Here is a 72,089-nt window from a genome sequence, read left to right as displayed (position 1 = left end):
ACTGTATCTGTCTTTATTTCTTGAGCAGGGAGATTTTTTTTGTTTGTTTAAAAAAAAAAAAATCAAACACAACTGAGCTATTTACTGAGGTCTTGCAGCCAAACTGTCACAAGGGCTTTTAGTGCCAGGCTGAGCAGGATGTGCAAAGAAAAAAAGCCCAGTGTGATCTAATCACCAAGAGGCTGGAAAAGATGATTTTCAGTCTGCACCAAACACTACTTGATTTTGTTTGACCATTTTCCACAAACCAAATCAATATCTCAGAGCAGAGAAATCAATCAATGCACAAAACTTTTTCAATCATTGTACTAAAGGAAGTAAATGCAGAGGAAAAAGCCTTTTCCATGTCAGAGCAAGTGCTGGGTGACAAGGAGCACACAGTGAAGGCAAAGCCACATGTGGAGGGTTAGTGCCTTCCCAAATATAAGAAAACTTCAGTCCAACCCCATTCCAAGGGGTGGGGTGACAGAAAAACCTCAGTGACCCCTCCTGCAAATCATTTCTGTGGGAAAACTGTACCACATTAAAAATATTGAGATATGCTAGGTTGGTTATGTTCTTTGGCCAGGCACCTTCTCCTCTCAGAATTCCTCTTGTTTATTTAATTTCACAGGCCATTTGAGTTTTCCATCTTCATTTTCGTGTTTGTTTTCTTTTAATTAAAAAAAAAGCTTTGTGTTTTCATGCATTTTAAGCTTTTTAAGAAATGAAGTTGTTGATGCTGTTCTTTGTTATCTGCTTATTTTCTGACAGAAGAATAAAAAGCTTTCCAGATGAGTATTACTGGCATATAAATTAAAACAATAGAAAAAAAGTTTTTGTTTTTAGAGTTAGGAGACACTCTGGTTCCTCTGTAAGTGCTGACCTTGATGAATACGAAGCTCATCGTTCACCAATAAATTTTACTTTCTGGGAGAAAAATTAAGCTGCTTCACCTGAGATCTTGGCTGGCATCATTTTGATGGTGACAAAAAACTACCCCAACAGTTCCAGGGACCTTAAAAATTACAGATTTTGGGCAAATCCTCTTTGCTCAACACAAGAGGCACCAGCCAGCAGGCAGTGGGTGTTGAACAAGTTGAAAATGGAGTAGAAATCTGCAATAACAGCACAGCTCTGACTGACAAACCTGTAGGACCCTGGCACTCAGGGTACCATGTCCACAAACCATCATTCTCTTACCAAGCACACCCTTCCCCATCTCAAACATTTCACAGCTGGCTCCAGGAAGAAAAGAGGGAGCAAAACCACACTTGTTGCCATCTTTGAAACACCTTTTCCAACACTGACAAGTGTTCAGGGTTATTTCCTTCAGTATCAAAAGCCTGCCAATCCTCACTAAGAAAAACATGTATTTCAAAACATTTTTGCTCATCTCAGAAAAGTCCAGGCTTCCCCTGGGATAAGCCACCTTATTTATAGCATTTAACCTTGATTATCCCTGTCCTGCTGTCCACATGTGAGGTGTTCACCAAACTCTCAGATCCTTCCTCCAGCCACACAGACACTAACACAGCACAAACAGCAAGTCATTACAGAGCACAGGAACCACCTCAAATGAAAAATTCATTCGTGGTTTTACCATCCCTACATGCCAAGTCATATCTATCAATCACCCATGCTGATTCATTCAGCAAATTCTTCTGCTGAGACACACTGTCCTCAATTTCAGAGGTGTTTAACTCTCAGCATTCTCTGCAGGTGTAGAGTACTCCTCCTTTCTAGAGATTTTACCTTGAAACCCTCCACGTGGATCTGTACCTCAGCCATGAAGTGGTTGCTGAATACAGCAAACTTCCTTTATAAATGCCTGGCTGGAAGTCAAGGAGTCCTAGACCCCTGGCATTTGGGTACAACCTATTTGCAAAGCTTTCCCCAAAAGTAGTTTTTGTTTCTTGTTACCAGACTTTGTCTTTGGCCCAGGACCATCAGACTCAGCAATTCATTTCTTTTGTCATTCCCAAATCCTCTCATCAGGGACCAGCTCGAGGCTTATCCTCTGCTGGCACACAGTCCTACATCCACCAGGGTGTTCAGCTTTGCTCTGCAGCCCTGGAAAGTGCATTACTTCATTTCAACAAGGGAAGTCCCCACACCAACACTTTAGAACCGCCCCCTTCACTGGAGTCCACTTTCTTCCAAGGCAAACTGCCTTGTTTTCTTTTCATTTACAGGTTCTTTGCATGAATTTGAAAATGCAAAGTTTTGGCTTTTACAAGTGTCCAATTTTGAGGCATTTCTAGCACTGGGCCACTTACAGCTTCAACAGGTTGGTGGAAGATGATCACTGAAGCCTTAGGACACTGCAAACTCCCCTTAGGAACTCAAGCACCTTTTAAGGGGCACTTTTAGCTTATTAAATCCTTGCTGTCTACTCATAAGCCTTGCACAAGTTTTTTTGGCTTCTGCTTCTATAAATTTCTACTGTTCTTGAGGCAGAAATTTGCTTTCTGCCAGCAATCACCTCTGAATTTTCATTATTAATGCCACAGATGGGTCTGTCCTGCAGCACACCCCATAATGAGATTTATGCTGCTACTCTTTAAATAAACTCCCCTGCACACAGAGCCTCAGTCTGCCCTTGTCTCCTCACCTGAAACCAAACTTGAAGCATCCCCCAGTGCAGCCTGTCTGTGCAGGCACTGCTCTCAAGATCCTTCACAAGTCTGTGCTTTCATCTCCTGATTTCTGGGGTTGCTGCACTGCTGAAAAGGGAACAGCTTTTATTGCCAGACACACTGAGGAAAAGCTCATTTCTGTTTGTCATTATTTCCTTCTCGAGAAACCTGAGAATAAAGCAGCAGGTGATTACCCACTCCTGGTAACCATCCCACCATGGATACACTAAGATCAGGATTTGCCCATATGTGAGGTTTCCTCATTACTAGCAGGTTCATTGAGCTATTGATCATACTACAAATGTAAAAAAAGATCACACTCCCCTTTCCTCTCCTCCCTACCCTTTCCAGACCATGTGGCATCACTTCAGCATCCTGACCATCCCTTCCTATTCATCAGATTTCATCCATGTAACCCTTCAATTCCCACCCAAACCATGAATTTGGCCTCAGAACACTGCTTGGAATTAGCTGCTTTATTCCATACATCAAACTGGCAGGACTGCCAGTGAGCAAACATAAAGGCAGGGGCAGCATGGCTCATTAGCAGAGCACACACAGTCACCAGGAGCATCTCAAAGATGAAAAGAACCATTTCAAGTATCACATCCCTTCGAAAATAAACAACAAAAAAGGCAGCAGTACAGCTTGTCAGATGAAGTTGATTACAAATCAAGCACATTCACAGACCCAGGTCACAACATTTGGGTTCATTAGGAAGAAAACATTAAACAAGCAGTGGCATGTGCTTTTTATGGCAGCAGAGTCAAAACCCAGCTTCCGAGTTTTTTGCTTTGGTACAGATCCCTGATAAAAGGGATCTATTCATGTTCTGCCTGCTTTCAAATGACACAAAAAAATATTTTGCCTTCTTTAAATCAGATTTCAAAACCTGATTGTCTTAGTTTTAGCCACAGTATCAAAGTCAAGTAAATGTTTAAATAATGAACAAGAATTTACTTGGACAGCCAGCAGACTATTCCATATTACAGTCCAGCCCAGAATAGACTTCAACATCAAAATCACTATTTTTTTTTTAAAATCGTCCTTGAATCACAGTACCAGCAAGCAGTTCATTTAAATGTAGTAATTCTGAGAATCATTTCAGCTTTGATTACCAGGAAGACAGAAAAATGGAGAGAGGTGTCAGGATAGCAGCTTAAGGGCATCCAGTCTACAGAAACAAGAGAGAGCTCTCTAGGAAGACTTGCCATTATCCCTAAGAAAATACATTTCAACCTCCCTGGAGTCTTGTTCATCCTCCTCACATCTGTCTTAGAAGTCGAAGTTTAGAAGCAGTGCCAGTGATAAATGAGATTTCCCCTATGCAAGTTCTCTTCCTCCCTGAACAGTTATATAAATCTAACAAAGGAGATGCTGCTCCCCCTGCCACCCCAAGGTTTTAGAGCTGGGGAGGGGGAGAACAAGAGACACAAAAGGAATGAAATTACAAAAGCTTACTATGCTCACCCTAAACCATTGGGCTGCATTATTTCTGGCAAAATCTCACCATTTAAGGGGCACTTTCCACTTTATAACCATTCACAAAGCAATTAATTGAGTCTCAAAAAGCTCTCAAAGGAAAGAAGGGACAGTATGAAAAGCACAGAACATTGTTTAATGAGGAAAAAAAATTCAACTATTTTTCTATTCTTTTTTTCAAGTCCATTTCTAAAAATTGAAGATTTGTTGCATTTAAATTCCAGTTTGCTACTCACAAGGCAGCATTTCCCTTTCTATTGGAATAGCTTTCTCCTCTATGCTTCCAACTCCAGTGTTAGCCCTTCCCTGCATGTCTGCAAAGCCTCCAGTCACTTCCTTACTTCACCTGAAGGACATTCTGGGGATCTGCTATCATTTCTTATGGAATTGGGAAACCAAGTCTAACAGCACCCAACTCCACCTACACCAAACAAAGGGGGATGAGGGAGAAGGGAAAGACCCACAAGTGGGAGAACACAGCTCACAACAGATCAGCACAGGAGCTCCTACCTGAGTTTAGAAACTTTCTTTCAAGTTATAAATTAGTAAATCTATACTTTTTGTGTGCGTTGGAAATTCCTTCTCCAGCACCATCCAGGAGTTGGCTATTTCCAAGAGGGATGTTCTCCAGCAGTTACCTGTGTCTCCCACTTGAGAGGGAGAAGGAAAAGGGCTCCCAATGCAGGCACAAAGGTAAAACCACATGTCCAAGATAAAAAAAAAAAAACCTCTCTCTGCTGCAAACTGGACCGAGACACCAAACTTTTCACCCAGACCACTGGGCAGCTGCCCAGTTCAAACCTTCCACTACTGCTCTGTCAGCCTTGGAGAAGCTCAGCTTGATAACCCAGAGAGAAATTTTGTTTGACCAACACAAATGAGACAAGACTGTTTTGAAAAACAAGAGTTGCCAGCCCAGACAAGTTGCTAATGAGCAGCTGTCCTATTAAACTTTGAAAGCCTACTTGATTCATAAGAGATTCCTTCTAGCACAACATTTGAGGATTTCTTTTAAAAATAAACACCAGAAAATTAAAAATTACTGGTTGGCAAACACACACACACAGATACATTTGAGGATCCATGTCTTGGTATGGAAGGAAGGGAGATTTCTTGCCCTTCATTCCCAGCCCCAAGTTGCAATTACCTACATGGGGACTTCACACCTTTCCTGGAAGTTGCCCTTTCAATAATCCTCAGTATAACCAACAGGCCCCACAGGTAATGAACTCAGACTTTTCACAGCCTGAAAGCTACTCAGGTTTGTCAAAATGATTTTTATTCTTATGGTTTATTATCTTGTTGTGAAGATTTTTATGAGAAAAAGATTAAATCACCACCCTGATGTGTGCATTTCATTAAGCCTCTAATCCTTAAAGAGTCACTAACACAGCTCACCACTGAAAAGCATTAAATCATCGTTCAGTCATATTGACCAAAATAATCTCCTAATTATTTCAGAGAGGAGCAGAGCACCAGAGATGTGCTGTAAATTACACCTCAAAATGCACAATACAGAAGGAATAAAGGCAACTTTGATTACTTTTGATATGTTCGAATACAGGAAAGTAAGAAATATGTCTCCACTGAGCAACTTACTCAGGGTAGGTGGGATTTTTAAGCAGTTCAGGATTTGGATGGGGCATGGAACAAGTTCCAGCTGCAGCAGATCAGCCCCTGCCACCACAGTGTCAAGAGAACCACAATGAGCAATGAATTCCAGGTGAGGAACATTTAGCAAACTCAACCCACTTCTGAAGAAAAGGCCCCAAAAGCACAGCCAGTCTGTAACAAAAATAAATTGCCAACCCCACAGCTGATAGTGGAGCTTGCATTAATTGGAAATAGGTTTAGTTTCTTCTCAGGTTGCTCTACCGTAAGTGTAACTGGGAGCACATGTGAAGGGCACCATTCAAAGGCTGGACTTTACGATCTTGGGTGTCTTTTCCAACCTTACTGATTCCTAAGGTTGGAACTCACTTCTGACTTCATGCCCTCCTTTAGGTGGGCACAGAGGAGACCTGCTGTCACCAGCAGAGCCCCAGACACACAGACATCATTTTTCTCTCTTGCCTATCAGGTGATGACTTCCACAGCTTCCCAAAGGCTTTTCCTGCCAGTATCACACTCACACACTTGCTGAAGACTCAAGAACCAATCACAACCAATGCAAGGAGGATTCTAGTAAGGAAAGCTGTGACTGATACAGCTTTATATTCCATGTTAAATTTATTACACCCTCTGTAACTGCAGCCATAAATCTTTCAAGAAGAGCTTGCTTCTAAAGCTTGATTTCCAGTATAATATTTGCAATTTAAACACCCAATGGACCAATAATAATTCACTGTCAACCTTTATAAACCCTTTTGAGTAACTTGCATTCTCATTACTAGAAAGATCATCAGAAATGAATGAAAAAAACACCAAGCAGACTTCGAAGGAAGAAGAAATCCCTCAAGTCAAAACATGAGTTCAAAGGATAACTTCTACATTTCTGTAGCTTTTTTTTAACCAACCTTCTGTTTTATCATGACTAATAAGGCCCAGAATCACCTTCCCAACTAAATAGACATGGAAAGATTCATGGTGAGGCACAGCTTTCAGGTAGATGCATCTAAATCCCCTGAGAGAATTGAAGTTTAAAAGAAAGACAACACTTTGAGCGAACACTAAATAGACACAGCTGTAAAAGACAGAAAACAAACACAGCAGAACTAAGAGGGGATTTTAAAAGAGGCCTCTTTCCTACCACTATTTCCCCCCACACAAAGTCTTTACAGGTTTGCTTCTATTAGAGAATTTCAAAATGTTTTGGGTTGGGAGGGGCCTTAAAGTTCAGCCAGTTCCAACCCCCTGCCACAAGAAGGGAAAATCCAGGTTAATAAAGGTCTGTGTTGCTGCCAACTCTGCACAGTCCCCACATCTCCTGGAAAAGCCCTTTATGAGCCTCATCTCAGCAAGTTCCCCAGCAGCCAAACTCCTCAGCCCACCCTGTGCCCCAGTCTGGAGCCTTCTCTGCCCACCTGCACAAAGCATCACCTCCCTTTATCCAACAGGGATTTCCTCTGCCTTAAAAACACCCCACAGGAACCCACTTCCCAAAACCAGGCAGTCAGGGAAACACTGTCCCACGAGCTCAAACAGCCCAACTCCCCCAGAAACTGGCAGAGCTTGTTTGGGATGGTGGACAGAGGGATTTCATTGAAAGGATAGGAACTCTGTGATGATCAAAAAATGCTATTTTTAAATATATTTTTACCTTGCTCTCTATGCTTTAGACCCCACTGGACTCTGCTGCAGGCTGGATTTTCTCTTTAATTAACCAAGCTGACCTAGAGTAAGTTAGGCTTATGCTTAATTTCCTTCCAGCACTCTTTCCTTTTGATAAAATTAGAAGTACAGAAGGGCAAATACCACTGGGTACTTACCCACAAGCCTGAATCAAAGGTAGAGTGGGCCATACAGGATCAAGAATCCTCATTTCTTTGAGGCAAACCTGCCTAGACTTCTCCCTTAGTGCAGAGCACCACAAAAGACCAAACCAGCTTTTGAGCTGAAAGAGTCAGGTTTTAGCAGCATAGAAGTCAGACTAATTAATTTTTTTACAACACCAAAAGCACAAAACACTAAATTAAAAACCAGAAATTAAAAAAATTTTTAGATATTTCTGCAGCAGCTTACCCTGCCCAGCCAGGTGAATTGTCCTCCTCCCAAAGCTCCCACACTGCACCAGAACCAGCACAGGGTCCAGGGCTCCCTGGGAATTTATTGATTCCATAATCACAAACACCTGGCTCCCTGTCCTCACCTGGGCTCAATTCCCTCCCCCCTTCCCTCCCCTCCTCTGCACCCTGCAAACTGCCTCCCCCAGCCCTGCACAGCTGCTTCCTGTAATCCCACCTGGGCACTCCCTTAAACCACACAAGCAAGAGAGCAAGAGGATTGATTTCCTTTTTTTTATCACAGTGATCAGAGAAACTTAGAAAAAAGCTTATAAATTAGGAAAACTGTGAGCCTAATTTGTCTTTTGTATAATCCAATGAAGCTTCTGAGCTTCTCTACTCTGACTGGGAGCAATTAGGAGATTAACTGTAAACCACAAGAAAGATGGGCCTTGAGATTGCTGCAGCCAGCCCTCCCTCAAACTGCTTTGGTTAACTTAGATTTCTAACAGGAAACATCCAAAAAGCTCATGGGATGAAGGACACCCTATGAAAGTGTTCTCCCAGTTGCATCCCAGAACAACATCTCACTCTAAAAACCTTTGTGTTTAATTAACATCTCACCAGGCTTTTTTACACTGCTTTATTAATTGGGATGTAAATAAATAATAGAGGCCATTACTTCTGTTTACAAAGCTTTGCCCTCACTCAGTGATTGTCCCTTTTTATTCACGCAGACCTTGCAAAAACCAGCAAACCTGTGAGGTTTCCTCCTCCTTTCTCTTCCCTTTAGATGGATAAACCAGGTGTTTTCCAGTCCTCAGATGCCTCTTTGTTGGCTTCATGGCACTGTGGGGATTTCCTGACTGTGCTTTTACTTGTATTTTGAACAGAGTGAACACACACATGATCATTCATAAAAAAGAGGATTAACCACAGCTACCAGAATGCCCATACTTTGCCACCTGAATTTATTCCTTGAAGCCTTGCCTCCTGGGAGCAGGATACCTGCAAATTCGGGGTCAATCCCTACTTCCAGGACCTGGGATTCTCTATAGGACAGGGAGAGGTGGAGGTTCTGCAAGCAGCTGGTCCAGATTTGCTCATTCTGCACTAAAACTCCCTCACTCCAACACCTACCTGCAGGCTGAGTGTTGGGAATTATTAAAGGATCAGGGACATGGATCATTCATAGAATTATGGGATCGATAAAAGAACTGTAGCAAGAGCCTGCAAGCAGAAGGCCTGTGTGTGAGAAAAACTCTCCATGAGAAAATTCTTGTGTGAAGAAAACAAACAGGGCTGGGAACAAAGAGGGAGTTTTGAAACGATGCAGCTGTACTGGTAAGATTTGCTAACCGGGAGAGAAGGGAGGTGAACTCTGAATTCTTTTAATCATAACATAACTGTAGAAGCTTGCCAATGTAAGTCCAATTAGGTAGAAGTAGAAATGCGCTTTGATAAGCTTTAAGCCACTTAAGAGTTAACAAGCTGGTATACTATATAAGTGCCTTTGGATTGTTAATAAACGGAGTTTTGCTCTTATCAACCATACTGGTTTTGGACTGCAATTTCCTCCCCCCGCCGGAGCCCGGGCCTCTCTTCTTTTTACAATTCCAACAGCTGAGTAACTTCCCCCAGCCAGAGAATTTGGGTATCAACAGGTAGCTATAAAAGGCTGTTCAGCATGCTTCATTCAGCCTGCTAAGAGCTCTTCTGGAAAATGTGACTGATTTATTCTCCTCATGCCAGTCACAAAAAGAGCACACAAATTCCAGTCAACACAACCGTGGCACTGAAATAACTGAGTTTGCAGTGGGATGCCTTCATGAAGCATCTTTCCCTGTACTGCAGATATATTAAAAAAGGTCAGCAGAAATATCCACTATTATTTCAAAGGCCTTTCTCTCTTGGCTTTGGGGGGGTTCTTAGAAATTCAGCATTTTTTTCTGATTTGTCTAAAACATAGCAAGAATGTCACTTTTTCTTTGTCCCACTATCAAGCCTAGAGAGGAGAAGGTTGTGTGGAGACCTCAGAGCAGCCTTCCGGTGTCCAAGGAAGCTGGAGAGGGACCCTGCATCAGGAACTGCTGTGACAGGACAAGGGGGAATGGGTTCAAACTGAAAGAGGTGAAATTTAGGTTAGATATTAAGAAGGAATTTTTCCCTGTGAGGGTGGGGAGGCCCTGGCACAGGGTGCCCAGAGCAGCTGTGGCTGCCCCTGGATCCCTGGAAGTGTCCCAGGCCAGGTTGGACGGGGCTTGGAGCAGCCTGGGCTAGTGGAAGGTGTCCCTGCCCATGGCCAGGGGTGGGGCTGGATGAGCTTTAAGGTCCCTTCCCCCCCAAACCATTCTGTGGTTCCATGTACCCAACAAGACGGTGACTGGAGTATCTCACTCTCTTCCCACTCTCTGCTCAGTACATGAGCTCAGTGCAAGAATGTGCCAGTGCAGGTTATAAACCATCAGCTTTTACTTCTTGATTATTTTCTTATACCCTTTATTTCTTCAGGCTTGCCCAATTATGGTTTCTTTATTAAATTGTTTATTATTACAAGTTCTGCCCTTGAGCCGACTGAAAGAAGCGTTAAACCTCTCATTCACATCCACAAACCTTGAATCAAGGCTTTGTGTTGCAAGAATTCATTTTCCCCTCAGCCATTGTGGGTGCACCATTACTAATTTTAACTCTGGCCCACAGCACTTGTAGCTGTCACATTTTTTCCTTTTCTATTCAGCCACCCTGACACCAACACTAAGAGAAGCTGTGGCTGCCCCTGGATCCCTGCAAGTGTCCAGAGCCAGGCTGGAGAGGGCTTGGAGCAGCCTGGGATAGTGGAAGGTGTCCCTGCCCATGGCAGGGGTGGAAAAAAGGTCTTTTACGGTCTCTTCCATCCCAAATCAAGGGATTCTCTGGTTGCATCCATCAGTTAAGAAGCCAAGTACAGAGATTCCCCCACTCCTCACCTTTACACAGCCATGACAGCTCTGCAATCAGGACTGGCCAAATATTGCTTGTTACTAGCCCAAGGCCTGACAGGGCAAGTGTGGAAGCAGTGAATAACCCGCTCCCCATGCAAAGAGAAAAAAATGTTTTCTCATCTAGCACAGATTCAATGTGCTTTTTGTCTCTTTGTAGCAGAAAATCCGGTTTCATAAAAGTTCAAGTTTAATATCAGCTGCAGGCCTTCAGGAGCTATTAGCTGGTAATTCTCTGAGCTTTTGCCTTAGACTCCCTGACCAGCAGCACTGAAATTATCAAATCACAGCAATATGATGGAAAACCTTTGCTGAAGCAATGAATTTCTCTCCGAATGGAGCTGGACCCAGTTACTTACCTTCAGTATTCACATAGGTGTTAGAGATCCTATCAGACAAATAAAGGGCCTGAGTCTCTTTTTTATACTATTACAGGATAGTCAACATCAGCAGACCAACAGTCCTTAAGACTCTTAAAAATTTTAACATTTCTTTAAAAAAAACCCTCACACAAAACACCTGAAGTGCAAATATTTATGTTATGCAGCCTGTACATTGATTTTCCAGCTGGGTGTTTGATGTGCAAGGGACCAATTCTGGGTATTCTGTGTCCATGAAATGGGGTCTTCTGAACTCAAAGCCAACACATCATTCTCTTTTACTTTTCAGGACTGAAATTATGCAACATTTTTCATTGACATGTCTACATAAAAATAAATCCTAAAAAAACTCCAAACAAAATGCCTATAATGGAAAAATGAGGAAATTACTTAATGGAAATAATTCTCTATTGGCCCCAAATGTTACATACAGACATTACATTTGTGGATTTTGACCAAAACAAAGGAAGAGCATCAGTGAAAAGTGGGTTAATTGTGTAGGATGAAATCAATGCAAATACCTTTCAGTCTAAAAGCTTAAACTAAATGTTACCCCAGATTTTTCCAGCTAGTCCACCTTCAGGAATTTTCCAGGCTGAAATAATGAAGTGCCAAGACTATGTTTAGACAGAGAGGAGCAAAGGTGTAAGTTAAGCAGGAAAAGCAAGTACTCACTGCTTTCTATTGATCCTCCAAGATGTTAAAAATAAGTTTTCCCATCTTAATTTTGAGATGTAATCCTTAGGAGGCTCTGAAAACTGTAAATCCTATTTCCAATATTATTTCTGCAGACATTCAAACAGCCTCTCCTGGCTCTTGCAGGATGTTTATTAGCAGTGGACCTGTTTGCCAATTCAAGGAGCACGTGGAGAGCTGTTGGATCGTGTGCCATGAGGATGGGAAAGGGGGGACTCTTAGGAGACTTGGAAGCAAGGCAAATATTGAAGCTGTGCTTCAGGAAGCAGCCCTCAAACTGGAAGGTGTGACTGTGAGCTGTGTGATTAGAAAATACAACAAGAGGCTAATTGCAGAGTATTTCTGCAAGACACTCTAAGGCCATTTCCCAGCCTGGTCCCACCTGGCACTGGGACTGTTGGGATGGGCAGGGCTGAATATCCTGGGCCAAGGGAGAGCCTGAACTGTGCCACAGCACTTTCTGTATCCATTTTATTCTCCCTGAGGCCACGCACAGAAAGTTCTCTGTGAGGTAAGTGCTGCTTTGCCCTGATTGTTCAGCATATTTGGGGTTAAGATGTTACTATTTCTATACATTTTCTTGTGCGTCCTGAATAGATGTTGCTCACTGAATAGATTCCTGAGGAGATTTTTGCTGCAGTGCCAAGGCTTTGCTGAAATAAAACCCTTCACTAAAAGTTGTACTGAGCAAGAGATTCGCTCACACAGGAAATCCTGTACTTCCAGCATGGAAGAGACTCTGTGTTAAACATCCTGCTCAGAATCGAATTTTCTGAAATATACTTTATTATTATAGAAAGTCCTGCCTTGCAGTAGCATCAGTAAATACACGTCTATGATACATGTGGGTTTGTTCTGTTTGGGGTTTTTTTATGGGGATGAGGCAAGTTCCTGGGGCTGAACGAAGGAGAACCTGTGAAAAGGAAAGCCAAGACTGAATCCTATTTTTCTTCTACCAACACTATTCTCTAGGTGCCTTTCTGCCAGGATGGCACCAGGAGTAGAGCCTGAGCAGGGCTGGTTTGCCAGACCAGAGATTCCTGCACCATCATCCCTCTGGAGTGGCTGGCTGTGGGTTGGGTCAGTTAAGGCTGTTTCAGCCCTATAATCTTAGAATCCAGGACTGGTTGGGTGGGAAAGGATCTTGAAGTTCACCTCATACTGACCCCCCTATCATGAGCAGGGAACCTTCCACTAGACTGGGTTGCTCCAAGCCCTGTCCAACCTGGCCTTGAACAGAAGGTGTCAAGATTTATGTTTTGTGATGGATGGCATCTCCTTCAGCATAAAACCTGACTTTACAAGGTCATTTCATTGAAAAAAGTGTAAAAACACCCAGTCCTGGAGGCAGAGGTTGGGACTGAGGAGCCGTGCCTGCTTTTTCCAGAGCTGCTCATCAGCCCTTGATGTTGTGCTAGAGGTGGCATCCCTTCGGCACGAGCACATCCCCAACTCCAAACGAGGTAAAGCAGTTCTTTAAATTGGTGTGAGGAGGGCCAAAAAATCCCCCTTGGCGAGTCTGAAATAGATAAGCTTGACATGGCAAGAAGGAAGATGTTTGCTGGGTCTAAGTTCCCCGTGTTTTCCACACATTTGCACAGCGACACCATTCTCAAATTAAAACTACACCTCTGGCCTGCTGCTCTTCCCTCTTCCTGCAGTTAACACTGGATGTGGACTGGATAGCTGGATATACCTGGATGTACGTGGATATATTATGTATTATGGAGTATAAGGCCTATGAGGAGCAGCTGAGGGCATTGGGGTTGTTTATCCTGGAGAAAAGGAGGCTCAGGGGGTCCTCATCACCCTCTACAATCACCTGAGAGGAGGTTGGGGCCAGGTGGGGGATCCATCTTTTCTCCCAAGTAACAAGCAATAAGACGAGAGGAAGCCGCCTCCAGTTGTATCAGGGAGGTTCAAGTTGGATATTTGGAGCAATTTCTTCATTGAAAAAGTGGCCAAAATTTGGAACAAGGTGCCCAGGGCAGCAGTGGAGTCACAATCTCTGGAAGTGATCAGAAAAACAAGCAGGTGTGACACTTCACATTATGGTTTAGTGAACACCGTAGTACTTGGCCAAAGTTTGGATGTGATGGTCTTGGAGACCTTTTCCAAGGTTTATAATTCCATGAACTGTATAGCTCTCCATACAGGTAAACAGAAACCACTCCCTGCAGTACAAACGTGGGAGTTACATGCATTTATTTTGGAATGCATATAGCATGTAGACATAGATATGACTGATTACAACAACAAAACCAAAAAAATTCAAACTTAGTCATAAATTATGGCAACAGTGCTGCCAACCACCAGCATTTAAAAGTCACGAGTCAGCCCTCACAAAAACATGAGGTATTATCTTTCAGAAAAATAATATGTGTTCAGTTATTTATCTTCGCTTTTCTGAGTCGCTAAAATGAATTTAAATCATCTTTTCAAGGCTTTGTTCTTAACCATGAAGTAGAAACTTACTTCTAGGCAGGGAAAAAAAGCTGAATTTCTTGCACTGGCAGAACTCCAGGAACCAGGACTTTAAGGGAAAAAGCCCAAACAAATATAACGTGTGAACCGTATTAAAACTGCAAGAGTTGGCAACACTTTGACATAATAGAGTATTTTTATGCCAAAACAACTGTGTGTGACAGGGATAAGCTTGGCCACCATCACACTGCACTTCTCACTTCTCACATTTAACTCTTTGCTGAAGTCCCAGCTCTCAGCCTCAGCTTTGAGCAGCTCTTTGTGGATGTGTTTTCTAAAGCAGGAGCTGCTGGAGTGCTTGGGGTCAAAGTCTGCCCTTGAGCAACGTCTGCAGAGTCGTATTTACAGATTGTACTAACGAGATATCAAAGCTCCAACACCAGAGATAGCTGAAAGTAATATGAAAAAAAAGTCTCTTGCTAAAAGAAAACCTATGTGGAAGGGCAGAGGGAAAATTCATTAGCTGGTAGTGAACAGAATAATGGGCTTTAGAGCTGATTCTTTAGGTTTTTTCCAACACCAGCCACTTCAGTAAATGGAAGTTGCAATATTTAGGAAAGAGTAATTCCAATGGGAAATGGCTCCCAGTTTTCAAATCTGCACATCAGTAGCTGCACATGGCTGCCTCCAGGTGCATTCCCTGCCTCCTTCCAGGAGATGGGATTTGATCTCACCAGAGTCCCTGGAGTCTAATTAAAATGTTGAATTCCTGCTCCTGCCTCAGCTGGCTGAATGCAGGTTGTGTGTGTGGGGTGAGGAACACACTCCTAGAGAGGGACTTACAAATGGTGCAAGGGAATGTGCCCAGTCCTTGTTGGTTTATTTACTCACCCTGCACTCGTCACTTGGCGAGACATCCCTGACCATCAGAAGGCAAAATAGGATCCCTCTTCTTCCCCATAACTACTTTTCCTTTCTCCCCTCCTGTTCCTGGGCATCTGTCCCAAAACTAGGACCATAAATGGTACCTGCTTGGGGGTTTTGGGTTATTTGGAGTCTCTGTTCTTGGAGGTGATGGCAAAGCCCTGTTTTCCTTCAGAAAGTTTCTATCCTGATGGCGTCCAAATAATGGAGCATTTTCAATGAGCTGAGGCTCAAAGCAGGGAGCAAATAAAAGCATGGAAATATGATGTAAAAATTAACTTTTAAAAAAATCAGTCCTGAGTTGTCTGGGTTTTATAACTTCTAAAGGGTGTGAGGTTGATAATTCTGTATCATGGGTTTGTTGGGGGATTTTTTGCAGAGACAGAAGAGCTGGCAAGTAAAAAACTTGTAGCAGCCTCCACAAAGCACCAGCTATGCTTTTCTTTGCTCCTTTAAAATAAGTTAATGCAGTGAAACAAAGGCAAAAAAAGCTATTTGGTCAAATAATTCCCTTGGCTGCAGCACAACCTTTTTTTTTTTTTTTTTTTTTTTAGGAAAATCCAATGCTGTAAATAACTGGAATTTTATCAGCAGATTAAAGAACACAAGCTCACTTGCTTCCCTGAAAGAAAGCGAGCTAAAATATCATTGACAGATGGCAATCTGAGAGTGGAATACTTTATTACAGTATTACTGATGACACCATTTTCTCTCCCATATTTACAAGTGTAAAAGGCAGGCACCTTTTACACAGCTGAGTGTAAAGAACCTGTTTAGCCAAGTGCTGCTGCTTGGTTCATTCCCCCCACGCCAGGCAAGAGAAAAATACCCATTGTAATGTCACAATGAATCTGGTATTTATGAAAATGAGCCCGAGAGCCCCAGCCAGGCCAGGCACAGCTTCTCCCAAGGAAATTTAATCTTCCTGCACATCTCTCTCCGTCAGAGCTCTGTCTCTGCTCCGAGACACAGCAGCCAGCAAAGCCCTGCAGCCCCTTTCCCAGCACAGCCTGTGCAGTCCTGCTGCCTCATTTGGTGTTAAAAGCATCTTCTGAGAGACAAATAAACTGCTTTTTAATGGAGACCTGAGCAGCCTTTGAAAGTGGGAACCACAGTGACGCGTGGCACGTCCGTGGCTACAGAAATATTCGTTCAAATATGCATTTCATTCTTTGTGTCGTTTCAGCTCCCGGGTGGCTGTACAACAGAGAGAAGAGCAATGAGAATGAAAGGGAGAAGAGCTTGTTTTCAGCAAAGTTGCTTCAGCAAACAAGTTCCTGTTATCCTTTGGTCCAACACTGACTAATTCCTTACACCCAGTCTTTCAGGACCTTCGGCCATCTCACCTAGTGTGACAAGTTACCGAGGTATTAGCTCCTAAATCGTATGTTAAAACAGGGAGTCAGGGCTAGGAAATGCATCCCACCAGCAGCTCAGCTGAGGCTGAAGCATCTTGAATTCAATTTCTGTCAGGCACCAGGAAAGCCTGAGCCTGCCCCTGCTGAGCCAGCAGAGCTGGTAGGAGCTCAGGCCACCCTCATTCCCCTGCTCAGAAAAGCACAGAGGGGCTGAAGAGGGGGGTGCAGGGACACTGAAACATTCCTGGGAGTGGTTAGGCACCAAGAAAAGCCCATTTTGCTTTTTAACTTCAAATAGAAAGAAATATTCTGAAGTATGATGGTAAATTATCATGGTTGTGAACAAGTGCATGTGTACACGAGTTTATATCTTGTTGTGCAAATACCACAGAGTCATAGAGGCACAGAATGGTTTGGGTTGGAAGAGACTTTAAAGATCATCAGGTTCCAACTCCTGCCATGGGCAGGGACTCCTTCCACTAGACCAGGTCCAACCTGGCCTTGGGCACTTCCAGGGATGAGGCAGCCACAGCTTCTCTGGGCAGCCTGTGCCAGGGCCTCAGCACCCTCACAGGGAACAATTCCTTTCTAATTTCTAATCTGAATCAACACTCATGAAGTTATTAAACTCTAATTCCACAGGAGTTCCTGCGGAAAATTTAAACTACTTTTCTGGAAGGGATATGGTTGAACTAGCAAGCACAGCTTTACAGGCAACCAGTGAAGTCTCTAAGTCTCAATTAAATCAGTGCAAAAACTCCCAGCTCTGTGGGATATTTCCTCCCTGGGTTTTCTAGCATCCTCACGTACAGCCATCCTTGGGGTGCCTCACACTCCCAGCTGTACCAAGAGATTTTATGCAGAAGATGTTCACAGCAGGAGATAATAACAAGCAATTGAGGGCAAAAATAGGGTGGGATATGTGGGGAAAAAAGAGTTGCAGCTCTTACCTGACCAGACAGAGAAAGCTGGAAGGAAAGAGGGCAAGTCATTAAATCCAAATCTTGGCTGATAGAAGAAGATAGCTGTATCTTTTCTTGCAGGAAGGAAATAAGACAGTAAAACACATTTTCAGCACTGCTGCTGTGCAACCATTATTGCAATTATTTAGCAAAGAGATGGTTGAGTATATAAATACTGCACTGACTTTGATAATGGTTCTTTTAATTTGTATAGGTTCGACAGCGCATTAAGGGCTGTGGGCACAATTATTCTCAAATGATAGATTCTCTTTCATGAAACCATATAGGGGATTTCTTTTGCTTTCTTCCCAAGGATAATAGAAAATAGCAGAAGCTTGACATCATAATAGAGTTCAAGTGCCTTAGCAGTATATCTGCTCTCAAAGAATTATAAAAAAGCTGCAGCTAATGTACTTTCCTGTGTGCATGGCACAGGCAGGCCCGTTTGGAGCTCTTGCAAATAAACAGACTGTTGCCTCTCTTGTCCATCAATCGAGGCAGCTCTCAGGATGATATAATGCTGTGGATTCCAACCCAATCAGCTGCTATTGCCTAATTATACAAGCAAAACAAATCCAGACTGTTTAAGGTAGAAGGGGGAGGCGGGAGGGGGAACTGCCATAAAACACTGAGGGAGAGCTGTCTCCTCTTTTCAAACATGTAAAACCAAAGAGTTGTTTTCCCCTTAAACAGGAATACAGCGGCCATGATTCCACAGACCTATTTACTTTTCTTTTCATAATGTGCCAGTCTGCATGCAATAAAGCTGTCAGGCACAGCTCGAGAGCAATAAATATGGGGAAAACTGTTATTTAACAGGCCAAGAATCATCTGTACAGTGTCACTGTGCATTCGGAGCAGTGCTCGAGTAAAAAGTCATTTTGCAAAATGACAATTTGTGTTGCATCTATTTCCATCTCTCCTCCCATTCCCTTTCCCTCAATTTTCTCAGCAGGAGAAGGGAGATTTCTGAATCCCTGCCCTGCTGCTGCTAAAGGAGCAGATGCCAAGGCTGCCCACGACAGGGGAGGAAAAGGAAAGGGCCGAAACCCGTAGGGCTCTGAAGAAAACAGGATGGGGAAGTTATTTTACCAGTCTCAGAACAGATACATAAACCTAAAGATCCCATATATTCAGAGATAAAGGGAATGAAAGACAAAGCCCTGATGCACAAGAATCTGGATATGTATCTGCTTCAGCTACAACTCACAGAAAGTGTTGAGTACAGGGGTCCCAGACTGAAAGAGAGAGAAAAAGTCTGAAATCCTGGACTTTTATATCCCACCACAGCCTGCACGCTCAAGCATTTATCAGTTCTTCAGGCCAATAAAAGCATACATTTATTTCTTTAAGAAATACAAGCTTTTGCAGTCCCAGGTATAAAAATCTTTTCAAGCCCATCTAATGCATCACCTCAATATATGATTCTTATTTGACACAGCTTCTCTGAAAACACAGTTCCCCTTTCCAAGGTATTCGTTTCACAGCTCAGAGACAAAATTGTTCCAAACGATTCTGATGTAATGATTTGTCTTCAGAGACCAGAGCCCCAGTAGAATTGTGGTGAGGACTCCCAGAGGTGCCAGTGACCCAACAAAGATCACTCTGAGCCAAAACAGTCCAAGGAAGAGGAATGGTGACCAGAAAGATGTGTAAAAGAAATGAATTAGAGACTTAACTCAGTGTCAAGTCATATGAATGTGGTTTGTGGAAAGGAATAGGAATAAAATAATTATAGAGTTTCGATCTTCTGTCATGCTCCCACTACCACAGTATGATTTGCTCTTTTGAGCATCTACAGAAGGTTTAAACCCAGTGCAGCATCTGGCCAACCCCCTTTCATGAAAAGAAATGGATTCCTGAAAAATCCCATTGAATAATATTAGATTTATCAATGATATATGGGGGAAATAACAAGGCAGCATATAGATCTGAAACCAGCCAGCAGCACTGCTTGGTTCAGGAATGATTCTTATTTATGTACTGTGATTATCAAGTGATGGAATGACTGGGTGGGTTGTGTTATATCTGCAGTCACAGACAGCCAACTGTGGAGATGGGCTGGAGATACATGACATTTGATTCAGAACTTTTGCAGCCTCTTGGCAGGCCTGTTTTGTTCTGGGAGCATCAGCAGCCCTATAAATAAGTTATTGATTTTAATTTGTGTGCAGAATATTGTTTAATCTCTGCAAATCGCCTCCTGTTCCACTGTATAAAGTCAGCAGAAGGAAATAAAAGTATCGAATGTCTGCTAAATTGCACTGGGTTAAAAATCTGCCATCAGTGACATTTTACCCTTCAAAACCAGCACTCTCCTAAATTGAGTTTCTTTTAATGGTGGCAGACAGCCCCTCCACAGAATGGCCCTAGAAAGAATGTGAGATTTCAATGATATCTAATAAACCAAAGAGTTTTGGCTCAACTGGGCTCGTGTGGGGACATTCTGTGGGATGTGGGACAGCAGACAGGCTTACCATCACTGTGGGGGTCTCTGCAGTGGGAGGGGTTTTTTTTGGACAAAGCAGAATATTTCTGCTCAAAGGAAACTGTCAGGACAAGGGTTCTCTCTCTCCCTGATGGGTCTTCTTCTCCTCCCCTGGTGCTACACATTAAATCCCTAAAACACTGTGTCTGAAGTGACCAATTACCTGCCAGCCCCAGAGCATCGCAGTCCAGAAAATGTCTCAATCTCACCTCGATTCCAACACAGAGTTTTCACTCAGCCGTGTTCATGCCTGATTTTACCTCTCATTTGCAGTTTTGCCATCAACAGTGTTTGGAGGTCATTGCCCTGGGGAAGCTGAGGTGGTTTGTGATGGGGCTGTGTTACTGAGGTGCCCACAGGACGGCTGTCCGCATGAGGGTACACACACCTCTGCCCTCCTCCGTGGCCTTGCAAGTCCCCCATCATCATCATCCCTGACTCAGCCACCAGCCTTGCTGCCTGCAGGGGACAAGGATGAGCATGGCCTGTCACCTCATAACCATCACAGAGTCACAGGCTGGTTTGGGTTGGAAGTGACCTTAGAGATCACCCATATCCAACCCCCTTCCACTTCCTGGATGCTCAGAGCCCCATCCAGCTGCTTCATGGGTTTAAAAAAATCACATAAACCAGGTACTGACCCTCCCTGTGGGGGGTTAACACACTCAGCCAGTTCATTCCCATCAGTACTCACAAGTTCTCTTAGCAGGAACCTGCAGTTTGGTGCTGGGTTTGTGGTCTGTATTCAATATTGTATATAAGAAATCTATCACTTTTACTCTATTGCATTTACTTATTACTGCCTTTTGCTTTGAGTCAAGATGGAATTGAAAACTGATACCTGGAAATTCCCACTGGAAATTCCCCAGCCTGTTTTTTCCAGCCATAGTGTCAGCTATTATGATACCACATTTTCAAGTAACCTTGCAATTCAGAAAAGTCCTGTTGAGAAAAGCATTCTCAAATTAACCTTTGAAATTATGGCTGCTCATGGCCTTTCCCCACCCTTACTCATGGAGCAAAGCCTGTCTCCCCTGAAATTCTATTAAAAATGCCAGCCAAATAAACCCATTACAGCTATAACAGCTCAAATTAATGTCAACATGTCAGGACATATGTCTAATTTCAGCTTGGAGACTTGAAGATTGGAATCCTCATTACAGGCACCATCAGCTGTTTCCAAACAGCCTTCAGGTCTGGAGAGATTCATTTGAAATGAGGAACATCAAGGCAGACCTCACAGAGCTGTTCAGATGGTGCATTAATTCCAGTCACTTGGCTACATCTATGATTATCATCACTGTGGATTCAATCATCCCCTCAAACTTGCTGCTGGTGCAGTTTCAGAGGCCTTGCCACACATCCTTCTTCTCCATGGGAGACAGCAAGGGAAAACATTGGCTGTGACCTTCAGGTGGGATTGATGGGGACAAGGACCTCGGCTAAATGAAGCGGGGCACCGGCCCTGCCTGGCCCAGACGTGCACGAGCTGTTACAAATCGGTGCCCATCTCCTGCTCTGGCCAGCTCAGCACAAAGGAACCTCTGATAAGGACTGAAATAAAAAGTGAGAGTATCAAACTGAAGATTGAAGTGAGAGTATCAAACCACTCAAAGCGTGTGTGCTTTGGTGAAGAGCTGGAGCACTCATCTGTGTGCATATTGACTCTGGGACGGAGAGGAGGGTTGAGCTTCTATTACAGCACTGTTCAGGAACTTGTCACTGTTGAAACCCTTTGCATTGGTTGCTATATAAATGCAAGGCAGACAGACCTTTTCACAGATTTCCTGCCATTTAGCTCCGGATGACACAAAGGAAGGGAACAAACAGGAAGGGAGATGGATAGGAGCGACGTGAGATCACAGAGCTGGGCGTACCCTAAGCATATGCACGACCTGATTCTTCAGACAGCATGCTTATAATCACTGCCTAATCTTTCCTCTTCTGTCTGTTCTGAATTTTACAGGTATTTTTAGCCAATTTCTCCCTCTTGATATGCAATCTCCAAAACAGAAAAAAAAAAAAAAATCACACTTGTCCCCTTATCCCATTGTATCTCACTACTTTCAGAGGAATCCTTGGTTTTTTTCTAGGGTTGTATGCATTTGATTCTTCTGAATATAGATTTCCAAATTTCTTACTGCTGAGTCTCTGTGTGCTCAGTCTGTTTTGTCAACTTCAGAAAACATAAAGAAAAATAATTTAAAATGACCTTTTGACACCACTGACACATGAGTGTGGATTCCACTGTGTGCAAAACTTCCGGGACTCTGTCAAAACCAATATTTGTTGTTCTCAGCAACATTTCAGTTATTCAAGGCAAACCTGAGAAATGCTGACAAGTGCAAAAATCTCAGTTGAAACTTCACTTGAAACTTCTCACAGTGAAGGAAAGCCTCTGTACAAATTCCGGAATAAAAAACATCAAGAGTCCTTCTGAACTCATACTAGAGGAAAGAATAATATCCTGTGTGTTAGGAAAAAAGGGAATATCTAAAGCCTTCATCTGGCCCATTAATCGTACTGGAAACTGCTTAGTTATGGGCATGGACTTTGCTAGGGAGTAGAATAAGAAATCCCAGAATTACAGAATCATGGAATGGCTTGGGTTGGAAGGAACCTTGAAGTTCATCTCATTTCACCCCCTGCCATGGGCAGGGACACCTTCCACTATCCCAGGCTGCTCCAAGCCCCGTCCAACCTGGCCTTGGACACTGCCAGGGATCCAGGGGCAGCCACAGCTTCTCTGGGCAATCTGTTCCCCACCAGAACAGGGAAACCACCAGGAGCAGCCCTGAGCACTGCAGTGTGTGCACACATCTGTGCACATCTGTATGCAAGAAATTTCCAATCCACCTGAGTCTTAATTTTCTTTGTCACATTATTTGGCTCAAGCTCTGCATTCCTGGCTGGTGCTGTTTGCCCACTGGTCAGTCCATGCCCAGGGGAATGTTCCCAGCCCAAACAAGCAGATTGAGCTGCATTCTATGCACTTGCTTTGGCGATGCTTGGAGCAGGCTGAGGAGATTTAATTGGGTTTTAAAGAGAAATTACCCAGAATATCTGGCTTGAAAAACATTTCCTGAAGCAGCTCCAAAGGTTTCTTAAGAGCATGTCAAGCCATCAGAGACAAATTAATGGGTAAGTTTCATGTGAGATGGTCAAAGTACATGAAAAATGCAATTAATAAGGCTCTAGATTAGATTTTGACATTCAATCTTGCACAGTAGATAGAGTGGGAAACTATTCTTCTGTGCCAGGAGAGGACCAGCAAACAAGGGGCAGCCGTGCTGCTTTCCTTCTCTTTGCTCTGGAGCTATCTCCAGGAGGAGCACAGCCTTTCCCTGGACATGCTGTCTTTTCTTGCCTCTGCCTTGCCCCAGTGCAGCTCCCTTGGCAGTGGCGTGGGAGGAAACTGCAGCCCAGCCTCCTCCTGCTCTTCTCCAGGCCTTTCCCACTTTCCCAGCAAGTTCTCCACAGCCAGAGGAAGCAAAATATTATGGGGAAATACCTGTTCTTCCCATCCACAGTCTGGACCAAGTAGTCCAAAACTGGAATCACTCAGAAGTTTTTCCCTTCCTCTCAGACTTTTTTCTCATGTCCTATTTTCCTTCACAGATACTAATGAAACTAATAGGAATAATTTCAACTGAACATGAGCTATTATATTTACTACCATCAGCAAATACTCCTCAAGTGAAAAGTAGGCTGAGGAGGAGAAGTAGCTGGGGCAGTAAAAGTTGGCTGGAGGTAGAAAAATGGAGCAACTGCCCAATTTTATGTTTTATGCAAGGTAAGCAGGAGTTCTGCATGTGTTGTACATGATCAGGGTAAAAAGTCTTGTGCTGGATGTAAACCTGCCCTGAACACTTCAGCTGTGCACAGGTGCAGCATTTCCCTTCAAAATATTGCCCAGTGTGGATAGAAATATTTCTGCTAGCAAGAATTTCTCTTGCTTCTCTCCAGTCCTGTGAGATATTTTTCTCTTTCACTGAAGATATCAGCAGAGTTCTATAAGCTATGATCACCTGCAACCTTGCCAAGCTTTGTTTATGGTACAGTAGGAAAATATTTTGACAATGGATGTTTTAGGATTTTAGCCAATCACCCCAAGGGGTGGCTGATCCGTTGACCAATTAGACTATGAAGAAAGAAGTCTATAAAAGAGTTGTAAAATAATTAAATAAAGGAATCTTGCTGCACAATGCCTGCCTGCTGGATCTCTCTTCTCCTCCCTTACCACTGCGGGATACAGCCCAGACTTGGCAAGGGACTGGAGGAAAGGCATCAGCAGGTTCCTCATCAGGGGAATTCACAGACTGAACTCCTCGAGCTGACTCTGGCAGAATCGGTGCCTGATGGAGAAGCGTGGACAGTTCTCACACAGATAGAGGCCCCTGCCTGCCCTCCATTAATATCTGAAGCATAAATACACTCCTCATGTTCCAGCATGAAACCCAGTCCTGCAAACAGCACTACAGATCTGCGTTCAAAAATGTACCAACATTTCAAAGCTACTGAAAGTCACTGTAGTGTTTTGACAGATCCCTGTAAACACTGTGGCCATTTCACGGTTACCTCAGGCTATCTTTTCATCTCCAACATGCTTCAGCCCTTTAATGTAATATTTAGACCAATGTTGTTATTAGATTTTCCCTGGATGAAAGGATCCATAAACACAAATGCCAGCTGCTAATTCTTGGTAGTACAAAATAATAGTATAAGTACATCACACAATAAGAAAAAAATTAAGCTGGTAATTTATACTGCTGAATTAGATACAGCAACAAAAGAGACAGGCAATTATATACCACAGTAAAATCCTCAGTGCACAGACTTAAGCATTCCTCAGTCTTTAGTGTTCAATTAGGGTGAAATTTACTTTCAATACAAGACATAATGCCAAGGGCTTTCACAGCCTCCATAAAAATATAGGATTTCTTCTCATCTGCTCTATGCAAAGTCTTTTTTATTCTGGCAAAGATGAAGGTTTAGCTCTAAAGAACAATTTGATTTGCATTACACATTGCACTAACAGGCTGCAGCGAACAGATTTATCTGCCAGATGAATATATTCTAATAGGTCTGATGATCTGTCTTTATGGTATCATTTGATTAACAACAAATTTATTCACTTGGCAGCTGTATTCCTTAATCAGGTATTCATTAAGCAATAGCATATAAATATGTATAAATGTCAGATTTATGGATCCGAGACTACAATAATTCCATTTAAGAAAGGTGGATTGTCTATACTTCTAATTAGTTTCCCTTTAAATAGGCTCATCAAATCTACATATTTGTACACGTCCAGGGCCTGATTTTCAGAGCTAAGAGTGCCTGTCCAATTGGGCAGAATTCCCTTCCTTTGGAGCCTCATCCAAGTCCTCTGACAAACCCTTCCAGCCCTACTGCTCAATTATATCGGATATCAACCACCATCTCCCTGTCTTAGCTGTTTTTATAGAGGGATCCTTTCCAAATCTGAGTAATTCACCTTTTTGCACACACACCTATTTTGCACCTGGCCAATCTCTGCTTGTCATTCCATAACCTGGCCATGCAAAAATAGGTGCTGGCAATGCATATGCACTGGCAAATAGCATAAAAAGAAATTGCTAAAGAGAGTATCTTCTATTAAATGGATCCTGGTTGTGATAATAATGAAAAATGACCATAATTACCAGGGAGAAATATTCTGTCTGTGGGATTCAACCCAGCCTCTTAAGGTAGGTTATAGACTAAGTTGATGAAAGTGCTTTTACCTTTCTTTTTTTGAGCACACTTCCTAGCGCTGCTTTTGCACTTCATGGGAGGCTGGAAGAAAAAAAAAAAGTGAATGTGAAATAATCCTCAGTTTATAAGAGATAAGTACTGTTATTTTGATATCTGTACAGGAGGTAACAGGACTGGAGCTGTCAGACCTCAGTTAAAGCAAAAAGTGAACTGGCTGTGAAGACACAGACAATTTAATGGTGTTGCTGGCCACTACTTCAGCACCCTATGAGAACCTAAGCTGAAATTTAGAGCACCTAACACTCAAAAGATCAAATTGCCTACCAAGAAATATGGATACCTGCAGAGAACTGCTCCGAGTAACTATGCTAAAAACCTAATGAACGTCCTCAAAATTACCCTTTGCACTTTACTTGCTCTAAACAATTTCTGCATTTGATTTAAATTTTTCTGGAAGAAACCTGGTGGCTGGAAAGGAACATCAGCCTTATCTAAGTGCTTCCATGGAAGAGGAACCCACCGCACGGCACAGGCGCTCGGCCCCAGCTCTCTCTGTGCTGGCACGTGCCATCCCCAGAAGCTGAATGACAGCTCTTGGCTCTCCAGGAGCTCCCCAGGAAAACGTGGGAGCTGAGGGCAGGATGAGTGCAGACACAGATGTGTCGTGGCTGGGGTGGTGTTACTAATAGAGATGAGAGCTTGGGCAAGTCCTGCCTTCAGATTTCTGGCAGAAGCTCTGTTTGGGGCAGCCTGCGCCCCAGATTGTTCTCATTTGCAAGTTCTTAATAATGGCTGATTAGGTCTATTGCAAAATGTATTATTTATTGAATAGACACAAAATTAACAGACATAAGACTTTGAACAGACTACTCACTAACGTAGGATAAAACAAAAAGAACTACTAATAGATAAAAAATACAGTGCATGATAAAGGTGCCTATATTACAGCTAGCGAAGAAATAGTATAGGTTAGGATTCAGTGTAACTTACCACCAAATTGATGATGGAGTACACACAGAATTCTTTTGCTCAATTCCCAGGAAAGTAGCCACGGAATTTGCATCCAAACTCCGTTGGAGAAGTCCTACACGTTTCCAGGGTGTGTGTAGGAAGCTTCTGCCTTCATAAAAGTTTGTGTAGCTTGTATAGTTTGCAAAAGTAGTGTTTCTCAGTCAGGAATTCCAGCTTACCTCCCCACATCTTGTTCTCACGGCCAGTTGTTCATTGGGAATTCTGCCCCTGGTGCCAGAGAAGAAATAACTCCCTAGCCAGTGACCACTTGCTAGTCAGAGGAGCTGGCCTGGATTCTCTCATCAATTCATGTGGGGGGAGCATGTCTGGAGCTATCGCACCAGCTGATGGACAGAGCAGATAAGCTCTTCTGCGCTAGGGGGGATGTTCTGCCACAGGTGGATCCCTGCGAGGCACCCTTTGTTCCCCTGAGGCTGCATCATCTGCTGCCTCCAGCCCTGCACAGCAGTGGAGGTGACAGGCTGGCACAAAGCATGGCAGATTCATGCCACATGTTTTATTTTAATCACGCACCAGACACAAAACCCAGGGGAGAACAAAGATGCCTCCCCTCCTGCTCCAAAGACTTACCCAGAGCGTGTTAAACTGGCACTGTGTGTTGAGAACACTGTGTGTGCTGGAGCAGCATCTTTGTGGTCATTTTCCCCCGGTCTGTCCTTTGAGCACAGCATGTCACACACCCAGTGGTTCTGTACACGGCATCTGTGCCACTGCTGAACTGGCACGGACCTGAAGCCAGTCTCCACCAGCAAAAGGAGTTGGACTCCCAGTAAGAGGTTCAGCATTCACCACGACTCCGTACAGAACTGGAATGTGGCTCTGGAGCAGAAGGGATTAAAGGTCCAGTGTAGATTCCCCGACTGTGTTCTCCACACATGTGACAGGGGGAGACCACTCTCTAATCCTGCTTTCATTTCTAGCTGGAATAATTTTAGTAAAAAATAGAAAATTACATTCAAGTCTGAGAGATCTGAACGACGTCTCTGCACCACTCTGGTACATCCAGCTGTGGCTGTGTTGCCCCCACGGAGAGGAAGCAAATTTTGCTGCACAGAAGTAATGTGCAAATAAATTAATAGCCAAGAATCATCCTTCATGCAGTTCCACTTGGACTGCTTTTTTTTTATTATTATCAAGTTACTGATCTATTGTCTTTGGAATATGTAAGAGGCAGAGGGAAGCTGATCCATTGCCATTTAATATACAGCACTGTTGTGTGTTGAGATGGATATGGCAGTAATAGTTCCTTGCAATATTTAAGTCTACTGAGCCCTGAAGATCTCTTCTAATATCACTTGATTTATCAAATCTGATTTGGGACTTATAGCCTATATAGAGAGAGTGCTCAAATTCCTAATCCATTTGGCAATAAGTATCTTCTCTGCTTTACTACTTCATCTTCCTTACTCACTGATCTGAAGGGTTGGAGTTTTAAACTCGTTTATCAAGGACAAAAAAAAAGGGGTTTTATGATGAGTTTTGACAATTATATATGTCCCATTCCAGGGAGTAAATAAAATATGAGTGCTATTTGCTATGCCACTTAATGCAGGCCACCAAACTGATGCCCTGTGATGGAAGATGTACAAGACTTGCTGCTGAGAATACAGGATTGGAACCACTTTGGCACTCCTCATGAAAATCAGAGCTTCCAACCTAATTTTTCCTACCCTGTGCTTTTCTGCAACAGAGAGTTTTCTGCTACAAGTGGTTTCCAGGCAAGGTAAGAGCCCCATTAGGTTCTAGTCCATGCCCTTGAGTGCACTCAATCTAACATGGTCCTGCTGCTCTGTTCTGCCTGCTTTAAACCATGCCAAGTCATGGAGCTCATTTTGCCTTCCTTGAGACACTCTTCCATCATCCACTTGCTCTTTTAAAAGCAATATTCCAAGGCTGACTTCACTTTTTCACTTGAAATGGACTGGGTTTGAGTGAGTCGACGTCTGGCCCTCTGTCTTTCACTTAATGACTTAAAAAATCCAATAAACAGAGCAAGCCAAATTACAAATACGGAATCAAGAGCACCAGGCCTTTATTTCTTGCTCAGAGGCAAGTTGTGCAACTTTAATTTAACAGAAAATGATCAGCTTTATGACTAGATGTGTTGCAAATAAACTGACAACCTTTATACAATACAATTACTTTATTTTATGTGATATTATTATTATCTGAGCCATCTGACACTCTTATGGCTCATATAAAAATTCCTATTTTAGTGCAACTCTCTGCTTAAATAGATCTTTTTGTGCTACATGAAATAACCCCTTCCTCTCACCTCAGCATTTACAGCCTCCAAAATATACAGAGCTCTATCACATCCCTTCCTCCTCAAACAGCTGGATTTAAAATCTTGATCCAAGAAAGGGTTTCCATTGATTTGAAAGGCTATTGGATCATCCCAAAAGTGTGCCTATGGGAACAATTCAGCCCCATGCTACTGGGAAGAAGGTTTTCCTTAAGCTAACTGACATTTTTGAGGGAAAAAAAAGGATGTTTCTGGATGGAGAATCACGGCAATTCAGCTATTTTGCTTCTGTTCCCTAAATAAATTCATTCAAGTGGCTGGCACGGAGCAGCACAGGCAGATATACCCATTCATTATCATCTTTCCTCGCTACATGTCACATATTTAATTCTTCTGATCCTTCCTCTCAAATCTCTCCTCAACCCTGGGATCCTGTTAGCAGCTCTTCCCCTTGTTCAGTACAAATCCCTCAAGAAAACAGGCAGGTAACTGCCATTATGTTTGACAATTACTTAAAAGCAAGAAAATGTTACCTGCTGTGTTAATTCACTCTTTGCCACTTGGCAAAGGACAGCCTTGCCCTCCCTCTCTGCCCCGCAGCCCAGGGGCTGAACACAGCCCAAGGAGACAAGGTCACCTTTCATTTGACCCGGCACAAGGTGCAAAAGTGCCCCTAATTTCCAAATTTCCAGCAGCTCCCCACAGCAGCATCCTCCAGGATGGAGCGTGGAGCTGGGTCCCTCCGCAGCCAGGATCCACGGAGAGCAGGGATGCAGATAAAGGTGCCTTTATGCTCTGGTTTCTTTCATCCTCGCTCTGACAGTGAATCATTCAGAGCACGAGGGAAGGAGACAGGCAGAGGCAAACAAGTTGCATTCAATCAGCCATCCAGAGGCGGTGGCACAATCCCTGGCACAAGGATCGTGTGCACCTGCTTCGAAGGACCCACAGGGGTTTTTTCACCACTGCTGGGGACATTGCCTGTCCTACCAAGAGCACATCTCCCGAGGTGATCACCTTCCCAGCACGTGGGGAAGATGTGTGACATTTGCCATTGAACTCTTCCACCCCAGGACTACAGGATCCCAGGATGGTTCAGCTTGGAAGGGACCTCAGTGGGTCATTTAGTCCAAGCTCCCCTCTCAGAGCACGTGGCACAGGACTGTGTCCAGAAGGTTCTGGAATATCTCCAGTGAGGGAGACTCCACACCCTCTCTGGGCAATCTCTTCCAGTGCTCACAGTAAAGAGGTTTTTCATCATATTCAGGTAGAACTTGCTGTGCAGCAGTTCCTGCCCTTTCCTCTTGTCCTATTGCTTGGCACTACCTCCACGTGCCCCATGGTCTGACCTGATGTGGGGGTTGGATGTAGAAAAGGCAGGAATTACAGATCAGATGAAAACTGTCATCTCTAAGAGATGTGGTGGGGGCTGGGGGAGGCAATGGATGGCCAAACCCCCCAATAGAGGCTCCTGCCAGGCTGGGTGGAAGAAACCTGGTTCTAGTAGAAAGGAAAAAATGGCCTCAAAAACAACGTGAGCCATCAGAATTTGGGTATCTTATCAAATAAAATGAATAAACAAATAAATAAAAGGGAAAGTGACCAAATATTTTCAGAAAGACATGATAGAAAGACATGAAGAAGAAGAACCGTGTTTACCATAACAACAAATCTTATCATTTCCTAGATCCCTGATACTCTTGCAACTCCATGTGATCCTGTAAAACATCTTGCCTGATTCAGAGAAATGATATCTCTGGCTCCAATACATGACTAAACCCTGAAGCCACCCTCAGAAGAGAGCTCTGGTTCCTGCCATCACCACTTGCCATATGGCTCTTCTTTCTTCCTCCACCTTCTCAGCCTCATTTACTATGGAAACAAGGCTCATGTGATCCCGCTGGCGTTCTCATCCCTTCACCTCACACACAGCTCCTAAGCCTGTAGCTCTGTCTTGAGCAGAACTGACAGTAGAAAGCTCAAAGACAACTGGATCCTCCCAAGTGTGGTGAGGATGGGCAGCTGGGAGTAGGGGAAGGAGGAACAGGAACACATTAATGCCCCTAGAAGTGCTCAGCAAGGGGTGAAGGGTGGCTAATGCTGCATGAGGTAGTAGTTGTGAGATCACAGAACGGTTTGGGTTAGAAGGGACCTTAAATCTCATTCCACCCACCCTGCTCCCAGCAGGGAAACTTTCCACTAGAACAGGTTGCTCAGAGCCCCAAGATAAGGGGCTTAAACATGCAAGAATTTCCTCTGTAATCTTCTCAGGCAGGAAATCCGGTCAGCCGCTGGACACACATCGGTAGAAAACAAGGCTTCAGTAATTTTTACTCCTCACAGATCTACTTATATTTTCTATTCTCCTCTTCTATTTTCTTCTCCTATTAGAACTGAAAAAGGCAGGGTCAGCCATGCAAGACTTCACTATCTCTCTGCAGCACGGCTGTGTTTGCTACTGGAAATGAAGCTAAAAGCAAAGTTTCAGTATCCCCACGTGAGCGCTGGAGAAGCTGATCAGATCACAGGCTCTGTCTGCTTCTCTACAAGTATAACTGCCAGGAAAGATCTGTCCCACAGAAGACAGAGGATGCATCTTTCCTTTGCTAATCTCTTCTTGCTCCTGTTGTGAGTGTCTCAGGTTTTTTCTTTCTTTTTTTTCCCCCAGGCATTAGAATTAGATTTCAACAGGAACAATAGCAGCAGCAGTAACATCAGCTCCCTTATCTCTACTAACTGCTCTTTTCTCCCAAATATTCCTCTTTTTTCTTTTTTTTTTTTTTTTTAACCGCCTGAAAGTATCTAAACCTGAGTTTTCCTCAGAAATAGCTAAAGGAAAAAGGATTAAGGGATATTGTTAAAACGAAAACCTTGCTTCCTACCTAACATCTTCCATTCTTTAATTGTTTTATTCTTTTTCCTGCATCTCTAATGACAGGTTAAAAGATCCTTAAGGCTGATTGTTGCCATGGGATTAAGGAGCCTGGAGCCTACTAATTCAACTCCCAAAAGTTTGTTTAACTAGTTAGTGTGCCACACTGTGAGGGTCATGCTGACATCCTTATTTCAGCCCTCTTTTCAAAGAAAATAATTGGTCCACTCCCAACGACTGACGATTCAACTGGAGTTCACAAGTGGAATTTCTGTCTATTAGCCTGTGTCAAGAAGGTTTGCATTCTGGATCCTAAAAAATGAAAACCGAAGAGAAATGAGAACACAGAATGTCTCATGATGAGGTCAGACTTCTCCTTATTTGGGGCTCATTCAAAGTAATTTTTCAGTGCTGAAAATTGACATTATTCCTTTCCATGGGTAGTGGGGCGAGGTGGGTCTGGAATTCCATCAGCCTTTCCTTCTTCCTTACAATGCTTTCAAACCTTTTTAAACTATGACCAACTCTGAACCTATTTAACTTCTTTTCATCTTCTGAATGACTCCTTCTACCTTTTCAAGATGTGTCTTGATATGTTGGCTCGCCAATGATCTGCTGAGGAGACTTATAGGATAAATAAATTTGCTAAAAACCACCTACCTGTGTAGATTTACTCTGTGCTATAACAAGTGACGTAAAATAAAATTGCTTTTACGTAAAGGATAAAAATTTGAATGTGTTATACAGGGGAAATGGGCATACAAAGAATATAAAGACACCTGGAAGTACAAAATGCTGTTACTACAATCTTTTTTTTGATTTGTGACTGCTGGGCTGGAAGTTTATTCTAGATTAGAGCTCTTGGAGAAAAGGGTTACTTGTTTGGTTTTAATGTTCTGCAATAGTTCAGCCTTTGCCATTTCAGAAAAAGATCACAGATATCTGAAATATTTCATATGAATTGTGTACGTACCCTGTATTCAAACTGGGTAAAAAACCATTGTAATTAACTCTGCCCTTGTAAATAACTCATGAAAATGAAGTTAAACCTGTAGCTGTCGACAGATGCATAACCATGAACCAGGTAGTGCAATCATTCATTTACAAAATATATAAATGTCAGCCAGGAAAAGTAAGTCACTTCTGTTGGCACAATAAAGGTCATTAGAATCAAGCAGTGCTGGACTTTCTAACACCGAAAAACTTAACTGGAAAGCCCCTGTGTGGAGGGGTGAGCAGAGTCAACAACCATGGGCTGAGCTCCCAGCGCTCCCAGAGCACTCCCTGCTCCACAGGAGCTTGTTCTACAAAGGTACCAAACCATTAACCCCCAATTTAAACCAGACAACAGGCAGAATTTCAGCCAGGATCCTCCACAACAGCCTTCCCCTGTGTGATTGATGAAGTGTTGAGGAAGATGAATGCACACAGGCTCTGAGTAAAGCGAGCACCACCTTGGAGAAAGCTTTTGATAAGAAGAAATGCTCTGCTTTAAGAGCTCTCTGAAGTCAAGGCAGAGACAAAAGTTACATTAATTTCTGCTCCCTGCCTTCACTGCTTTAAACAGGAGAAAAGAGTTGAACAGAAGACTTCGTACCCTTGAGACTCCATAATTTGCTTGATGAATGCTTTAAAAAGAGATGGGCTGGGAGAGAAGATCATTGAATTTAAGGAAAATGTAGTATTCACTTCACTTTTGGTATTGAGAGGCAAGGCAGATGATTCACAGATGAGAAAGGAGCTCGGCTGTAAAGGTAGGAAGCTGGAATAAAAACGAGGAAACGTTCTGTGACGAACGTGGTCCTCAGCGTAGGAAAAATACTGCCTGTCTTGGGAGAAAAGAAAGAATTCCAGAATTGGTCACTAGCTACCAATTACATCAGATATTTGCAAGGCAAGGGGAAGAAATTAAGATGAATAATCTTACTCAGGACAAGACCATGAAAACCACTTCATTTGGTGCCCTTGGATCCAGAGACTGACACAGAATTTGTGGTTCCTCCCTTTTCTTCTTGTACTAAGGTTTAGTTCCTCAAGTTCTCAGTCCATCCCCTCTCTTTCACCTGGAAATTTCTGAATTTTGTACACTAGCTCCTAGTCTAATGAAATTTTTGCCACCCGGTGTTCAGCACTGTGTTGCTGTGAGGGTAATAGACTACAGCAGCATGGAAAAAAATCTTTGCAACTCCTGTTTTGGAATTACTGCTGAACCTTTCTTTCCCCCTTCAGTTCTGTTTTTAATCAAGCCTGAAATTTTCTTCCTTTAAAGAAACCTTTAAAATCTTCTCATTTTCTCTGGATAATGCCTCTCTGAACTACATTGTTATACTCTAAGAAAAGGACTATTTTCTGTCACTTGGAAACCCACGCCTCATTTTGAACTGAAATAAACCCACTAATAAAATTAATCAGAAGCACTATTCCTCTGGAGAGAGACAGGGAAAATATGATGGGTTATAAACTGAACCACAGGTTTCCAATAACACAGCACAGTCAATACCAAGGAACGAGACCTCCACTAGCTGGGACACATCATACCTCACCAGAAGGTCGTGAAATTACTGCAGGAAAACAGCACAGATGAAGGACAGGAATAAAAATATAAAAAAAGATATGAAGGCCAGATAATAAAAAAGTTGTAAGCACATTGAAATTCCTGCAGAGGATCTGCAAGGCTTCTTAAGTCCTTGTCTATTGTTCAAGAGAGAAGCTTCAGTTTTTAGAGGCGCTAAAATTGCTATTGTGTGCACATCCTTTTGGGGCATCCTGCTCACAGTGCCTTGTTTCCAGGAGAATAAAGCACACAGGTATCCTGTTAGAGTTGATTATTTAACAGCAGTAAAATTCAGGCTGAAGTGCTGAGAGCACAACTAACAAGGCACCTAAATTACGGTCCCCGAACGAAAATTGGGGTATCGCTTCTGTCTGAGTCTCCTTTAGAGCTTTTCTGTAAAATAGAGATAGTTATGGCAATTTCCTAAGCGTGCCTGGGGGGTCAGGTAGTGTCAGCAAGGTATTTTAGATTTGTAAAAATTTGTAAAACACTATCTGTGCCAAAAGTTAACGTCAGGTGCCTGCAATGAAAGTGCAGGGCATGGCTAATGGAAGGAATATTAAACAACAGACAGTAGACTTTGTTTTAAAATTTTTATGACTGAGAGATGAACTGACAGAAGATGACAGTGATGAAAAAAAGGTACTGCTCTGGAAACTGGCCAGGTTTTCTGAAGCTGCTATCAACAGAAAGGTAACAGATGCAATAGTTCTGTAACAGGCCATGAGAAAACACAGCCCCTGCTTGCACTAAGACACCAACACTTGGTTAACCTCTTGCAGAACACTGAAATTACTGAATATTACTTAGCTACAGAGAGAGACCTAATTTAGGATCACAATAAACCAAAGTTCACGAGGTAACTAATGTTAGTTTCTGCTATGAATTCCACACAACTGTGGTAGATTTTATGTGTGTGTGTGCAGTTAACCAAGCCATAAACAAGTCGTGATGCTGTAACAAGCCTGACAGTGTTCGTGCTGTTGAGAACCCTTTGTAAATTTATGACACATGCCATAATAAAAAAAGGAGCAGAACTCCTGACTTCTTATTCCACAGGGTTGTTTCCTTCTGCTTTGTCTGACTGAGAAATTGGATAAACCCCAGTCCTCTGGCACTCCAGCAGCTCGGAGTCCATCCAACAAGAGGGCCACGTTCAGGATGATGTGATTTACCTCACACCACAAAAGTGTTACGAGGTCTCTCACTCAGTGTTTTCCCAGGTGAGAGGCGCTGCAGAAGTGCCAAGCACTGAGTGGTTCAGGGCTGAGTGCTGGAAGGCACTCTAAGAAATTTCCTTTTTATAAGCCAACACCTCCTTCACTTGACAGACATAAGAAAGAAAAGGGCTCTGCTCTTTGTTTGGTGACTCTTGACACTGATGCTCCAGTGATGACTGATTCTAACTACTTATTTTAACTTTCCACTGATGGCTCCTTTATCTGGGCACCCAGACTCGTTATATCACAGCCTCCACCTCATGAGTAGCTGAATTTTCCTTCCTTCATCTTTCCATCTGCTGGCTGGTGGCCGTTTGCCGCACATTTCTTTGGTCTTTTGCTCCATGCCCCAAGCCCTGTTTTTCCTTCAATCCCCAGAGGCAGTGCAGGCAGCAATTCCCTGAATGCTACCTTTACATAGCTATGCTCTCACAACCTAAAAACTGGGCAAAGTCTTGAGGGATAAAGGTGTTTTATTATTATTTTCTATGTTAGCACAGATTTCAAGTAGCTTCTTTCAAAAGCCTTGTCAAAAGCTTGAAAAAATGGACCAGACAATAAAAATAATCCGGGTTTTTTTGAAAGAGTCAAGGCTAGGAAGGAGAACAGACTCAAAAGTTCAGCTTTCCTGTGGAATGGGGAAGACTGAAAAGCAAGTTGTGTAGATACATTAAAAAGGACCTGATTTACATCTAGGACAATCTTAAGAGGGTGACTATTCCCATAGTTGCACATTCAGAATGGAAATATTTGAGTAGATCTTTTAATCCTGTTTGCACTCGATGACACACAATTTAGTGATTAACAGAACAAAAAAATTATTCCAAGCTCAGGTTGGACGGGGCTTGGAGCAACCCAGTCTGGTGAAAAGTCTCTCTGGCCATGACAGGGGTTTGGAATGAGATGATCTTTAAGGTCCCTTCCAACCCAAACTATCCTGTGATTTTTACTTTTCTGTAGATTCCTTTATCTGGACACCCAGAGTGTTTTCATTACAGCCTCAACCATAATAATTTTCCTTTCTTCATCTTTCCTTCTCCTGGTTGGTGGCATCTGCTACATGTTTCTTTGGAATTTTTTTCCGTGCCCCAACTTCTCACCCCAGCTGGGCAAAAACACCCAATTGTGTCTACTTACTTCCAGACAATTCATCTCAACAAACTCAGCCTTTTTATCTGACTTCCCGTGGTACTCTCATAGTCCCTGTGGATCTGGGAGCACTAACATTCTGCTGGGATATCAGAATCTTGGGAGAGTCCTGGACCCTTCTCAGAATATTCCCCACACATCTCTTTTGATGGACAGCACAAATTCTGTTGTGTTCCTCCAAGGCCACAACCCAATTTCAAATACCAGGAGGTGTTTGCCTCCCCACAGAGCCACTCACGTTGAACTCTCTGCCATAGCAACTAAGCCAACAAATAGACAATAAACTACTTTTTTTTCTAAGCAGGATCCTGGTATTCAAACACAATGACTAAAATACTGCAGAGATTTCAGTATTGCCACTTCTGTGAGTGCATTAAAACATTTCCGTCTGGTGTATTTCTTTATAGCTGAGCTCTTGGAGGGAAAGGATTAAATTAAAGAATCCTTAAACCTTTCTTTTTCTTTTTTTTTTATCTTGGTGTTTATGAGGAAAAATGCAAAAGAATGTAAACTGCAGTTATACATAGGAGTAGTTTTTTTACTTTACAAATACTTAAGAAAGATAACAAAAGAAAACTAAGGCCTTAGTGAAATATCTGGATTGTGTTTGATGTTAGCAAGAATTCGTGTACTTTGTAACTATTCTGGTTTTTATTATTTTGTAATGTCCCAGTGCATTTTGGGGATTACTTCTAATTTATTAGCACGTAAAAAGCCTCCTTCAGAATCATGGCCTAGGCAGAGGAGGACAACGTGGTGAGTTGGGGCTTTGGATTTCATCTTTGAAATTTTGGACAGACGAAGTGAGGAACTCCAGGAGAGAAGGGCAGATAACGTGTGGCACAGCCCACCAACCAGAGCAAGCCTCTCAACTCCAGCATGGGAAGGTTCTGGCCAACAGTGAACAATGAAACCACATCTTGCCTGCCATATATCAGTTTCTTGATTTGCTTGTGAAGAGCTCGTTGTTGATGTGCCTAAATAAGATGATGATCAAGAGAATGGAAAACTGCCTTCCACATGGTATTACCATCAGTGGGTTGGTGCCAGACTAACTTTCTGTCCTGTGAGGCCTTGAGCACTGGCCCAAGTCAGAGGTGACATTGCTGACAGCCTCCTAAAAGCTCTCCCCAAGAGCAGCCAGGCTTTGACTCTGACTTTAGGCCATTGTCTCCCCCTTATTCATTTTCTGCTTGGTTTTAGCGCTGCAGAAACTTTGCTGCACTGGCCAGAGCCAGAGGATCAATAAAGCAGAGGAGGAAAGAGCTGCATTCCCACCTGCGTCATCCATCACTGGCAAACCTGGCAGCTCAGTTCTGCTGCCCGAATCCCATTTTTTCACTTGACAGAAAGCCTCTCTTGGAGACCGCTGGGGGAGATACCTAAAACCTTATATACATTAAGGCAAGTGAATTGATACCCTGTCAGATGAAGAGAATCTCTCTTCATCTGCTGAGAGTTAATGATGATTTATTAGGCAGAACAGACAGGTCCCAGGACATATTTGCAAGGACTTGTCAATCAGAAAATATTCCTCCAGGGATTTGGACTAAGCTTATTTCATACTTTTTACTTAGAAGACATGAGAGGACAGTGAGATTCAGTTTGAAGTACTTCTCAGATAACATGAAGCTTTAGAAAGATAAAAGGCTAGATGAAAAAAGACCTCTTAAGACCTTGGTACAATCCCATGTCATCCCAGAAATGCCACTAAGGAAACATGTATAAGTGAATAGGATTTGGAGAATGGTAAAATAAACATGACAGCTTGAAGGGAAGATTCCCAATGAAAAAGAAAGTCTGAAATTAAATCAATGCCAGGCATGCAGCCTTAGACCTCAATACAGAACACATCAAAACACTTTCAAATAACTGAATCTGGGATCTCAGTGTGTAAATTTCTGACATTCACACATCAAATTCAGGGACCTGTTGATCCATCAGGGAAGGACTCTTTGCCCAAAAGGAAATGTCTTCACTTCTGCAAGCCAACTTGAAGTCAAGGGAAATAAATAAGTATTTTTAGAGTGTGGTTCTCACAGTGTTAGCACAGCAGAGAGGTGAATCACCCTGGAAAAGCATTCCCTCCTCCCTAGGGAGCCAGGGCTCACTCAGTCCAGTAAGATGCATAAGGACCTCTGAAGCTCAGAGCAGGGAATCCTCCTCGGTGACCATCCCACTATGTGTCAAAGACTGGGCCATGGGAATCTCAACAGGAGGTGGGACAAGCTTAATAAGCCTCCCTGAGCTTTAAAACTGTCTCATCTGTCCTTTAACTTCATCTCTCTCAACCCATAGCTGTTGTTCAAAGGAGGTTGGAAGGCAGAGGAGCAGTGCCAGAGTCATCCTCCTGCAAAACAGGGTTTGAAGGAAGCAGGGGCTGTCTGAGATGTGCTTCAGGATGTGCATGAGATACAGCACCAGAAAACTACCCCCATTCAGACTTTGAGCAGAGAGCACCTGCAGCAAGGACCTTCTCCTTGACTATGTCCAGATTCACAGTTAAGAGGCCCAACAGACCAAAAGTGGACGGGAAATGCTTCCCACACCCAGTAACCTCTCTGAAAGACCAATTCTCACAGTTATTGTGACCCCTCGCTATCTCCCCAGAAGGATGGGGCAGAAGGGTGGACAGAGCAGTCTGCCTGCAGTAGCAGTGTTTACAGCTCTCAGCTAAGAGGCTCCACAGGAGAGGAAACCAGCAGATATTTAACTTGGACACAGGTTGTGCACACCTCCAGCTCTCTGACCACGGGAAGCTGCTAGTGCCCTGCTCCCTAGGGAAGCTTCTCCAGCTCTCACCTATCCCTTCCTTTGGAATGGCCTTGCAGACAGCGAGCGGGTGGCTCCTCGGGGTGTGGGAGAGCAGCATTATTCACCTTTGAAAAATCCTCATATTTTCTAATGACAACAGCCTGTGCGAAAGCAGAGCTCTGGCTGCAGCACCCCTGTTTGCTGAGATTTATAGCAGAGCAGCAGGAACCTGCTTTGGGCTGCTGCAAGGCCTCTCTCACACCGTGCTTTTAGCCTGGAAACACAGCAGAATCTGCCTTCCCTGCTTGAATTATAAATACAAGCTTTCTCTCTGTAGTCCCTTAAAATGAAAATCAAGAATTTCACAGAAGTGGGCCAACATTTGCAAGCCTTTTTTCACTCTGAAAGACAGAAGAGGTGAACCTTACAATGGCAAGAGACACACACTATGGGATTTGAAGTGAAGAGAAAAAAGCAGGGTGTCCTACCAAAGGGACTTTGTGTGTGTTCTGCACTCTGCAACCATCCAAGATCTCTCTCAGCAGCAACACAAGATCCAGCTCCCACAACAGCCCAAATCATGAGAGAAAACTGCCTAACATCAATTTTATTTTCCTTGCAGGACTGAGTGTTCCCCTCATAGCCACCTCCCCAAAGAGCCCTGCAGTGACAGCAGTTGTGATCTTCCCTGCACCCATGGGGAGCTCAACCCTCCCACTGCAAACCAGAGCTCAGCACTCCCCATGATGGGAAGTTATGCCAGCCCCAGCACTGGGTTTTGGGGTCAGGTGCCAACCACCAGCTCCTCTAAAAATGAAAAGAGCTCATTCATACTCAAACCACAGTCTCAGTATGTCCACACTATGCTGCAAGGTAATTAAAAAACCTGGAAAATCAGTAAAGGATGAAAAAAGAACAGCAATTTCCTCCATGGCCTGATGGACAGATGGGTTCTGCTGTATATCTCTCTCCTCTAACTGGATTTACTTGTGCAACCTTAACATTTTTGTGTCTGCAGTAGAGATTTTCTTCTACCCTTGCTCCCTGCAGTTCCCCAGCCCATTCCTCATCGTCATTTGAGCAGAACTATACTTCCATGGAAAGTTTGTCATCACAGAAAGTAAAAGGCAGGGAGGAGAAACACCCACTGTTCAGACTAATGGCTCAGCTGATTGATGCCAGAATGCAGCATCAGCTTAGTTTGGTTGCTTCAGTGTTTGCTGTCACTGGGCAGAAAGTTCCCCCACCCCAAAAAGTTGCTTAATAAATACACGCTCCTTCCAGCTTCCCATTAGCGGGCATTAAAGGGGATCTTGTGGGAGCACTTGTCCTATAATGTAAAAATATGAAAGCAATCTGTTCACATCTGTCTAATCTGTAAGCACCAAAGGTGAGCCCAAGCTCCAGGAAAACAACCCTCGTTACCCCTGAGCCACATTTGTTTGCCTGCATTGCCCATAATTAATGATTATTACCTTGCTCCTCACCACCCTGTAGGTAACAGCACCTTGTGGGGAAATCCCTAGTGAGCTCCAGCATTTTTATAGACCCCCAGGAGCTGTTTAAAGGGAAATCTATAGGGGTGAAATCTCACTCCAGCCAGTCTCTGATCCGTGGATGAGCCCAGGATGTGCAAGAGAGGGAAATGCAAGGAAGCAGCCTCGAGGGAGCAGCACAAGAGCTGGACCAGAAAGAATGACATGACCATGTATAGGTAACATCTTATGAGCCATAGAATCTGCTCCCCTATGTTAAATCTTTTCAAGGGAAGACAAATCAGTCCCTGTGATAGTATTACACCAGATAATCCTTCCAGAGGAGGACATCCACATCACCGTGCTTTAAAAGTTTACAGGACTTTCCATAAAGAAGACACTGCCATTGACCCAGCTATAATAAACAGCTTCCTTCTGGCTTGGATGGATCTTTGTAATCTACACTACTTTTCACTTCATGCTTTTCTTGTTTTTGTTTTAGATTTAGTGCACATTATAAACACCTTGCAAAGGAGAAGTGTGTGAGCCCTGGGATTTAACACCTTTGGTGCTCCTGCAGCTCTGCCATAGGGACAAAGTCAGGTATTGTACAGCACATTTGCTTTTCTCTCCCTTTTTTTGTTTAAATTAAACTCTTTGTATAAATAGTCATTCTGTCTGATTATATAATCTCCCACATTTAGATCGTCTGTGTTGCAACCATGGCAACTCCCAGAGCTGAGCACATTCGGTTCAAATTTCTTTCTAAATTTGCTGATGAGGGTGAAGAAACAGCTTTGGAAACCCTTCTCAGACAACCTACATTTGTTCTTTGCTCGTGAAGCTCAGTCCAGCTTGGATTGACAGGAACCAGTGCCCTAAAAAAGTTCAGAGCAAGTGTCCATCCCCTTCCAGCTTAACTGATTGCATCTCTGGCACTAGCTATGGATAAGAGCAATATCATCAAGGAAAATAAATATCTAAAGTTTGTTTAATAAAAATTAAGCAGGAGGATTGAGCAGTGGTGGAGCAGGAGAATGACATCTCCCATGCACAGAGCAGGCAGCACCCACAGTAGCTGGGCAGGTTTCCTTGCCTTGCCTCTCCAGTGAACTTCAGCTGTCATTTGAAAACCAACACTGAAGATAAAAGGTTCCAAAATTATCTTCTAGTATGGCTAAAAAGCCATCTGAGAGTGATATTATCTGTCTGGAGTCCTGATACTCGGTTCTAATTTTCTCACTGCAGAATGTGACTCAGTGGTTGGGTGAAGTGAAGCAGCTCAGCCACACAACTACGGAGTCTTTGGTCACACTGAAATAATTCCAGATTATAGTCTGATACTGAAAACCCACCTAAGGCTGCCAGCCCCCACCTCTTCTCATGCTCTGCAAGGAGTTTGCAAAGGGAAAGTAAATCAAGGCCCCACACTGTATGCAAAGTGAGAAAAGCAGAAGCAGATTTTTAAAAACAAGTTTTTTTTAAAAAAAAGGTGCAATTAGGTAACTTTTCTAATCAACCATTGTGATCACCTACTGTATTTTGCTATTTATATCATAATTCTTGGTATTGCCTTCAAAGGGGTGAATCAGCACAATCAGGTCTTTGTTTTCCTTATGGCATAAATACCCCAGATGAGACACGGAGTCAGATTTTGAAGTAACGTGACTGCAAATGCTCAATACTGATCACAGCTGCCAAAACGTGCCATAAGCAACAATGAAATGCAGTGATTTTGCACTTGAAGCACTTCCAAATTTACTGGGACCAAAATCCTCCTGTATTAAGTATTGGAAAAATCCTGTGGTCAAATTGGAGAATTTTTGCAAGAAGTTAAATTTTGCATATGCCATTGCCCATCTGTTTTGCAGAATTGGCTTCTTCTGCAGCAGCCCAGGCTGGTGGACACTGCCAGATATGACCTGAGAGACTGCAGATTGGTTTTAGTCTGGTTATAAAGCTGCCTCACAGTCTAGAGATTGTTATCCTTACACAAATATGACAAGACCTGTAATCCAATTGAGGGAACCGAAAAATATTCCTTCATACTCTATTTAAATCTGCACAGCAACGAATGAAAGCAAAGGTTTCACACTTATTGCAGGCACTCTAGAGCTTGTACAGAATTTAATCTCTTGCTTCAGCTGGATATTTACAACAATGAAAGGCCCAGCCATGCACAGACAATTCATGCTACAATTACACTTACAAAAGCACGTGGCAATCAATAGCTCATGTAGACACTGATTTTGATTATACTTAATAGATGGTGCTGGTAATGACTTACTTATGTCAATTAATTTCTTTCCATTTACATCTTAATCACTATACCAAAGAGTCCTAGAAACCATACAGCAAGATCCCATCTATGTTTTTGTCTTAGGTTGACATGAGCTTTGACACCATCAAGTGCTGGTTTGATGCTGCAGGCTGGAGGGAGAACGGAGATTAAATGCAATAATTAATTATGTACATTTGAAACTGAATAGGGGAAACATAGGACAAACAGGTTGCCAAGTTTATGCATTAACAGTAACTTGTTGCATTAATTTGGTTTCTCAATGATGGTTTCTAATTCCTGTTTCATTACATGAGGAGAAGGAATACATTTAGCCAGAGCTAAATACTTTTGTGGAGATGCTGGACTCATTTTAAATGTGCCTATTCTCCTACCTGTAGACAATGGACCTCTTTGTTATCTTCTTCCTTGCCTGATAATCCCATGGAGAACTGAATAAACTCAGACATACAAGGGAATAACAGTAGCAGAATCCGCCTGGCATATTCACAACCCACCGGGACTCGGCACAAGGTGGGGAAGGCGTTTAAATAAGCAAATAAAAAGCCACCTGAGCCTCCTTTGCAGGATAATGTGGCAGGAGCTTCTCTGGGAGCCGAGTAAACAAATGAATTAATAGGAGTCGTAGCCTCTCGTTGGGTATTATTCATTCTTCTTTATTAGGTTGCTCCCTGGAAACCTGGGTAAACTTTGGCTGTGACTTTCTTTTTGATCTTCTGTGCCCAAATCGGCCGCTTTAATGTAATCCTGGAACCCTTTCAAGAAGTCTGTATTCACAGGCCACTCTGTACTTATTTCCATTTGAAAGGGCAGCTGGTGCAAATCCTGGCTGGAGCAGCTCGGTGGGGTGGCCATGGCTGATTCGAGTTTCGGCCCTGAAAAGGAAAAAAGGGAAGAGATAGGAAGGCTTGTTCAAACTGAAAATGCATTCCAGGTATCCAGGCTCGTGGGTCAGGGGGAAGAGGGAAGAGAGAACCTCCTCCATCCCCAGTGGTGCCCCCTGCCCAGTTTGCCACTGCTCACAGGGAGACACCTTTACCTTTACCCTGGAGCTCTGCTGCTTCAAAATCAGGAAGCAAATCCTGCTGAGTTTGGGGACTTTTGCTGCTAACTTGTCTAGGATAGATTAAACAATATAAAGTCACTTTGCCCTGTTGCTGGTGGTGTTTTCTGGACATTTTTTCAAGCCTGTATCCTTCCCCCTGTACCCTGCATGCAAAGTATTCTCCAGCCACAAACTGATGGAGGGGTGTTTAAAAGAAATACTTACAATGTCTGTTCACAAGTGCTCTGGATGTAGGTCTGCAGCATTTGTTTAGCCAAGACACAGCCCTATTTTAAAAACTTTTTACATAAATAAAACCTCTCTGGTTCATTTCTACCCTTTATATTGCCTTGGATCCCCACTAGTCTGACACCTTCTCTTTTCTGGAGAAATTCAATTATAAGATAGCATTATGATGGTGCTTTTGATATTTGTGTCATTTCTTCCACTTTTTCTTACTACACACACCCTTTGCTCTTGCGCGAGCAATGCCTTCATAGGGCAGGGCTCTGTGAATGAGATGCCTCATCCAGCACATTGTCACCTGGTATATGAGGTAAATAAGCAAGTAACAAGCATAAGTGTGAGTGTCCAGACCTAATGCAGTCTTTTGGCAAAATCTGTATTTTTCTGTGCACGTGTCAGAGCAATCTCATGTTTAGCTGCAGAAAAACACGCTCGTTGGTGTCCCTGGGGAAGCTGCCCTGCACTTCACTGGGAGCCAGCTCACTCCTCTCAACAGCTTCACCTGCAAAGAGCATTTCACTGTGAAATATTTCAGTGGTGCTGCTTCAGATTGCCTCAGCCACGCTGGCAAAGATTCTGGAGTGAACACAGCTCAGGAAGAGTCCAAGAGCAAACTGCTCCTTGACGAGGCAGAGGAGAGGATGCTGCAGGGCTTGGGTGCTGAATTAGCTCAGTACCCTCACAGAGTCATCACAGCACCAAAATCCTGCTGTAAACAAATTATAAAATACAACTAAAAAAACAAACAAACAAAAAAAAAAAGCAGTGGCTGTTGCCATCAGGAACTGAACATTTTCTGCTGTAATCAGTGCGGTAGAGAAAATACCGGACTATTCCCAGAGTTTCTCACTCTGAGAGCAGGAACAGAAAGAACCAGTACAATTACTATGGTAATTTCCTATTTTCTAACTACACAGAGGCCATTTGGCTATCCTGGTATCATAATAGTTGGTAATTTTTGAGTTTTTAATAGCTACTATAAGGTTGGCCCAATAATGCTGCCAAAATCAGCAGGCAAAGACTGGAGCTGTTTGGACATTCACTGCTGTCACGAGAGGACCTTACAAAAGGAATTAGTTTATGTAACTCATATTTCATGAAAGCAAATGAAATCTCAAATGTCCTGTAATTATAATAATTATTTCTACTTGATGTTTAATTACTCTGTCTAATGATCCAGCAGCACTGTAATGGACAGGTAAAGCTCGGATGAAATTGTCTTTCTCATGTAATTTAGTTTCTAAAGGAGGACAAAGGTTTTGGTGCTTGTGGCAGCAGCTGATTAAGTAATGTCACAATTTCCATGAATTGCAAAATGTGATTAGTTGTGGCTATCCTGCTCCTGCCAATCACTGCTCATGTCACAGAAACGTGGCTTGGGCTGTGCACTAAACTCCTGCTCCTTGAAGTATTTCTGTTGATGTTGAGTAAAGCACAAGTAAATGGTCATTGCTGTGATGGATGATTATAACGAGAGATCTGGGGAAAAAGGAACAGTCCATTAAGATCACCCAGAAACAGCGTTTAAAGCAATTTGTATGAATATGTGAAACTGATTTAAATGAAGCAAAATGCATCGTTTTGGTTTTGGATACTTTAAAAGGTGAATGATAAATGGAGAGTGGTGGAGCTAGAAAAGGACCTTGCCACCATTTACAAGGCAGCAGGGAAAGTAGGATACAACTCTTCTGGTCTTATACACCAAGTGTTAAAAGATTCATCCAAAATTACAGAATTTCGGGTTCAAACCCTCCATTACTCCAATTTAAGGCAGCAATTTTACCCAAATAATCCTGCTTTTTATGAGAACATCCCTGTCACGAGATTGACAAAGCCTCTGCCACAGTTCTGTGCCTCTCACCATCCATGTCTCCAGCCCGGGGGCTGGGCACTCATGTACAGAGAGTGCATTTTGCTTCAAATCAATGTTCAAATAAAGAACAGCTAAGTCAGCTTTTATCCTCCAGGCCAAACAGTCCAGTCATGGTCACAATCTCACCCTAAGACCCAGGCCAGGATAGATGATGAATTCCCTGATGCTTCCATGAAAGGAAAGCTTTGATGGTGTCTCAACACTCATGTGATTTGGTGTGGGAGCCAGGACTGGTTTTAACTGTGAAAAATCCTCATCCCAGGCAGCTCAGAATGTGCACAAGCAAGATTCCTAAACCAAAAACTGACACTGGAAAACCACAGACATTGATTTGTTGTGATCCTGATTTAAAATGAATCACAGAACCACAGAATCCCCAAATGGTTTGGGTTGAACTGGACTTTAAAGACCACCTTGTTTCACACCCCTGCCATGGGCAGGGACACTTTCCACCATCCCAGGTTGCTCTAAGTCCTGTCCAACCTGGCCTGGAACACTTCCAGGGATGAAAGAGAAGCAAAGCACAGGAATTCTTGAGTCAGAGATCAGGAAGGTTAAGTGTCAGAGGAAGCAACAGCAAAAGTAGGGCATTGCTCAAATTTTCTCTTCTAATTCTGGGGGCAGCACTGAGGTTCAGGCTCATTAGCACGTTGTGTATGAGGCTGGTGATAATGGCAAAATGTCACATACTTCAGCCTAAGGAAAATATGAAATACGGTCTGTATGTCTATCTTTTCAAAAATCTGTCCTGAAGCCCACGGAGCTGGGGGAGGACCAAGGACCACACAGCCAACGTGAGCAGGAAAAACACCCTCCCTATGCTCCAGAACCTGAGAAGCTGTTGCTTAAGAAAAAGAAATAGACTCTGTTGAGGACCTGCTGCTCAGTTCCTCAGGCCTGGGAGGAAGCAACCTGTTTGTGCAGAATGTACCCCTGCAGCTGGCTGGCATTTTAGCAGTACAAGACTCTAATTTTAATACCATCAGAATTCTCCCAGGCTGCAGGTGAATCTAAGCTGCAGAAATGGAGCCAGGTTTCATTTTAGTTTGAAGTATCAAAACTGCTGACAATTAAACTTAATTGTATGAATAAGCTCCTTAACGGAATGCACTGCTGGGCTTTCATCCAGCCCAGGGCTGGCAGGAAAAGGGATATCTATATGCAAGGAGCCTGCCAACGTCCCACAACCTGGGAGAGCAGGGCTTTATCACCATTTAATAGAAACACACAAGGACCCTGATCTCCCTGCCTTTCCAAGAAAACTTCATTTTTCTTTTCCGTGAAGTGTTGCATTAACGGTGCTCATCCTCTACAACCTGCTTCTCCCTCGCCACATTTTCTTGAAGTTAAGTTTCTAGCAAAGCATTAAATCTTTTCGTAAGGTGTAATTATTGGCTTTGGCTCTACCTGCACTAATAACAGCAATGAACACTGAACAAAAAAAGGCCCAATATAATTTTTTTTTCTGGAGATATCCTTTCTGAAATATTAATGTTTGTTCCCTCTAGGGTGGCACCTTTATTTGCTGTTTCTTATGCAACCAAGTTTGTTACTGTAGCTGCCTCTGCAACCAGAACTGCAGTGAGCAAATCTGTCCCTGGGGTCCAGGGGTCAGTTTTTTCCTATTTTATTTCTCTTTGGTATAATTTTAATTTATTTTCCCTTACTCTAACACTTATGGAGATCTAAAGGCAACTACTCCGGTTGAATAAATCTAAATACCATTACCAGTAGTTGGATATAGCCTCAGCATTGAATTCCATAACACTGTGAAGGCACCTATTTTCATTTTTTCATAAAGCAGGCTTTAGGAAGGGACAGCTGACCAACACTGTGTTGTGAAACTTGGAATTTTTGATCCATGAATCAGCAGATTTTGTCCCAATGTCTTCTCATACGCTGTGATTTTATCACATTCTTATAATTACTAACGGGACAAGTCCAAACCCCAGACCAAATGTCACAAGACTGTGCAAGATTCTTGTGTTAATCAGTGATTTGTTTCTCACTCTCATGGTGAGAAATGTCCAAAACATCTATTTCACATCTGTGAACTGCAGCAGAACTGAATCCATTTCCACTCAACAAAGAATCCCAGAGCCCTCACCCAACAAGACAAAGGTTTAGATGGGAACAGGGGATAAAATATGGTCCGTGGGGAAGTTTGAGGAGTTCAGAGAATGCTTGGATGCTGTGAGTGCTACAGAAAACATTAAATATTCCAGAAAGAAAAGCTCAATTCCAAAGAAAAAAAATCGCACAACGTTGAAAACTGAAGCCTTTAACCCAGGATTACTCAGGAAAGAGCATAAAAATATACAAGTCCAGCCCCACCACTGTGCAGCCTTCCTGTAGTGGTGGATTTATCTTTCCTTTGCCTTGCACTAGTGTATGTGCTACCTGGAATTTCAGTGAGCTTTCAGCTTGATTTTAACGTGTTTTAGAACAAATCAAACCTGCTAAATTGATTAATGAGAATTTACAGCGTTTTAATTATGGAGTGTGGTTTTGAATGATTTAAAGTCTGATATGAGCTCAGAGCAGCCCAAGATTCGGCGAGGAAATGAGAAACATGACATTTTGAAAAGGAAACCAATTTCCCTTAACTTAAACCGTTGCTCATATAAACCAAATTATAAATATACTCTGTGACTGTAATGCTACAGAGGACAGCTTACGAAAATATGATTAGTGGTGCAATTTCCTTAGGTTTCAGATCCTTTCTTCTTTTCTTTGCTGGCTTTAATGCAGGAAAAATCAACATCCTCCCTCCTCACCCACCCATCTTTCTCAATGAAAATAAAACAACAAATCAAATTCTGCAGGAGAGCTTGGGGATATCCTGACAAAACTCCACTGTACAAAGAGAACTCAGGACAAGGGGGTACAAAAGAAAATACAGGTATATAAAGGGTCAAGAAATGGCTGTGATCCCAAGGTTATGCCTCACCTAGTGCCACAGTTCAGCTTGGACTGACATCCACAGCTTCTAAGGGAAGCAAATACAGAGAAGTGGCAACATTTTTTTGTGCTTCAAAGACCATGCCTCTATAATTTGGCAAAGGGGCATCAAATGGGGCAAGCACATGAAAGACACCAAGAGCTTCCTTTGAAATACCTTCTGGTGGGTCAGGCATACAAAAGCAGAACCTAAAGGACCACCAATAAAACCTATTTTGAGCTGCAGGATCCTTCAGTACATCAATATGTGGGGTGGTAGTGGGACTGCAGGGCACCTGAGGAATGGCAGCACTTCCTTAGGTCATTGGTCTACTCCAAAAGCTTTGTTGCTTTGGTGTTAGAAAACTCAGCACTGCTAAATTTCAAGTTAAAAATTAAAAAAAGAAAATCTGGTTTACCTCATCTAGCAACTGGCAATCTGATGCTGCCTCTGCCGAGAAATTGGGCTTTATTCTCATGTAAGCAAAGGAAAAAAGAATGAGTTCATTGGCATTCTCCTTGCACAAATAACATGTGCAGCACTTCACAAAGGCAGCAGATAAAAGTAACATTATTTCATTTATCAGAAATGATGGGAAGGAAAATGCAAGGGAAGTACTTGCTTGGAAGTGTGTAGTGAGATAACTGTGTGTGAAGTATTGGTTTCTTGGAGTTTGGCAGCAATTTATTTATTACAGAACTCCCTTCTGAGTGCTACTTCCAACAAAACATGACCATCAGTGACATGGATAAGGATTTTGGAAAGCTGAGGCTTTGAAAATTCATTTGGGAGCATCTCCATTAGGGATCATTAGAACCAGTCCCTGCATGTACAAGGAAGACTCTGGACCCAACTCCTGCTGGCATAAGTATTTTGTTTTTACACAAAAATCTCTAGTGCTGAGAGCAGCAAGGAGACACAAAATATAGGGCAGCAATATCCTTTTTAAGTATTTTGGTGGTTGTTTTTTTTTTTTTTTTTTATCATCATTTCTCTTTGCTGCTTCTTTTCTCTCGTGGTGCAGTCCTGGAGAAAACAGTATAAATTCCCCAGTGCTCAGTTTCTAGTGTGTATTTAATCTGCCTTCATTCAAATGGTAATAGATCGTTACAGGGATACCTTCACACAGGTGCCTGGTGTGTATAATACCTCTTCATTACAGCGCTGAGGGAACTGGATCCTTTTTTTTTTAAATATTAATCTCTTTAGGTTTTCACAAGCCGTGCCACACATCATAATTTTAAGGTCCCATCTGATGACTCATTCTATTACTCCCAAGCCCATGCAGAGCAAGGCAAGAGACTGTCTGGCTCTCCAGCTCTGCTGTGTGGAACCCTGTGTGGAACCGGAGCTTTGTGAGGATTCAGGGGAGGAAGCTTTGTTAAAGGCACAAAGAAGGCAGCTGAAATGGAATGAACAGTTTGTCTCCATCCTTGGAAGTGTCCAAGGCCAGGTTGGACAGGGCTTGGAGCAACCTGGGATAGTGGAAGGTGTCCCTGCCCATGGCAGGAGGAGGAACTGGATCAGCTTTAAGGTCCCTTTCGACCCAAACCATTCAGAGATTCTGTGATTGTCTCAGCTCCCTCACAGCCTCTACTGGGTTCACCAGCCCTGTGGCATCCACTGCTCACTCCCAGCGCACAGATGTTGAGGTTATGACGTAAATAAGTTTGGTTTCATCCCAGGATCCCAGACCTGATCCCTTGGCACAGCTGCATCCACAGCAGTGCCCTGTGTTGGTTCTTGCCCCGTGGGCACGTTGCAGGGAGCAAAGCCAAGCTGTCCCTCCCTGGAAGCTGCAGCAGCGAGGGAGCACAAGGGATCTCTGCCCCAGAGCAGCCAGGTGGTGACCAGCATCTCTCACCTCTTGCCACAGATCCCAGCCACTGGGTTTATCATGGGAATCACAGCACAGCCCAGGGAAGCCGCCGAGGCTGTCCCTGCAGCTCACCTGCACCAAGGCAGCCCAGAGTGGATTAATGCAGTGGAGCTTGGACAGCTTTGCCACCCCATGGCCAACATCTGCCCAGCTCCTCCTGGAAGTGTCACACAGAGTTGTGTAGGACATTCAGCTGATCTCTGTAGGACAGACTGAGCTATTCCCGCTGCCTCCGTGAATTTCTACAGATGGAGCAATAAGGCACCAGTCTGGTGCCTACAAAATTTGTACCTGATCTGAAATGACCCTGAGACTAAAGAATTTTATGGCCTTTTTGTTCTCCCCAGGAGAGCCTTAAAAACAACCCCCCAGCATAAAAATGGAGAAAGACAATTATTAAAGGCAGTAACTACAGCACTGGGGACTGTAACTAAGAAAGGTTCTCAGAAACAGGGATTTGGAGCATGACGTGCTGAGGAAATTCATGCTCCTTTAAACAGGAGCAGTTGTAAGCGTGACAGTGCATTCCGAAAACATGTTTCAAGCATTTGGGACCCTGAGAGATTATTGAATACTGCACATTACCAGGTGTGAAGAGAAATTAAGGAAAATATCCCAAATGGAAGACGGGAGCTGCAGAAAAGTTCCAGCAGAGCTGAAATGATCTGAAAATAAGGAAGAGAACTAGGAGGGATTTATGCAGCTCTCCATTAGCATGAAGAATGCTGTCAGCAGAAGGGAAGGAAGAGTAGATACATTTCTGACAGGAACAGGTCCTTACAAACTCCAACTGTAAGAGTTTCCTGTTCTCTCCCGCCACCTGTTTTCAGCTCTAAGTGAAAACTAAAAGCAGAACAAGAGAAGTTGTAAAGAAACTCAAGATTTGTCCAATACTCCATGAGCATGGACCATGTCAACCTCTGTTGGAAACACAGGATGGATTGCTTCCATTCCTTTTCCTTAAGGAACTCAGCCCTTTTATTTTTTCCATAATTAAAATTATATATATACGCCTCCCCCCTGCCATATATTTATATTCTTGGAAACATTTGCTTGGAAAACATAATCCAGACTTATTGATGGCTAAAATGCAGAGCATTAAGAGAAAACAGGGAACTTGATTGCTTAAATCTTTAAAGTCTGGAGAGAGAACAGAGGGAGTTTCTGTAAAAGCAAAAAGACACACAAAACTTAGTGTTGGAAGAGCTTCCACATCTTGACTGATTGTAATTACTTGGAACTTGGATTTTAGTAATTTTTGTCTGTTAAGCAAAGTTCTGGCTGGGAAAAGGAAGGTATATCATTAGGCTTCTTCCTTGAAAAGGTTCTGTTTCCAAGATACTGGAAGTATGGAGAGACTTCCAAAGGCAAATTTCAGTTCGGCACAGTCAATTAAAGCTGAATAACAGGATAAAAAGTCTCCTTGGATAACTCTTGGCCCTGGTGGTAGGTGAGCACTATATAATTAGCACCAAGCTGGCAACTGTTCGTAGAACATTTGACAGAGGAATGTGCTCCCTCCCCGGGGATCCCTTCTCCCAGCCAAAGCCTGCACTGCCCTTTCCTGGGTGTTGGGGAAACTCAGAGGAAAAAAAAAAAAATTTTTTTTGCTTCCTACATCCTCATGTCCTTCCTGGAAGGAGCTTGGGAGCCCTTTCTCCTCTGTCGTATTCAACTTTCTCTGCTCACCCAGGCAGTGATGCGTGGCAGAGCTCTTCAGAAAGCTCAAGCAATCACTTGAGGCCCTGGGATAGCAATCAGCTATGCAAAATGACTATCATCTATCACTCTGTGATGTCTTCGGGAGACAAGTGAGAAAAACACGATCTTGGGTGTTTTGGTGAAGAAACCACACGATAAACAAAATCTCTGCAGCTCCACACAGCATAACCTGGCAGCAGAAATTCCAGACACCACGCTCCAAACTTCATCTGGAGCAGCCTGCATCCTGAAAACAAATCTGGGGAGTTACTATACACTGGAACAGCCCCAAAAACCAAGAAAAATAGAGAAGTTACCAGGAAAATATACATCTTGCTTTCCTCAAGTCTGTGCATAACATAAGACATCTCCAGTATGACAGCACTTCCAGCCAGCAGGGAAAGGAGTGGATGAATGAAAAACCATCTCCCTAAGCTTTGGGTGGTGAAAAAACACAGATTTTTAAATAGATGTTTCCCCAGCAGTGTTCAAGGCCAGGGTGGACGGGGCACTGGGCAAACTGGTTTAGGGTGAGGTGACCCTGCCCATAGCAGGAGGGTGGAAGGAGAGGAGCTTTACGGTTCCTTCAAACCCAAACCATTCTATAACTTTGTAACACCGAAGCCGATGTATTCCTTTGTAGTGCTCTTGCCACAAATCATTTCCAAAGGGAAAATTGTAATGTGACAAACTGAATTTCTGGTGTTGGAATGAATTCAGCTGGAAGAAATTGGTAAATCAATAAACCAGCAAAACTCCTGTGTGCAAATAGCCAGAAATTACCTACAGAAAATCACTCTCGAGCCTGCTGGTTCTCAGTAGTGCAGCCACCACGGCAGCTCCAGTGGCTGTGAATTTACAGCTGCTGTCTTCTCCATAGTAACTTAAGAGTCTGCCTGCACACAAAACAACAGAATGGTTTGGGTTGGAAGGGACCTTAAAGCTCATCCAGTTCCTCTCCCCAGTCATGGGCAGGGACACCTTCCACTAGCCCAGGTTGCTCCAAGCCCTGTCCAACCTGGCCTTGGACACTGCCAGGGATCCAGGGGCAGCCCCAGCTTCTCTGGGCACCCTGTGCTAAGAATCTCTAATCCCGTGGTTTTCTCTAAAGAAATTTCAGACATTTTACTCAACAGTTAAAAAAAAAATAAATTAAAAAGTGAGCTAGATTGCATTTGTGAGAGGTTAAAAGCAGGTACAAGGGCACTTACAACAGACGAGAACAAATTGCAGGTCTGCAGCCTCGCTCATCCACACTGACACCTCCAGGTGCTCAGCCTCGCTGGGAAAGGATAAAACGTTTCCCTTAAGTACGCTGCTAATGGCAGTAATTGGGAGATACCATCCTGAGTGCTGAACCAGCAAAAGCCCCCAGCTGGCCACAGGAACATCTCCTAATGTTCAATTAAGATAAGGCTCAGTATATCGTTCTGCAGTGTCTTTTTTATTTTTTCTTTTGCTGGGTGGAAGCTTTTGAGATCGATATATTTAAAAAAAAAAAAAAAATTAATATAGCCCATGGTTTCAGTTCCACTGGAGCCCTATTAAACATCTCTCTTCACTCAGCCCTCGTGCCTAATTGCCATCAGCCCAAGCACGTCACTTCTGGAAACCTCTCCTCCTGTTCCAGTTCTCCTCTGTTCTCAGCTCAGAGCTGTTGACTGGAAGAGTCCCTTTGACACCACAGGAGACTGGCTGCCAGTCAGCAGGGCTGTGGCTGCAGCAGTGCCTTCCCAGGACATGGAATTAGGTCTCCATATGGGGTCTCTGCCGTGGGAGGGGACAGGGGACAGTTGTGCCATGGGTAGGTACTGACCCAGGCAAGGCTTTGAGACAGAAACCCGCAGGGGCTGGGTTTGGGATGGTGCTCCCAGGTGCTCCCATGCTCCTGACTCATGAAAAGTTTACAGAAGCCCTGACACATTCCATGAATTCAGGTTTTACTTGGGAAAAATGGCCGTAATAAAAATAAACCAAAAGCAGGGGCAAAGCAATCTGAAAACACTGGTTCAGTTACACATTAGCAGTGGCAAGTTTGGCTCATTTTTTAACATGCACTCAAAGTGACATTTAATCTCCAGATTAATTCAAATTTTATTTCAAAATATGAAGGGAAACTTGGCATTTAAATTAACCTTCCATCCCAAAGTGATGTTTTTTCCTCTACTCTCATTCACTGGGAACATCGGCACACCTTTAATTACAGTTTCACCCCAGATGATTATTCTGCTCCGCTTTGCAAACTCAGCCAAGAAATCACCTACTTATACAGCTTTTGTGTCTTTACACATCTCAGGGCACCTGAAGAGCAGAGGCAGCTCCTCTCCCTGCTCCCCAGCCTGCTGTCCCCACTCAGGACAGTCCCAACCTTGACTCTGGGGGCCCCTGAGAGCTGTGGGATCCCTGTGGAAAATCCAGACAGGAGATGACGTTTCCTTGCTGCCCTCCCGTGGACATGCCATGACCACAGTCACTGGTACTTACTAAAAATCCTTGGCTTTACATGAAGATATTGGGCTTGGCTCTCCACCTGGATTGTTTTCTCTCCTCAAAAATAGTTGCATTTACCAAGACAATCAGTGTTTTTATGTGGAGGGAACACAGAGATGTTTCTAGATCATAAATTGTAATCCAAAATCTCTCTGGTACACAAAGATTAATATTTAATGTCTGTTCTATAATGTAATTTCTACAGACCAATCTTTCATCTTCAAAACTTGATCATCATAGACCTACAAAAGTTAGACTTCAATATGATAACAATACTTTATGGACACAGTGATTCCTGAATTCCCTCGCTGTCTCCCACCGGCAGTGATGGTGTTTCTGTGAGTCTTAAAAAATGAGCTAACACTTTTAATTCTCTATTTTCTCTTCAGCTTATATTCAGTACCGCTGAGCATCAAGTGTGAAATGCTAGGAGGAGCCAGATCAGTGCCAGGACAAGATGAGAAGCAGTACCTTTGCAATTGAGGTCATCATCCAAGGATTAAAAACAGACTGTGATCTAACTCCATCTGTTAAGTGTCTAGGGACTCCATGTCTAGTACACAAGAATGCTGTCCTCATAATAGGAATTTTGGAAAGATCTTCAAGAAATCCATCAACTTTCCAGTTGGTTAATGAATCTTTTTTTTCCCAAATGTTAGTCAAATACCTCACATGCTCAGTGTGATATTATGTACAACAGGCCCATGAACCAAATTCTTCCCCTGTTTTGCAGCTGCTGTAATTTATATTTCCCAACAAATCACGACTTTGCCTTTTCTCCTCCTGCCTTAAACAGTGAAGGAAGGGAGAACATGACCATTCCAGGCTGCCCAGAGGAAAGAAGGACAAAACTGCTAAATTGACTCAGTGTGAAAATGTCACACTACCCTGGCGCAACCCCTGGTGTTCTCAAGAAGCAGAGGTGGAAGGAGCCAGCTCCAGATGCTGGGTAGTTTTTCTTCCCTACAGGAAAGTAACATCAAATGCTGCTCTCAGGCACAGGAATTGCTCTGGGAATTGAGAGCCCTCCATCCACAACCTCCTTTCTGGTGTCTTGACATAATGCAAGTTAAAATCTTGCACCACAAACTCTGAAGAGCTGCCTAAAGCATCATAAAATCATACAATGGTTTGGGTTGGGAGGGACCTTAAAGATCATCCAGTACCACTCGTCTGCCATGGGCAGGGACACCTTCCACTGTCCCAGGTTGCTCCAAGCCCCGTCCAACCTGGCCTTGGACACTTCCAGGGATCCAGGGGCAGCCACGGCTGCTCTGGGCACCCTGTGCCAGGGCCTCCCCACCCTCACAACAAAGGACAAGATACTGGCCACAATTCCAGTTTGGCAGCCACTTCTCTTTCCTAGCTAAAGAATTGATTACTTCCCTAAGAATAGTTACTTTTCTCTTGCTAACGCTGAGATGAAACACTGCAGACATCCAGAAATTCTGCAAGCCCCATCTTCCTTAGATTTGCAGTAGGAATATTGCCACTGGTTTTGAATATGCAAACCTCCAGATAGTGAATGTGAGTAGTGAGGGCTCATTTCTAATCTAGAGTGAGTTAATGGACAAATCCAGCTAGTAGAGGATAAAGCTGCTTATACACTGACCTGTAGTCACAGAGCTGCTGCAATCATCTGAAAAAATAAATCCCAGCAAAGCCAAAAGCCAGCTCATGGCTCTGGTATCAGCTCACCTTCCTTGAAAAGACTGCAGCCATGTGAGCATTTTGGTCCCCGTGATCTATTAGGTTCACAAAAAGGTATGTGCCTTAACTTGTGCCCTCTGCGAGGGCGTTTTATGGGCTGTTATTTGAGCAGGTATGTACAGGTAACCCTCAGGTGTCTCTGGGGGTGTGGAACACAAGCCTGTGTGGGACAGTGATACCCACACAGGCACTGAGCTTTGCAGCTTGTTCTGATTTCCAGTACAAGCCTAACTGGATTTCAGTGATTGATTTTTGTCTCTCCCCAGCCCGCTTCACTGCCTCCCCTGGAAACCTACAGCATTTAAACTTCCTCAGCCAAAGTTAGACCATGAAGATGTGGATCCTTGGCTTCTGTACGAGGTCAGAGGCATTTGGCAGTTTTACCCATCTCAGACCCCTAGAGATGGGAAGAATCCAGGCGTTTCATTCCTGAGTGTATCTGCAATGCACAGTCTTTTCACACAGCCATATAAAACCACTGCTCCCCTTGTGTGTTATCAAGGTTGCTCAAACAAAGGACATTGTATCTAAGCTAAACACACACGGTGTTTTCAAACCAGGAGTGTCCAGGAAGCCAACAGCAACCTCGCTCTTGAAAATATGATGACAAAGAATGAGTTAATTTTGTTTAAATTAAGGTTCTACTGCATTAGAGGTTAATTGCCAGGTGGGAGCAATATTTTGGTTAATTGTTCTTTACTCAAAAGGTGGCACATCTTAACTGAAATGCCAACTGCAGGACCACAAGTTGCATGTAAAATTATCCTTTCTTTGACAGCCATGTTCCCTGGCTCCTTATTCCCCAGATTTCCTGGGAGCTTGGGTCTACCTTAGAAGCAGGAAGGCATTTCCAGAAATCAGGAGCTTTGCTTACTGCCAGAGCACGATCCCTACCAGCTGCTTCCCTTGCTGAGCAGGGAGCACAGGAACGGCAAAGACATGTGCTGCACTCCCCAGGCTGCCTGTGAACCATGACATGTCACTTTTGAAGTCACCTCCTTTCCAGTATTTGAGGTTTGATTGTCCCAAGGCAGGAAGCAGGAGCTGATTTTAGCTCCTGGAGCATCTCGAGAGCTTTAGGAGATGGAAGGCAGAGAGAAATAAGGGACAGGGACTGCATGTTCCTCCATCAGGGCCGAAGCTCAAGCCTTCAAAAGGAGAAGGAAAGATGACAGAATAAGGATATACCTTTCAACAATCACTTAAAGAAATTCCTTATCAATCTGTTTTTGTGGGAATCAATTGTGTCCCAAAGTCAATGACAATTCCAACAAACCCACCCTGAATGAGCCCAGTTGAGGCCAGGTGCTCATCTATGGATTCCCCTCCGGTTCCTGCAGATGTCTCTGGGATGTGTGTTTCTGTAATGTCTGTCTGATGTTATTTTTTTTTCCTGTGTGCATAATATTCTTTTTATCCCCCAAATTTAATTTTCTAACTTGTTGGCTTTATTGCTTAAAATTTTAGTAGAGGTTTTGGGTGTGCTGCTGACAAAATAATAATTTATATTGTATCAGTCAGTATCACTCCATTGTCTTAATCTTTCATAATGGTTTTTCTGCAGCTTCCAATTTTCCTCTGAATAAAACAAATTACTTAGCAAGTGGAATATCTTCTTGTCATAATAATTTAATATTAAAATGTCAATAAGATTTGGTACACACAGCAGAGGGCACAGAGGTACAGAGGCAGAGCAGAAATGAAGTAAACTTAATAAAGTGAGTGAGAAGGTACAATAGGGATTGAGGTTGGCTCCTGCACTGGATATGAAAGAACCTTTTTATCCTGCAGTGCAGTACAAACATTGTGTAAGCAATAAAATGATTGCAGGAGCACTTCTTGCTGCTGCTGTTTGCTGACACTTAGTGCAGCACCAGTCCTTGTGGGGAGGGAGCAGCACTGGATGGGGACAGCGGGTGGCACAGGGTGGGAAGGAGGGAATGGCCAGAGGCTGGTGGCACACCCTGCCCTCTGCAAGGCCATTCCGTGGGGTTCCTGGCTTGTGCCTGGGTGAAGGCTCCGGTCTGTGGTTCAGCATCCTGATCCAGCCTTCGGGGCAGGATTCGTGCTGGGAAGTCTGAGCCCTCCATCAGCAGGCAGACCTCAGCACTCACTTGTGAATGTTCTCATGAAACTCAAGCCTTCATTTTGGTCAAATTCTCCTTCTGATACAAACTTAACAGATTGCATTGGCAGACGAGTGCTAAATGCTGTGAATTTATCTAGAACATAATGAGTTCCCTAAAAATGTCTGGAAGCCTCAGGAACAGATATGTCCCTTCCCCCCTGCTGAGATGGTCAGCAGGACATGCTTTGGGAGCAGTCCTGATCTTCCTTGGGCAGCCATACACGTCTTTGTGAGATGAAAGTGCAGCATTACAATGACAAATCCAGAATAATTCAGGTTGGAAGAGACTTTAGAGGTCACCCTGTCCAGCCCACTGCTCAGAGCTGGGCTAGCTTCAAAGTAGCATAAATTCAAAGAGGAAGCACATTTGCATGAGCTCCAGGACCTTATTATCTGTCTCTGTTCTGTCTCAGGCTAGAGGGAAAGCTGTTCCTGTATCTAAACCACCCTTTTCTCTCCTGCAGCTATGGAAATGGGTGTCGCATTCACAGCTGACTCTTTCCACACAAATATACCACCGTTTGAAGTCCCCCTTTTCAGCACCTAAGGTCTCCTCCTGCAGAAACACGACATAGGGCTTGATTTAAGTGTGCAACTTTTCGTAATTCCTGGGAAGGAACAAAAAGGGAGAGCTGGAGAAGCCGTTTTCCCTTTTCACAAAGGAATGTCTTAATGTCTTACACCATAGTTCCACCCTGCATAGCAAGTAGGCACCACTTTGATGTCATTTTAACCAGAGACTGACAAGAGTCAGCTGAAATATGTCTTGCTCTATCCTAAAGCCTTCCACAAATAATCCCAAGGGTGCCTGGGCCACGCAGGATGGCAGCAGGACACCAGGGAGCTGCAGAAATGTTCCCAGAACTCAGAGCATCAGAAAGTTTGATGAAAGTTGGTTGAGTCTTCTGCTCACATTTTTTTTTTACCAAGAATGAATAGGAAAGGTCCTTCATCCACTCTGGGAGGTTTTTCCTTATTAACTGCTGCCCTCCTATGTGTAAAAATGAAAGTGGTAAAGACCAAAGTCCTTCGAACAGTCACAATATCAAATGTCAGGGTGATTTAACTGTCAAGAGCTATAAACAAAGCTCCTAGAAAAGGAGGAATTTTTGAATCCCTGTGCCAGTGAAAGGCTCTTTGCTGCTGTATGGTTTGTTTCCCAGTTCTCAGACTGTACCAGTTTAAAATCAGTCAGCACTTTTCTCCAGGGCTCATTCCACAGGACTAATTGCTCGGATAATAGGGAACTGATGCTGATGTTCAGCCAATATTTTCCTCTCTTCCCCTGTGGGCACTTTCTGGCTGCCGCCAGGAGTCCCTGCCTCTGTTTCTATCTACATGTTAATGCTCCTATCTACAGCCTAAATACCTGTTGCTCACTGTAATTGTCCCTCCTCAATTCAAATTTTAGCTCAGCAACACTGCCATAATACAGCTTTTATTTATCAGATTACTCTCTGTCATTTCTTCTTAATTGTTTTTCATTTGTTGACTTCTTCCTGGTGTTGAAGTGGTCGTAACAGAATACAATTTTCTACATGTGCCCAGCTGCTCTTTTATGGACAATATTCTCATCTTTTCTCCCTCCCAAGCCTCTAGTCTTTCAGCTCTAATTGTCTGGTGGACTTACTCGCAGCCGTGCTGCATTGCCAAAAATATATTCTGAAATATCAGATATTTTGGTTTTTCCATATTCTCCAGCCCTGCTGAGTGTGTCCCACCGACCAGCACCAATCAACCCCACCTACCAACCCATCCATCCATTGGTTTCATCTCATTGTACATTGCCTCATTGCTTTTCTCTCTTGGTCCATCAGAGTTTTTCCCAGAATGGTTTTCCCATTGTTGTTTGCTATGCCTTCCAATTTAGGTATCACCTGGGAATTTAATTACTGTGCTTTCTACCTGTTTTTCCAGGTCAGTAAGTGTGATTTTGAGCAAGACTGGACATAACAGAAGTCCCTGAGGTAGCCCTAGCACAGCTTCCCCCAGCTAGGCCTTGCCTGCTGATGTGGCACAGCTCACAGCGTCCTGGCTATGCTCAATCCATGTGGAATGACTTGCCTCCAAGGAACTGGACTGAGTTAGTTTTTGAGTAAGGTTTTGTGAGTCACTGTATAAAATTATTTACCAGAGTGCAAAATGACAAATAAAGGTTTGGCATCCAAATTTAACAAAACATCTAACCCAGCAAGTTCCTTTCAGTAAGAAACAACACCTGCTCTCCCTTCTATATCCTCCTCTCCTCTGGGGTTTACACAGGTCCCCTTATCTGTCATTGCATCATTTACTTGAATAGGTCACAGAATGCTTTGGGTTGGAAAGAACATAAAGACCACATAGTTCCAAATCCCTTCCAGAGAGAATGTCAGCTTCCTACCAGGCCTTTCCAGGATCTCCCTCTCCTGTCTGCATCCTGCCCTGTCGGGTCTGTCTGGGAGCAGCAGCACTTTTGGTTAAAGGGCAATGCTGGGTTTCTCCTTCAGAGAAAGAACCCATGAGTGCAGCCCATCCCATGCCAAGCCCACCCTGTGCATCCACACCTCCAGATCCTGTGGTGGACTGAGTGCAACAAAACTAAACAGAATGGACCTTACATCCCGCTCACCAACAAATTGCTCATTAACAAGACATATTTTTTTTTAAATTTAAAAGTTCTTGTACTGGACTGTGTCTAAAACCTCTCCACTGTGTAGTATTGTTCATTTTCAAAGAGCTGGCCTATATGTGAACAAATTCTCCTTAGTTCCCCAATCCTTCTGCAGAGAACTGAGAGAAAAAAAAAAAAAACAAACAGCAAAAAAGAAACCAACCCAGAAATTATTTGTAGAATTGTTTAGAAAAATCTTTTCAAAATATGAAGTGAGTTGAAAATTATTTAAAAGCTCTAGAGGGCAAGATTGATAAATAAAGTATAAATTATGCACTATTATCTACCGAACCCACAGAGTGGTGCTGCATCCTACAGGGCACTGCATGCTCATCCATGGGCCAGGACTGCATCTGGATAAAGCTATCACCTATTTACAGCGAGGCCTAATGAAGCAGTATTTGTAAAGCACTTGGGACCTTCAATTAAATGCATTACTTTTGATTATTTCCCCTACTTCCCTAACACCTAGGGGCAAAAAAAGTCAGGCTGGAAACCAATTGCAGACCAATTAAATCCAAGTGTGTGTCCGCGCAGGAGGAGCAGCAGAGGTGGGTAATTATGCATTGCTGACAGGAGGAACGTGAGCTGGAGATGCCACAGTGCTGCCTGGGCTTTGTGGCATTCCCAAATGGCATTCAGGAAACATTTCAAGGGGATCAAATCTGCCTCACGGGCGCTATACAAATTCACCATCATAAACACTGAATAATACATTACGCTAATCTGATTGCTATTGACTGTTACAGTTGCATGTGTGACCTTGGGCATACATTAATCAAAGGCAGCCGCTCGTATTTCCATCCTGCAGCGATGAGCAAAGCTCATCTCAAATCTCCTCTTGTCCCTGCACCTCTTTCTGTTCTGTCTGCTGTCACATGGAGATGGAGCCTGGTGTTTGGAGGGAAATAGCTTTCTTCAATGCTCCCCTCTTCGTTTGAGCAGACACGGGAACGCTCCGATAGGGAGTAACAACAACACGCACCTTTTTGTCCACCCAGCGCTCCCTGAACCCAATTTAGCAAGTGTCGCAATCTGAAAGAGCATTGGAGCTTGAGAGTAATTGGTTTCCCAGCAGACTACAACTAATCCCAGAAGCTCTTTGGAATTTCAGCAGAGTGTTTATTGTTTACCCTAAGAAATGAGGCATCGTATAAATGAAAGAGCCCATTGCTGACACCCTTCACACAGTGACGCGTGTGTGTGTTTGCTCACATGAGCTGCAGCAAGGCTTAAACCCAAAAAACCCAATCCCTCATCAGTTCCCTTTCCCTTTGTCATTAACAGGAGACAGGGAATACAAGAAAGAGCTGACAGTGTGTTGACAACAAACTGAAAAGGCATTGCTTTGCCTGCATTGATTCCCTTCTCTTTCCCCAAGGCTATGAGATGATGCTTGCTGGATTATATTGCAAAAAGCTCCTGCAGGTGCTCCCTGGTTTGCTGCCTCCTGCCCCAATGTGGCCTTTGTGGAGAGCCTTCCCCCGGGGAGTGTTGAAGCCCAGCAGCAGGGCTCTCTCAAAGCGTGGTGTAACAAATACAAAATCAGACAAAACCTCAAAATAATCTGTTGAGGTGGGTTTGATGTGGTCTCAGACCATTGGCATGCAAATGCATTCCTTTAACAGCTTTACTCCTTCACTTGAGGGCTAAGCATGATAGTCAGTAATTTAAAGGCAAAGGACTGAAAGAGGCTGGGGTTAAGCAAGTGTTGTAAATGTAGACCATTTATATTTAAATGAAATTTAAGCAAGCTATGGCAATACGGATACTATATGAATAATTGGCTCTACACCCACAGGTACCTGCTTTTTAACTGTTGGGTTTAAAAAAAAATAAAATTTTTCAAGAAACCTCTCAATGCTTCTACTAAAATTCCACTCTGCGCCTTGTCGGAGAGGGCCGAGAGGGAGGTGCTGAAGAATGCCTGGACATGAAGGAGAAATAAAGAGGAGCAGGTTGCATGGCTTCTCCTGACAGGCCAGCACTTCTACCTCCCAGCTATGCAAAAACACACAGAACTTAATTAAGAGGGTCCATTTTCTCTACAAAGCCTTTTATGGTCCCTGGCCTTTGCTCAGATACATTTACTTTTTCCATCAGTCACATCAGAACCTCCGGGCTGCTGCCAGGGGACCCCCTGGAAGCTTTCTCCTTTATAAATTTTTCACACCAATTCTATTACTTGGAGTGGACTTTCACTCCATGAGGATGCAGCCTGATCCCCCCAGACTTCTCTCAACCCTCTCTGCATTTGCCACAATGAAGAATTATAGTGCATGCAGACCACTCTTCCTCCTTTTTCCATTACTCAGCAGCTCTTCAGCACACGAGAGTTTCACGATAAATTAATGGATATTTTAGGACATCTGAAGAGTGGTCTTAGAAAGATGCACCAAATTTTGTAAAGAGAATCTCCAGGCCATATCAGTCCCTTGAATATGACCATGAATGGCCATCGAAGACTCCCTTGGAAATAAAAACTGATTACAGAGTTTTGGTGTCTTTGTGGGTTTTTATCCGAATGACTCAACACGAAATGGTCACGCATTGGAAATCACACTGCAAAAGTACATTTCTTGTCCCTCCTAAGATTCCTCCTCACATCCCACAAGGAAATTTTAATTCAGCTCCCACATGGAGGTCCAAAAGGGAGGATTGCTGGCTACTGCAGACAAGGATGTTTCAAAACTAACTCTAGGAAAGAGACTCCATGAATTCTTTCACCTGAAATCCAGATTCAGGAAATAAAATAAAGGAATGGCTGAAGACTGCATCCTACACTGACTGGCTATTTCATATTCCCACGAGTCAGGCAGGGGATCTTTTTACTCTGCCCTCCCTTTTCACCAGAAAAGCCTGGAGTTAAGGAAGCTCAATTTCACTTACACAAGTTTAAAGCCAGCATAACTTCTGACTCTTGTGGGCATTACTTTTGATTTATACTCATGACGCCAAGGAGAAAATCAGATCAAGGGAATATAAATCAAACAGAGATCAATACCGAGCATCAAGGTACTAATTCTATCTCCTGAAACGGCCCTTACAAGCTGCAGGAGGCCGGGAGACAATTCCCCCGGCACAGGCACAGCAGATTTATGTGGAGCCGTGGTCCTGGAGCAGGGGAGATGTTGGAGGTGGAAGGGGATGGGTCTGCACTTCACGCTATTAAGAATCTCTGTCTGTCTGGGCTGTCAAACAGTCTGGGGGCAGCTTTGGGAGGTTGCCATAAATCAGCACACCCTTGCACTGGGGACTGGGGATGACAACCAAGTTGGTTTAAAATTATTTTTCACTGTGGCATTTTTTTGCCTCCAGGAACCGCTGCAGAACCTCAGCCTTGCTTCTCTTGATGGGAGGACCATGGAATAAGAAGGAGTAGTGAGGGACTGAGAGCTCTTCCCCAAACCCAAACCCTCCTGAATGGCATGGCAATGTTCTCTTCATCTTCCTCCAGTGACACAACAGCACTAAACCTGGTCTTTAAAGTGTACTGGGAAGTTTCATGACTGCACCAAACGTGCACTGGGTGGAAAGGGCTGAGCCACTGATCCATAGGAGGACACAGTTCAGGGGTTGGGAATGTTCTACAAGCAGCCCACGAAGTGCCAGGCAGATGTTCACACAAGCCAACAGCTTGTCTGGTGGAGTCTTAATTTGTTTTTAGGAGATGTAGTAAAAAGGATGAGGTGCTCTGGCTGCTTTCTGCCAGCGCTGGTAAATGCGACTACATATATTATCACAGCCTGAAATCAAAGGGCTCGGGAGTGGAGGAGTGGGAGAGACACAGAAAATGGGCAAGGATTTTGTACAATGGAAAACTTTACACCTTATTCATCAAAGCACAAATTTGGCAGTTCTTTGCTTAGTGGAAAATTTTTGAGAAATGTGATTGAAAAGGGAAACTTGTTTGGGGGAATATCAGGGGGCCGGTGGGGAGGGATTGATGGCATGTTAAACAACAATAGCTGATTGCATAATAAAGTAATAAAACTCTCCAGGTAGTAAATGTAGGATATGCCAAACAGAGTTATAAGGCAGGAGGCCAAAAGCCAAGTGATTAACCCTTGGAGAAGTGTAACAGTTCCCTGGAAATGCCGAGCCCAGAGTACTGCTGGCGCAGTGAAATACACTTTATAATAAATGCCAAAGAGTAGGACCAGCTTTACACTCTGAGATGATGGCAGTGCCTCCCATCAGTCTCCCATCTCTCTTTCACCATGAAAAAGAGTCAGGGCAGCTGCCCGGGGCCCTTGGAATGAGGCTGGGCACAGGATTTCTTGTGTTGTCCCTGAGAAGCCCAGCCTTGTCCTGGCTCGGAGAGGGGCCGTGGTACCTGGTGTGATGTCAGCTCCCCTCTCCCAGCACTGGCTGAACTGATCCACACAGAGCCATTTGATTTTGTGCTGGACAGCTCTGGAAGTGTTTTAGAAATCTGTTATTCGTCATCTTGTAGCACTTAGAACAGTCTGCTGGAGAAGGTGTGGTGTCTGACTGGAACGCGTCTGATTTCTACTGACACACGCACTGAGCATAATTCCTGTTGCTGTAGATTTCACAGAGAGAGGTTTCTACTTCATTAATTCCAAAGAAATAAAAAGAAGAAGAAATCCAACCCTGATCTCTATCTCAGTGCAGAGATATGTAAAACTGTATTTGTCTCTGGAAGTCATTCTGCCTGCTGCTTCAGGAGCAGACGCAGTAAATCCGTTATTGAAATGAGTCACCTCCCAGTCATTCAGACTTCAAGAACTCATGGCTGAGCTGAGCTCAGGACTGTGATGGTTCTTACCTGTTACAGGTTACTGTTCCCAATGTACACTTGGACACAATTTATACAGATGCCAGTCTTCTCTTGAGCATCACTAAGTGTGTAAAGAAGGTCTAAACTATTGATTTTTAATTTTGTCTTATACACCTCCTGTTCAAGGAATAGGAGTTCTTGACTTACCTTCTTTAAACCTTCCACTTTTTTTATATCTCTATCATCACTTTCACTATTTTTTTATTTCTTTCTGTCATCTCCCCTTATTCCTCTAATGTCTAAGATATATAGTTCTAATATTTTAATCTTTCCACACACTTCAGCTTTCTACTCACTTAATCATTTTCATTGCCTTCCCCAAACCTGTTTTATTTCTGCTCTCTCCTCCCATAAGACTGGAGAGAGAGGCTGAGCAGAGGATCCATGGTGTGGTGTCACTTCATATTAAAGATAAGGAATAATTCTCTGCTTTCCTCAAGCTTTTTCTTAATGCAAATGAACGTTTTGTTTGCTTTTCTGGCCACCACTTCTCACTGAAGAGATGTCTTGTTGGCAAAGACACTTCGTTGCTCTCCTGACTCCCTACAGTTAATTTAAGACTGACTCCACACATGAGCAGTTTAAATTGTTTCCTTTTTCCTTTCACTACGCTTCACCTTCTGCTTCCTTGAACTGAGCTGATCCCTGCAATGCACTCCACCCAGCTCTTTAGGAGACTCCTGAAATGATTTATAATTTCACTGATGCCTTTGGCTGTCAAAATCCTTATTTTGGCTCACAGGTCCTGGAGCATCCCACCGCCAGCCTTGCCCTGACGCTGTCATTCCCCTCCCCTTCACAAGGGAGCTGGTGCCCGTGCAGCTGCTTACTCTCCCAAGAAATGTTTGTGTGAGACTATTTAAAACCTCGTTGCAGATGGAAATTTTTGAAAGCTCCTGCTCTCTCCGCTCTGCTCCAGGAACACTGAGAAGTGTAATAGGCTGGAGAGAAATTATTATTATTTTTTACAGCACAGTGCAGTTTTGTCCATGAAATCAGATTAAACAGCGTTTTATCACCACGATATTTTTAACTCATTTATTTGATTAAAGTGAGTATCGTTTCTTGTTGCTTTCCAGGTATTTCCTAATGAGAAATTCCCACCTGTGATGTACCTGCCACTCCATCAGCACACGGTGACACTGCATTGCATATAACCCCAGAGAAGCAGCACACTTTGGCTCTGTTTTCATATTTGAACAATGCAGATCATGATATCGACCTCGTTTTGTTAAGGATATTGAACCCACATGCAGAAAAAATAATGTAAAGATCTTTTTCTCTAACCATGTGATGAAAGTGCCACCAGATCTTTCTGGTTTTTCTGTAAAATCCATTCTTAAATCATCATAATAACAATTTTCCATTAACCCTGCTGACTGTAAATAAACTTTAGTGCTAGAAAAACAGATATTTTTATTGTCCATTTGGAAATATTCATAAACACGGCCTTAGGAGCATCCAGAGGTGTGTAGGCACAAAAGCCTGCCTGTACACTTCCAAGGAAGTGCTCAGAAGGTGTGTGGATGTGGCACTAGGGGTCATGGTTTAATGCTGAACATGGCAATGCTGGGTTAATGGATGGAGCTCATGATCTTAGAGGGTTTTTTCCACCAAAATATTCCATGATTCCATGATTCCAAGAGCCCTGGAACTCATCACCTGCATAATCCCATACATGCCAGAAGTTCTATGTCCCTGGTGTCTGAGGGTGCTCCCTGTGAGACCTTTATCCCATTTCTGGAGTGTTACCAAACATATTGACATTAAAATATAACCAATTATATCAATAAGTGAAACGTGTTACTCCTTTCAATTAACTCCTCACTTCACCAAGTAATAAAAATGCCTGCCTTCCTCTCCCTTCAGCCACACTCTTCCTCAGCCTCAGAACCCTTTGTTGTTCCAGCCAAGAGCCAGAGGAATGTTATCTCCTGTGCTATTTCCTTGCTGTGTTTGTATGTGCATAAAACCCCTTTTTCTTTGTCTCTGCTCTCTCTTGGGTCCTATTAAACACGAACTGAGTTGTGGGCAAGGCTGGGGAGGATGGAGAAGTGCTGCACCTGTGTCTTACAGAGAGCTTTGTGGCAGAGCTGATGGCTGCAAAGAGGCAATAGTTATTCCAGCATTGTGGTATTTACCTCTGTGAAGGTAATTCTGGAATCTGTTATGTGAGAATGAGGCAAGGATTCTTTAATAATGCACAAATTAAAGGAACTCGAAGCATTGGCATCATTGCCTGCTAATAACATTACAACACACCTGTTATGAAGTGTGTGCATATATCACATTTCCAGCTTCAAAACAGAAGCATAAACACCATTAAATAGAAATTTAATTATATAACACTGTTTAGTGGCTGGGTTTATGCTTTGGCTGTGTATTAAGCAATGTTCCTGAAGTACCTATCTTCACAAGCACTGGAAAAATTAAACCATTAAATTGATTTCACAAATGTTTACTGTGCAAACATGACAAAAACTCTGCAAATACAGGGAATTTATTATGGGGGCCAAGTGCTTCGCTCAAGTGTTGGACACACTAAATACCCTCTTTTAAGTCTCAAATCTGTATTTTAGGAGATACCTTTCCAAACAGGGGAATTTGCTGAGCTGGACATCGAAGATTAGGCAGACAGGCAACCCAATATAAATGCAAGGCTTGTTGAAAGAAATTTCCAACTCTAGAGCTGGGAGTAAAATTTTAAAAAAGGTATTTAGTGGAGACAGGCTTCAAAATTCAGCATTTCTTTGTTGTTGAGAATACCGAGACTTTCTAGAAGTGCTCCTCTTTTCTAGCACAGAGAGACTGAGTGGGTCACCCTGTGGTCCTGGCATTTAGAAAATTCCACGTGGTACTTTTGGTTTCTGGGAAATGGTGAACTCTTCAGAACAAATGGGGTTTTTGAAAAGCCAGGTTTTCCACCGAAATGGTAATTTCAGGTACACGAGCTGGGTGTATGGAGTACTCCGGCTGTTGCAGTCTAAGTGCTCCCCCGTGTGTTTGCTCTCATCCTCCTGCTAGAGTTTTGGCTAGAAATTCCCTACAAGCTTGAAAAAAATTAAATAAAGCTGGGGTGGGGAAATCAGCAGGTTTCAGCAACATTTCTAGTTCATGTCTGTAAAATATCAGATGTGTCACAGAAAAAAACTCCTTAGATATTTAGGATTCTTAGTCATTGTCACACTTCTGTCTCTCTGGTCTCTCAGGAATCGGTCTGAATTGCTCCATGGGATGATTAAAGTGGCTTAATTACAAGATCGGGTCTGTGTGGGATGGGAGAGGTGCTAGTGGGATGTCAGCTCCAGCTGAATGCCCCCAGGACCCTCTGGTGACTGGGAAGAGCTCAGAGGAGTGAGGAGGCAAAGGGGCATTTTCCCCTTGCCTTGGGGCTCAGAGGGGCTCTCCAGGAAGATCTTGTGAGGAATAAAACCTTCTTGCCAAGGGCCTGGTCCAGAATCCTGAGCAGCAAAGGAAGCACCATAAATTGCACGGGCTGCTCATTTGTGCCACAAGCAGATGTCTCAGGGATCCATCAAAAATTAGGCTGTAGCTGATAAACGGGTTTTTACTTTTGTTCGTTTGGGGAGGGGGCGTTTTTTTGCTTTGCTTTTGTCTTTAGTTTGCTGCTCGTTATTGATTCTGGCTCCAGAGGGTGGGGATAAGGGGAATGGGAAGTTTCCAGGCTGTGGTGCAGTGTCTGTTCTGCAGGACCAGGGGCTGAAGCACTCACCGTGAGTTACCTGGTGCAGCCGGAGGTGAGAGGTAGATATGTCTGAATTTTCTGGCTGATGTTCCCCATGGATTTTCCCAAGACAGCCTAGGCAAATAATTTAAACTCGGTGCCTGAGTTTGCTTATGCCTTCGATGAGCAATGGATGATATAAAGTGGCTGCCTCCCACAGACCCCACGAGTCTTTAATTTATGTTTGTGAGGTGACTGGAGCTGTTTCGCTCCAGAGCCTGTAACTGCAAGACGTTGCTAATAATTCACCAGCAACAAGTGAGCCCTGTACCTGGGGATAAACATCTAGATTTGTAGCAAACATTTTTCACCTATGAAAATAAAAGTAAAATTTGCAGCTCCGAGTCCATATACCTTGGAAAACTCTTCCACCATCTCTCGCTCTCCTGTTCTGCTCCTGTCCTGCAGACTCCAGCTCTCCATCCCTGAGCAGAGCTTTGTGGTGACTAATCCTTTCCCTCTGCATGGAATTACATGGATAATTGTGCAGATCTCATGTGTTTTTTAGCAGACTTACTGGGATATCTCACACCACCGTGCAGAAGATCCCTTTTATTTAAATCTTCAATCGATTCACTCGGGCGAGTTCCTAAGCAAATGCAGGAATACATTTTAGCTGAATTTCAGGGGGTACTTATTGCATGTTAAATACCACTAGGCAATTATTTAATGAGGTTTAACAAGTATGTAATAGATAGATTACTTATGACCTAGATGTGAAACCTCAATGAATATGTTTAATCAATTGGCATTCAATTAACATACATTAGGTTTTCCTGCAGCACGGTGCTTTATTTTAGCTCTCTGTCCAACAGACCAGCCTTGCAAACATGTTAACCACTTGCTGTCGATTATTTACATCCAACATGGTACCTAGAATATACCAAAACCAAAAAATTAGGATCCAACTTGCTCTTGGTGAATTTATTGACCATAATTACTCATTTAGAACTGTAAATCCCATTTGGCACACCAGTAAACTCAATTATCTTCTCTGCATTCCCAACTCCAGGGACCTTTCTGTGCCCCAGGCTGTTGACCTATCCCTATTTCCTGATTCATCAGAAGAAACTGGCTTGTCCCTTCTTTGGGATGTCAAGATTTCCCCTGGCTCTACAAAGGTAATATGGGATTAAAGTGGAATATAAATGAGCCTTGTTGATGGATGTCCTAGGGTGGAATTACTCTCTTGAAACATCACAAACAACCGAGAAACTCCACTGACTCTCTGTAGTGCTACAGTTCAATTAAAGCTTAATAAGGAACTGCTGGCTCTTTGTCCAGCTGTATTCATTAATTTCAGTGTAACTTGTGCTTTTTGTTCTCATCAGCAGTAGGAAAAAAATTCCTCTCTCCAAAAGTTGTCAGAAATACATGAAGCACTATTAAATAATATTGAAAGCAAGCATAGCCAGAGGACTGATGAGAAAGGAATGAATTTTCAGCCCCGCTCTAAAGGTGCCTCAGCCATGCACTGTGTGGTGTCTCCAGCTGCCTGTGGAGGTTTGGGAACACCCCCATCCTTCCCCCACCAGTACAGGCAGCTAAATCTTGTGCTTCACGTGGCTG

The 72,089-nt window shown here is 43.3% G+C and overlaps 1 long non-coding RNA gene across 2 annotated transcripts; it reads left to right on the top strand.

Annotated features, from left to right (window-relative positions):
• Positions 1 to 31,272: 31,272 nt before the first annotated feature.
• On the top strand, positions 31,273 to 61,524 carry LOC125334738. Of its 2 annotated transcripts, none has more exons than XR_007207212.1 (4): positions 31,273 to 31,613; positions 31,924 to 32,221; positions 41,512 to 41,612; positions 61,239 to 61,524. It is a non-coding gene; the product is annotated as an uncharacterized LOC125334738 (long non-coding RNA). The 2 variants fall into 2 exon arrangements; XR_007207211.1 differs by lacking the exon at positions 61,239 to 61,524 and adding an exon at positions 55,873 to 56,671.
• Positions 61,525 to 72,089: the final 10,565 nt, after the last annotated feature.

The sequence above is a fragment of the Corvus hawaiiensis genome, chromosome 17 (assembly GCF_020740725.1).
Source record: "Corvus hawaiiensis isolate bCorHaw1 chromosome 17, bCorHaw1.pri.cur, whole genome shotgun sequence".
Lineage (NCBI taxonomy): Eukaryota > Metazoa > Chordata > Aves > Passeriformes > Corvidae > Corvus > Corvus hawaiiensis.
Note: the sequence above shows the minus strand (reverse complement) of the source record. Positions and strands in the feature narration are given on the sequence as shown.